This window comes from Castor canadensis, chromosome 18 (genome assembly GCF_047511655.1).
Source record: "Castor canadensis chromosome 18, mCasCan1.hap1v2, whole genome shotgun sequence".
Taxonomy (NCBI): Eukaryota; Metazoa; Chordata; class Mammalia; order Rodentia; family Castoridae; genus Castor; species Castor canadensis.
In genome coordinates this window covers 9,119,941-9,192,029 of record NC_133403.1, presented here as the reverse complement: position 1 = coordinate 9,192,029, position 72,089 = coordinate 9,119,941, and the positions used below count along the sequence as shown (strand labels likewise).

The 72,089-nt window shown below is 39.5% G+C and overlaps 2 protein-coding genes across 2 annotated transcripts; both read left to right on the top strand.

The window, feature by feature from the left end:
* The first annotated feature begins 13,025 nt into the window (after positions 1-13,025).
* On the top strand, positions 13,026-14,660 carry Znf280a (zinc finger protein 280A). Its single transcript, XM_020152543.2, has one exon. It carries the CDS (start codon positions 13,026-13,028, stop codon positions 14,658-14,660), a length of 1,635 nt encoding a protein of 544 aa, XP_020008132.2.
* Positions 14,661-21,441: 6,781 nt separating this feature from the next.
* On the top strand, positions 21,442-40,576 carry LOC109675994 (zinc finger protein 280B). Its single transcript, XM_074060673.1, is given in 5 exon segments — positions 21,442-21,507; positions 37,830-38,653; positions 38,656-38,890; positions 38,892-38,989; positions 38,992-40,576. Coding segments are annotated over 4 exon segments (1,614 nt in total). The 5' UTR covers positions 21,442-21,507; positions 37,830-38,310; the 3' UTR covers positions 39,930-40,576.
* The last annotated feature ends 31,513 nt before the right edge of the window (positions 40,577-72,089 follow it).

Here is a 72,089-nt window from a genome sequence, read left to right as displayed (position 1 = left end):
TGGTGCTGGATATCCACATATATAAGAATGCAACTAATCACTGTCTTTCACCCTGTATAAAAAATCAACTCAAGGCCCCTGGCATAGTGGTACATGCCTATAATCTCAGCTACTCAGGAGGTGATCAGAAGGATCTTGGTTCAAGGCCAAACAGGATAAAAAGTTAACAAGGCCCAATCTCAATCAACAAGCCACACATGGTGGGAAACACCTGAAATCCCAGGTAGGCATGGGTAGAAGTTTTGTGGTCTGAGGCCAGTCCTGTGCAAAAACTCATGAACATATCCAAGAAAGAACTAAAAGCAAAATGGGTTGGGAGCATGGTTCAAGACTGCCTGCCTAGCATCACAAAGCCCTGAGTTCAAACCCCAGTATCACCAAAAAAGAAAGAAAAAGAATTTTAAAATCAACTCAAAATAGATTGGAAACTTTAATGCAAGACCTGAAACTTTGAAACTACTAGAGATAAACATAGGGGAAACAGTTCAAGATATAGGCACAAGCAGTATTTTTCTGGTTAGGGCTCCAGTATTTCAGGATATAAAAGCAAGAAATTGACAAATAGGATTGCATCAAATTAAAAAGTTTCTACATAGCAAAAAAATCAACAGAAGGAAGAAACAACCTACAGAATAAGAAAATCTTTGCTGTTTATTCATCTAACAAAAGATTAAAAATCAATACATAAAAAACTCAAAGTACAAATAATACAATCAATAAATGGGCAAGGGCTGGGAATGTGGCTTAGTGGTGGAGCACTTGCCTAACATGCATAAGGTCCTGGGTTCAAAACCAAGCACTGCAAAAGGTCTGAACAGACACTTCTCAAAAGAACTACAAATGACCAATAAGTACATGGGAAAAAATGTGCAACATATTTGGCTGTCAAGAGAAAAGCAAATTAAAATGACACAGATTTCAACTAGGGCTGTGGGCTTGGCTTAAATGGTAGAGCACTTGCTAAGCACGCACAAGATCCTGCATTCAAACCCCAGTACCTTGAATGTCTCTCACCCCAGTCAGAATGGCCATTATCAAAAAAAAAAAAAAAAAAAAAAAAGCCAGGTGCCCATGGCTCACGCCTGTAATCCTAGCTACTCAGGAGGCAGAGATCAGGAGAATTGTGGTTTGAAGCCAGTCCTAGGAAATAGTTCAAGAGACCATATCCCAAAAGTAACCAACATGAAAAGGAATGTCAGAGTGGCTCAAGCAGTAAGAGTGCCTACCTAGCAAGTGTAAGGCCCTGAGTTCAAACTCCAGTAGCACAAAAAAAAAAAAAAGAAAGTAGAAGAACTATTAAGGAAGAGTACTAAACAGAACAGGAAGAGAAAAAAGAGGGCAGTATGGAGGGTGGATAGAATTAAAACACAATACATTCATGTATGGAAATGTCACCTTGAAACCATGATTTGCACAACTAACGAGTTAATTAATAATTTTTATTTTTTAAATTTTTTTACTATGATAACTTTTAAAACAACATTAAGTAGAACATGGAAAATCAAATTTCCTTTCTTTTTTTTTTTTTGCTACCACTTGAGCCAGTCCATCAACCTTTTTGCATTTGGTTATTTTTATCCCCTGACAGGCCTGGACTTTCATTCTATTTGTGCTTCCCTGCATAGCTGAGATGACAGGCATGTACCACCATGCTTAGCCATTAGTTGAGATGGGGTCTTGTGAACTTTTTTTTGCCTGGTCTATCCTCAAACTGCTATCCTCCCTATGTCAGCCTCCCAAGTAGCTAGGATTACAGGATTGAGCCATGGTGCCTGATCAAGTCTCAAGTGTTCTACAAGTAAAAATTACAGTGTTCTAGATGAATACACTGAATGGGATTAATGGAGGAGTAGACATTGTAGAGGAAAAGATTATCAAACAGGAAGTCAGCAACGGAAACCCTCCAAAATAATTTTTTCAACCACTGAAAAAGGAAAACAAGCAGAATACCAGTGAACTGTGGGAGATCTTCAAAAAACTCAACAGGACCAGTCACTGGTGGCTCACACCTGTAATCTTAGCTACTCAGGAAGCAGAGATCAGTAGGATCAGGGTTCAAAGCCAGCCCAGGCAAAAGTTGGCAAGATCCCACCTCAACTAATAAACTTGTCTCAGTGGTTCATGCCTATCATCTCAGCAACATGGGAGGCATGGATAGGAGCATAGTGATTTGGGGTGGCCCAGGCAAAATGTGAGACTCTATCTGAAAAATAATGAAAGAAAAAAGAGTTGGGAATGTGGCTCAAGTAGTATAGCACCTGGGTGACAAGTGCAAGGCTCTGTGTTCAAACTCCAGTAAAAGGGAGAGAGAGAGAGAAGAGAGAAAGAGGAGAGAAAAAGAAGAAGGAAGCAAGGAAGGAAGGAAGGAAGAAAGATCAACAATATGTATATTTAGGGTACCTGAGGAAGAGGAGAGGGATAGAGGGTGTATTAGTCTGAGCTGTTGTAATAAAATACCATAGACTAGATGGCTTATACAACAAAAATTTATTTATTTTCTCATATTTCTGGAGGCTAGAAGTCCCAAGATCAAGGTTGCAGGTGATTCAGTTTCTGGTAAAGGGTTTCTTCCCAGCTTTCAAACAACTGCCTTCTCACTGTTTTCACATGGCCTTTCCTAGGTGTCCAGAGAGTAAGTTCTCCAATATCACTTCTTATGAGGACACTAACTCCATGAGACTAGGGGCCCACCCTTATGACCACATTTAAGCTTATTTACCTTCTAAAGATTCCCTATTCAGGTACAGCCACACTAGGTGTTAGGGCTTCAACACAAAAATTTGGGAAGGACACGTTCAATCCATAAGAGAGAGGGCATCATAGTCCGTTTTCTATTGCTATAAATGAACATTACAGGTAATTTATAAAGAAGTTTATTCCTTATAGTTTGGGCTTTTTTTTGTGGAATTGGGTTTTGAACTCAGGGCTTCATACTTGCTAGGCAAGTTCTCTACCACTTGAGCCACTCTGCCAGCCCTCTTACAGTTTTGTCATAGACTGGAAAGTCCAAAAATACAGCACCAACATCTGCTCAGCATCTGGTGAAGGTCTTCCTGCTGGGTAATGAAATGCTGGGAGGGCAATGCATAGTGAAACAGAGCAAGTAAGTTAAGAGGGAGTTCACTTTTATGACAAAGCCACTCCCATGATAACCTATTAACCCATTCATCCATGACTAGATTAATCCACTCATGAGGCCAGAACCCTCCTGATTCAGTCACCTCTCAAAGTTCATCCTCTTAAAATACCATTAACGTGGACTTTGGGGGTTAAATTTTTAACACATGAAACTTTATGGACACATTCAAACCACAGCAGGGGTTAGCAAAAAATAGATAGAAGGCTTTACTTTAGTGAAACCTAAAATATAAGTAATACTGTGTCACCTCTTTGTTCAAAAAAATGTCCTGTAACCTCCCATCTTAGCATAAATCTCAGAATCTGCCATTATCAACAAGTCTTACCTCAGTGTCCTCTTCCCATTTCATCTCTCCCCTTCTCTGGTCCTTTTTCTAAATCCACACCTGCCTCTCTTCCTGTTATAGGTCTAGAAGTGCCTGTTCCTCTATGCCTTTCCTCTGACTGGATAATTTGCCCATTATTTACCCTTCTTATCTTCTTCCTTTTTTTTCCCTGAGTTCAAACTTCATGCTTGCTAGGCAGGCACTCTACACTTGAGCCACTCTGCCAGCCCCTCTTCTTCCTGTCTTCATTTGATGTAATTATCTCAAAAACAATAATTCCCCCAGGAAAGGGGATGAAGACCTTTACAGTGATACAGGATTTAGGCAGGAGTTAGGAAATCTGATGCCTTGGACTGCTGATGTTGAAGGAATGACTTGCAACATATCAGTCAGGTCTTGCCAACTGGAAGCTCCCGCAGCCTTGAAAAAGTGACAGTCCCAGTCTGACCCTTCAAATCCATGAATTCCCCTGGGAGAAGTTGATGACACATAGCCTGGCCTCTGGAAGTTAATGGCACAATAACCCAGTTTTCCAGGATTGACCACTCCTATCTCCAATGAAAGGTTGATGGAACCTCTTGCGCCAAGCTCCCTCTCCAGCCTACCCACTCTCCAGTGTGGAGAGTGCACTTTTTCTTTGCTTTGCTTTGCCTTAATAAACCCTACTCCCACTTAAGTCTCCTTTGCAGCTGTCCTAAACAATTTCTCCCATGTGATCAAGAACTCCCTGGCTCCCATACCTAATGACTCAAATTTGGTAACACCAGTACTCTGGCAGCTGAGGCAGGAGGAACTCAGGTTTGAGGCTAACCTATTCTACATAGTGAGACCCTGTCTCAAAAACAAACAAACAAAAACTCTTCCCCCATCAGCAATTCCAACTCTGATTCCAGCTGATGGGCACCTTTCCACATATCCCCCCCAAAATTTAACTTTCAGTTTTTTGGGGTTTTTTTCCCCCTAAAAACATGATAAAACAGTTCAGCATGTTCTCATTTCTGATCCAGAAACTATTTCTTATCCTGTTTCTTGAATAAATGATCCAAGTATTCCGTCATTTGAACAACTTATTTATGATGTTTTAATATAATCACTAGAATTACTTATCTGAAAGAGTCCATAGAACATTTCCAGGTGGGACTTCCTGAAGGCACACCAACCTTGGAAGAGACTGATGGAGAATCAACTGTGAGGCTGTTCTGCCACATTCTGTAGTCTTTAGTTGTATTAGAACTAACTTGTTCTGTCTGATACCCAGTGCCCAAAAAGGATACATTTTGTAAGGAGACATAAATATTTCCTTTACCAGAAAAGGTATGCCTCCTGTTGCTAATTCATGTTCTGGTCATCTGATTTTAATATTACCTAATTAGTTGGCTACAATAATAATAGAGGATGTCTATCTTTGGGGCTTTCCTCAGATGTCCATCTGAGGGAAAGAAATTAAAATGAGGGAGCAACTATCTTGACACTGTTCATCAATTTAACCATTTCCCATAAGCATGGTTTCCACTACTTTCTGTCTCAGTGGAAGGGCTGGCTTTATACCTGAGCCAGCCTTTGACTCTAGCTGACACTTCTAGAATCTTCCCACCAGGATTCTGCTTCTGAAGGAAGGAGGAGTGAGAAGAAATCCTGGAGAATGGACTAAACCTGTTTGCTGCCTGATAGAGTTTGGGCAGTTGATTCTCCTGCCATCTTTGGACAGAATGATGACAGAAGTATGAGGAAATCAGAGAGGAGGCTTCCTGGAACTCTCATACCACACATCTCAGTGAATAGCAAATAACAGAGGATCTGTTTGATTTCCTGGTTTGAATACTCTGGTCTCACTAACTTACTTAAAATCCTTTGATGAATCTTATTTTCTTGAAAAAAAAAACTTACTTGTTTAATTCTTTGTGTGGGTGTTTTTCTCTATTTTTAAATTACCATTTTTAAAAATTGACTCAAAATTTTTACATCTTTATGGGGCACTATGATATTTCAGTACATGTACACATTGTATAATGTTTAACTCAGAGTAATCATATCTATTGCCTCACACATTTATCATTTCTTTGTGGTGAAAACATTTAAAATTCTCCTAGCTTTTCTGAAACATACAGTATACTATCATCACCCACAATCTCCCTGCTGTGCAATAGAACACCAGGCTTTATTTCTCCTAACTATATGGGCACCCATTTGTTAGGAAAAATGCCACTCACAAAGAAAGCTCATGAGAAAAGTCTCACGTCCATAGAGCAAAGTTTAATGGCAGGCCCAAACGGCCAGGCTGGCCGAGGAAAAGATGGCACAGCCCAGAGTCTGGGTGAGCAGTGGCTTTTCTAGAAGGGGGAGGGTAAGGAAGTTAACACATGTGCAGTAGTCTCTGATAGGGGTGGGGTTGTCTTAGAGCTCGGGAATTTGTTTAAGGGCGGGGCTGCCGTTTTGGCTGATTCACAAAATGGCGACATTATTGTTCTATCATTCCCCCATTTTTTCTTTAATGATGATGAGGGTGGGGGCTGAGGATCAGGAATTGGGGCCAAGCATCGGTCTCTTTAGCTGCTTCCTGCTAGCAGGGGGTGTTGTATGGGGCAGGATCCTCAGGCTCCTGCATCCTGGTGGGGGCACTCGTAGCAGTCCCTGGACAGTTTTGGAGAGGTTGGTATCCCTAGAGGTACAACTGGTTAAATTTTTGATTAGCAATAGCAGACATGTAGTGTGATACAAGGGAGGAAGCTTAAGAATGGGAGAGCAAGAAACATAGGCAGTAGGATGGTCATTGGCCAGGAGAACCACTGTGAAATGTTCCCTAGATAATTTCAAGAGTCCTCCAATTCCCTTCTCCATTTTTCTGATTGTTTCTTGAGAGGTGCCACCATTGGGGGAACCCATTAAGCTTGACAGCAGTGGGTGTCATGAGAATGACCAGATGAGGGCTGGTCCGCCGAAGTAGTCCCAATGGAGAGGGTAGAAGATCTTGTTTTAGGAGAACAAGATGCCCTAGTTTAACAGAAATTGTCATAGGATGGGGTAGGATCTGGTCTGCATGCTCTCTGAGAAGTTCCCTGAGAAGACAGGTAGTCAGCCAGAGGAGCAGAGACTGTGGGAGGCAAGTTTTCTAAGAGAAATGGGTGGCCCTACATTATTTAAGACCCAAATAGGAATATTAGGAGGAGCATAAAAAGGTGTCTGCTCAGGTGTCTTATGGTATGGGGGTTGGGAAACGGAAGGTTGGGTTGATGCAATTATGACTCAGGGAGTGAGTCTGTCCCTTTAAGGCCACACCTAGGTAGGTGACCTGTGGGAGACATAATTGAACCTTCTCTTTAGAGACTTTGTATCCCCAGAGGCCAAACTTTTCACCATTGACTGCCCTTCCCCAGCCCACACTAAGTTTTTTTTTTTTACTTTACTAAATCTGTTTCTAAATCTACCCACACACATTTCATTTATTCCACAATTATTATTATAATAATTATTATTATTGGTGATATATTGGGGTTTGAACTCAGGGCCTGATGCTTGCTAGGCGGGAACTCTACCGCTTGAGCCACTCCACCAACCTGTTGCAATCTTCCTTATCTCTGCCTCGTGAGTAGCTAGGATTACAGGTGTGAATCTCTGGCACTCAGCATCAACAAAAACTCTTTTCTTATTTTTTTGGTGGTATTGGAGATTGAACTCAGGGCTTCATGCTTGCAAGGCAGGCACTCTACCACTTGAGCCGCTCTGCCAGGCCAACAAATAGTCTGGAATGGCTGCTAAGTTCCAGTGAATGAAACAGGCAAAAAATTGCTGTCTTCTTGGGACTTGGGACTTAAATTCCAGGAGGCAGGCAACAAATATAGTAATTACCTTCTCTGATAGAAAAGAAGAACTGTGGGGAAATCTATTTAAAAAAAAATAGCAGGACTAGAGAGACAATTGGCGGGGAATCAGCCACTAGTGAGGGGTGATGGAACAATAATGTCGCCATTTATAAATTTGGCAGCCATTTTATCCTCAGACCTCACTTGAGAAACTGGAATCGGCCATTTTAAATAGGATGAGCAAGGTAGCCTTCATTGAGAAGCAGCCTTATCATGAAGAGATGGAGGATTTGAGGGAGAAGCCAAGAGACTATCCCAGAAATAAGAAATTTGTGCAAAGGTCCTTGCAAAGGTGCAAGAGGAGCAGCATGGCTGAAACAGAACAGCAAGGGGCAAAGTTTGCTATGCAGGCAGATTGCAAGGACTTGCCCTGTAAACCTCTCACTTTATTTCACCCTGCTTTCCTAGAGGAAATGTGCCCTTGGTACTTGAAATGCCTTCAGGGAGGCTTTCCCCAGCAGCCAAAGTTAAAGAACCATAGTTACACACTTTACTTTTTTTTTTTTTTAACTCAGGGCCTCACGCTTGCTAGTTAAGTGGTCCACCACTTAAACCACTCTGCCAGCCGGAATTACAAACTTTAAACCACCCTGGGTTTCACCTGTTACGTTTACCCAGTGAAGTTTATTGTTTTCTTCTTCTTCTTTTTTTTTTTCCAGATGGGATCTTAATATGGTCCCTAAGCTGTCTTTAAGTTCCTGGGCTCAAGTGACCCTTCTACCTCCAGTCTCCGGAGAAGCTGGGACTGCAGACATGCAGCATCACAGCCTGGCCCACTAAAGTATTTTTAAAGTTGTATCAGGTGACAGCACCTTAGAACATTTTAATTTGCAAACTGGATTTTTGTTTTAATTTGGTGACTTGGCCACACAGGAATGGGTGGAACTACAAATGCTTCTTGCCCTTCCAGGGACTCTTTAATTCCTCCCTTCCCCCAGGGCTTGTATTGCTAGGGCTGGAAGGGCAATGAGAGGGAAAGCCTGAGATTTAATCAAGAAGATTCCAAGGGAGGGACTCGTAAAGGGATAAGTGGGGGAGGAAAGGGAGAGGTGAACTGAGTGCACCAGGATGTGACCTTCCAACCCTGTGAAAGAATTAAGAAGGGAGTTGTCACCTAGAGAAAAGTGTTGAAAATCCAAGAGAGGACTCTGAGCATCTGGAAAGCCCACTGGGGCTGGGTCATCCAGATGCAGACCACCCAGCCAATGTGCAGTGGAGCCACTCCCTAGTGCACCTTGGACCAGGGCAGGCTACAGATCTCAGCTGCTAAGGGATCTGTCAGCACTTCCCGGCTCCTGGGAAGACTTCTGCCCTCTTAGCTCCCTCACCACTGATTCTGCTCTGGGTTACTGATGTGGGATTCCTGGTCCAGCTGACTCCTCACAGATCAAGGCCCAGGTAAACTGGAGAGAAGGCAGTGAGGCTCTGAATAGCAGAGGGAGGAAGTAGAACTCACACTACTACTGGAGCCAGACTGGAAGGAAGCTCCTGGGCCTGGCTTTGAAGCCCAGTCCTCATTTTTATCTTTGAATAGCAATCTGGAGGTTAAGGTGAAGAGATCACCCTGAACAACAGAAGAAAATCCCATCAGGATAACTTGATTCAGGAACATTCTTGTAGGCAGTTCAGATGTTGTAGATTGGATTATAATGGGCTGTAAAATGGTGGGATCTCCTGACTGGCCCTCATAAAGGATGCTGAACAGCAAGTAGAAGTTGAGCCTGGCTGTTGCTCTCTGGACAATCTTTTCTGGAAGGGAGAAATGAATACTCCAGCTCCCATATCTCCTGTGGCACTGAATGGGAACAACTGAGCAGCACTGAAGCTTCTGAACATACCACTTGAAGAACTGGTGAGCTAAGAATTTTAGAATCCTTTATTTTGCTTCTCTAAAACTAGGGCTGGCAAATGGGCATTGCAGATCATGTTGTAGCCACTTGGCTCAGTCATAGTGGAGCTTTGTGGTCGCTTTGGTGTGTCACAACATATACCTTTGTTTTTTTAATTTCTCCTAATTAAAAAATGTCAAGACCAAAACCCAAACAAAGAAACTTAATGGAAGAAAGGGGGAAAGAGAAAGCTTCGAAAGGTAAGGATACTTTTTTTTTTGTGGTACTAGGGTTTGAACTCAGAGCCTACACCTTGAGTGATTCCACCAGTCCTTTACTGTGATGGGATTTTTCCAGATAGGGTCTCACGAACTATTTGCCCGGGCTGGCTTCAAACCATGATTCTCCTGATCTCTGTCTCCTGAATAGCTAGGATTGCAAGTGTGAGCCACCAGCTCCAGCTCCACCAGCTTTTTAGCTTTACTAAAAAGTAAAGTTGGCATCCCCTTCATGTGCAGTTGGAACTTTAGTGGGCTGTAATCCACATTAGGTTTTTGTTGTTCGGTTGAGTTTTTGTTTTGTTTGTTGACACGGTGTCTTGCTATGTAGCCCAGGCTGATTTGAAATGACAATCTTCTGCCAGCCTCCTGAGGGCTGGGATTTAAGGTCTGTTTTACCACAATGAGCTCGAAAATAGAGATTTTCACTGACTTTAAGATGCCATCAGTTGTCATATTCAGAACCCTTGGGGACATAGCATTCATGCCCCCAACAAGATCTCCCAGCCCTGAGGCTGCCCTAGAGACAGCAGTCTCTCCTTGGTTGGCAGCCTGGTTCTGGCTTCTCTTCTTGTCCAAGCTCTGCTGCAGCTTTGATTTGTGTCTTGAGGAAGAGGCTGGCAGGAAAGTAGAAATGACATAGCTGCATTTGGGTGCTTATTTCTGGCCCAAATTGAAAAGGTCTGACTGTTTTGCAAGTTTTTCTACCTAACTGCCCCCCCCCACACACAACAAAACAACCCTGTGGGGGTGTAGGATGAGAACCTTCTCAGGCAGAAGGTGGGCCTGTCCTGTGGACTGAACAAGCCTCCAGTCATCCCTCCAGTAGTAGAGCAACCCCCAAGCTCCAGCAGAAGATCTACAGACAACAGGAAGAGGTTTTGTTCACAGATCATTTCAATTCAAAGACTTCTCATTTCTGAAAATTCTCGATACTTAAATATTTGTCAAAGATTTTCTTCACCTAAGTTCTTCCTTTGAAAACCAGTTTCTCACCAGAGTTAAAGATCCTCATGTTGTCATAGCTGAACCCTGAATCTGAAGGGCACAAAGGCTGGCCAGGTGGATGTGCGTTATGAAGGACTAGGGGAGGCTGCAGAGAGGCCTGTGTGCTGACCTCACTGAAGATGTGGTGGGTGGGTGACAGCCCTGTAGGGGATACTCTGGAGGTAATAAAATATCCCATACTGACTGGGCATGGTGGCATACAACTGTAATCCCAGCAGGAGTTCAGAAAGGAGAATCATGGACTAGAGACCAGCCTGGGCTGCATAGTGAGGACCTGTCTGAAAACAAACAAAAATGTCCCAGACTGACTGCACCATTTTAGTTTGCTAGTGGCTACCATTAATCTTCTGGGTTTATGGGTTGAAATATTTAGAAATGCATGTCTACCACAAATATTCTAGTAATGTAAAGAAAAAGTATAATTTCTATGAAGTAGTCCTGAGCATTTTCTGTAATCAGTACAATTGGGATATTAAAGAGACAGAGGGAGAGACAGAACAGGGAGGGTTTGCTTACTGATTGGCTGAGAGTGTGAGGCAAAGAATGAACCCAAAGTCTGTGAACTGAGCAACTAGGTTTACACTGTCTATCCATGAGTTCTTAATCCTTGGATTCACCACCCACCCATCAAGATATTAGAAAAATCATCATTATAGAACATGTACAGACTTTTTTCTTCTATTTCCTAAACAATCCAGTATACTGACTACTTACATGGCATTTACACTGAATCATGTATATTAAGTACACAGGAGGATGTCATTTTACATGAGGGACTTGAGGATTTTGGTATACCAGATGGGAGATATGGTAGTGGTCCTGGAACTCGTTCTTTGAGGATATCCAGGGATGGCTGCTCTGAGAAAAGGAACAGCTCTGAGAAGAGCAACAGGTGTTTGAGAGCTAAGCTTTGTTAAAGTTAGTTACAAAGCTTAGATTTCCAAGTGGGTACTTCTGGGACTGGGGAAAAGCCAGTGAGGCCTCTCCTGACACACAATCTGAAATATTTGAACTGTACTTCCTTAAATCTCGTGCTAGTATTTCATTGACATCACAACTGCAGAAGCCTTGGGGAAGGAGGAGATAGATTTGGAATTGTCATGTGCCTTATTTTTTTATAGGTACCATTTTCATATTTTTCTTTTTTGTTATTTCTTTTATTCATGTGTGCATACAATGTTGGGTCATTTCTCCCCCTTTCCCCCATCCCCTCACTTTCCCTCCACTCCCTCCCTCTCCCCCCTCTATCTTCTTGCTACCAGGCAGAAACCATTTTGCCCTTATCTCTAATTTTGTTGAAGAGAGAGTATAAGCAATAATAGGAAGTACCAATAGGAAGTAATAATAGGAAGCTACACAGGGAGTTGACTTGCATTGCTTTCCTGTACATATGTGTTACCTTCTAAATTAGTTTTTCTCGAACTAACCTTTTCTCAAGTTCTGGTCCCCTTCTCCTATTGGCCTCTGTCATTTTAAAGTATCTGCTTTAGTTTCTCTACATTAAGGGCAACAAATGCTCTCTAGTTTTTTGGATGTCTTACCTATCCTCATACCTCCCTTGTGTGCTCTCGCTTTATTGTGTGATCAGAGTCCAATCCCCTTGTTGTGTTTGCCCTTGATCTAATGTCCACAAATGAGGGAGAACATATGATTTTTGGTCTTTTGGGCCAGGCTAACCTTACTCAGAATGATGTTCTCCAGTTCCATCCATTTACTTGCGAATGATAGGATTTCATTCTTCTTCATGGCTGCATAAAATTCCATTGTGTATAAATACCACATTTTCTTGATCCATTTGTCAGTAGTGGGGCATCTTGGCTGTTTCCATAACTTGGCTATTGTGAATAGAGCTGCAATATGGGTGTGCAGGTGCCTCTGGAGTAACCTGTGTCACATTCCTTTGGGTATATTCTCAAGAGTAGTATTGTTGGATCATATGGTAGATCTGTGTTTAGATTTTTAAGAAGCCTCCAAATATTTTTCCAGAGTGGTTGTACTAGTTTACATTCCCACCAGCAGTGTAAAAGGGTTCCTTTTTCCCCGCATCCTTGCCAACACCTGTTGTTAGTGGTGTTTCTAATGATGGCTATTCTAACAGGGATGAGGTGGAATCTTAGTGTGGTTTTAATTTGCATTTCCTTTATGGCTAGAGATGGTGAGCATTTTTTCATGTGTTTCTTGGCCATTTGAATTTCTTTTTTGAGAAAGTTCTGTTTAGTTCACTTGCCCATTTCTTTATTGGTTCATTAATTTTGGGAGAGTTTAGTTTTTTGAGTTCCTTATATTGTCATGTGCTTTAAATAGTTCAAGACTTGTGGGTGTAGCTCAGTAGTAGATTACTTGCCTAGCAAGCATGTGGCCTTGGGTTTTGATCCCTACCGTTGAAAAATAAAATCAAGATTGTTTTCTTTTGGGCAAAACAATGGTGTCAATTGTTCTCTTTTTTAAAGGAGAATTAAATAAGGTAATGAAATGTCATCTGAAATAAACAATGCTTTCACATGCTTGCATTCAAGGTGGCCATTGATAAGGACAGCTCTGGAAGTTGAAGGAATCACTTGCTTCTACCAAAAAAGTAGTTCTAAAATGGCAGATCACTTCTTGAGTACAAAAGAACAAGAACCAGAACCACCACAGAAGCATCAGAGAGAATACAGTCAGAGGGACAAAGATGATGATGCTGAGCTGATCTTCAATGGCATGAAACATGTAAATGAAGATGCTGATGTCCTCTTTGTCAGGGTGATTTCAAAAGCAAAACCAGTTACTTCAAATATTTTGAACAGAGCCACCCCAAGCTCAAAAAGAAAGAAAGGTTACCTCAGTCAAGATCCTGCTCATGAACTGCAGCCTGAAATTCATATGACCCCAATGGCCAAAGCAATGGGTTTCACTCCGATTTCTCAGTCTGAATGGAGATCAATGCATAGTCCTATTACTAATGAGCCTTCATCTAAGCCTGTCTATAATAAGAGCTCACCACAAGTACCCCTCAATTCATCAGGTTTGTTTTCTCCAAGAACTCGGTGTCTAGCAGGAGCTGCACTTTCTTTAGGAGGCAGAGATGAGAATCCTTGTGATTCAGAGCAACTTTCCACATCAGATGTAAACAGTATAAATCCCAACAGGTCTAAATTCAGGTATGAAGTCCCAAGTACACATGCTTCATCTGTGATCCCTTCCAGCATCTCTCCTGTAATGGACACAGGCACACCCACAGAAGGTGTCTGCTTCTGGTCAACACATGTTCAAAATAGAACATTTCCTTGGACTTATACTAATGAAAAGGTACCTTTTGCTCTTGGGAATCCAGAACCAGTAAATAGTTTTGAAGGGCTGGTAAAAACAGATTTTTCAAGCCTAGCAAGTCAAAACAACATGACCTCTGATCCCAAGAATGGAAATCTGATCCTGTTACTCAGTGACTTCTACTATGGACAACATCGAGGAGATGGGCAGCCAGAACAGAAGACTTACACAACCTTTAAATGCATCAGCTGCTTCAAAGTTCTAAAAAATGTTAAATTTATGAATCACATGAAGCATCATTTGGAACTTGAGAAGCAGAGGAGTGACAGCTGGGAAAACCACACCACCTGCCAGCACTGCCACCGGCAGTTTCCCACTCCCTTCCAGCTGCAGTGTCACATTGACAGTGTGCACACTACCCAGGAGCCCTCTGCTGTCTGCAAAACCTGTGAGTTGTCATTCGAAACAGATCAGCTTCTCTTACAACACATGAAGGACAACCATAAGCCAGGGGAGATGCCCTATGTGTGCCAGGTTTGCAATTACAGGTCATCAGCATTTGCTGATGTGGAAACACATTTTAGAACATTCCATGAAAACACCAACAAGTTGCTTTGTCTATTTTGTCTCAAAATTTTCAAAACTGCAAAGTCATACATGAATCATTGTTGGAGGCACTGGAGCAAGAAGAGTGTCTTTCCATGTTCCAAGTGTCGGCTACAGTTTTCGAGTTTGAAGGAGGAAACAGAACACAAAACTAAGAGTCATCAAACATTTAAAAAGCCAGAGCCCCTGGAAGGATTGCCTCCTGAAACAAAGGTTGATGTTCTAACCTCAGTTCATTCAACGAGAGGCATGGCATCCATTGTTTTGAGCAACACTGACCCTTGCCTGTCACCTGTGAAAACTAAAAAGAGGAAGAGTATGAAAACTAGATTTTCTGGACTCCCTTGCAGCAAGGGTTCTGACTAAAATATGTTCTACCCACTTACAGAAACTCTAAGGCAGAAGTGAGGCTAGGCCAGCTGTATTTCATGGCTGATGCTAACAAGCAAATATCACCAAGGGTCAGGTTGTACAATGACACTTCTAGCTCCCTACTGTCAAGAAATAGCTCAGAAATCTTCATGTCCTTTTCCACTCAAAGCCTGCAACAAAAGTAATCATTATTCTGACCTCTACCATCCTAAACTGGTTTTTTTTCCTGCTTTTGTGTTTCTGCATGTGTGTGTGTGTATTGCTGAGGATCAAATCTAGGGACTTGCCCATGCTAGGCAAATTTTTTTTTTAATTTTTATTTTTTATTTTGTGGTACTGGGATTTGAACTCAAGGCCTCCTGCTTGCTAGTCAGGAACCCTACCACTTGAGACACTCCACCAGCCCTAGGCAACTTTTTTTGAAAATCTTTTTTTTTTTAACTTTTTATTTTTGGTGGGACTGGAGTTTGAACTCAAGGCTTCATGCTTGCAAAGCAGGTACTCTACCACTTGAGCCAAACCTCCAGTCCCCTAGGCAACTATTTTTGAATTAAATAAATGGAATCATACAGTAGACTCTTGTCTTTCACTTCTTTTCAACAAATGAGATGCATTCTTGCTATATGTAGTAGTACCACATTCTTTTTCATTGCTGGGTAGAATTCTATTCAATGATGATGACACAGTATTATGTATCTGCATTACTGTTGATGAACTTTGGGGCTGATTCTAGACTATTTTGAATAAGGCTGCTATAAACTTGTGTATGCTTTCTGGTAGGTCGTTTTTTCTCTTGGCTTATATATAGTGATGAGATATGCAAGAATTCCATATATTCAGCTTCTTAGTGTAGATATTGCCAAATACATTTCCAAAATGATTGAAAAACTTACATGCCCAGTACCAATATTGAGAATGTCATTATAAGGCTGGGGGGGCATGACTCAATGCTAGGAATCCAACACTTGGTACTGTCCTTTTAATTAACGTCCTTCTCTTGAAGTTATACTGATATCACATCATGGTTTTAATTTGCATTTCTCTGATGAGTAATGACCTTGAAAATATCTTTTTCATTACATTATTTTTCACTTGTATATCATCCTCTTTAGGAAGCATCTATTCAAGTCTTACTCCCTCCAACCCTTTTAAAACAGGTCTGTTTGTCAACTTGGAAGGGGAGTGGTGAAATGTTGTGACACTGCAAATGTCCCAGCCTTGGTCTGTATGGTGGTTTCAAAGATGTACATATATATGTTAAAGGTGGTGAAATGTATGTTCCTTAAAAAATTTTTTTTTTGCCAAGGACAGATATTCCTCCTATTTTTTTTTTGTGGAAGCTTTACTTTTTAGCTTTTACGTGTTGTTTTTTGAACCTTCTCAAATGAGAAATCATGGCATCACAGTTATTTTTTCACAAACATTGAAATCAACCAACACCATTTCCTAAAGACCACTACTTCTCCACTGTAACGAATGTAACCTTTGTGGACTATACATGTTTCTAGACTTTTCCATTTGTCCAGCTCTCTGTCTTGTGTTAATGCCATACTGTCTTAATTTTTCTAGCTTTGCATTGAATCTCTGTATCTGGTAGTTAATTTCATCAGATTTGGAGTTCAAAATTGTCTTGGGTATTATAGGGGTTTCATTGAATTAATTAACATAGATCTTGTCTCATTCTCAAACTCAGGTACAGTAGTTCACCACTGATTGGGTTGTCAGCTCTGGGGTTTTTTGTAGCTACCTTCTGACTGCAGAGGGATTGAACTGAAAATCAGTAATAGAATGGTCATGTAAAAATCCCCAAAAGTTTGGAAACTAGGCAATACAGATAAACAGGGCTGTGACCAGGCCAAGGGAAGCAAGGAGCCTAAAGTGCAGAACTGTCTTCCCTGGGCTTCCAGGATCCTGGAGTGACTGAATGCCTCCTTAATGTAGTGCTCTATGTCCTTGCTTACTTCACCATGGTCCTGGTGCTCATCTGAAATAGTACAGAGCTCCTCTGTGAAATCCCAGTAGAAGAAGGAAAATGTTGAACTCAGAGATATTGAAAACAATCACAAAATTCAAAGGATGGGAATAAAGCAGTTTGTGGAAATTTGCATTTCTAAATGCAGATACCATCAGCTCTGTCTATCCCTGGATTCCATACCCATGGGTTCAAACAACCATGGATTGAAACTATCTTGAAAGCTATATCTGAATTGAACATACAGGTACTTTTTTTTGTTACTATTATTCCCTAAAAATAGAACATAACAGCTATTTACATAGCATTTACACTGTATTACATATTGTTAGAAATCTAGAAATAACATGAAGTATGCCAAAGAATGCTGCAGGTTATGCAAACATATTAGGTCATTTTATATTAGAGACCTGATCATCCACAGTTTGCCATCTACATGGGGACCCTGGAACCGGTCCTCTATGGATACTGCAGGTTGATGACTGTATTTAAAAAGAGGAAATGTTGACATGTGGTATGCAAGTGTGATACATGGAGGATCAAAGTATGAACATGGCATGGCCCTGTCTCAGAAAAAAAATGAAGACCAAGGAAGGTTGAAAAGTTAATGATCCAAGTCAGCACTGTCTACAGACAGGAGAAACAAAGCTTTACAAAATCCAATTTATTTCTGTACTTTTCCTCAATGAGACCTTATGCCACTTCCCTTAATGTGGGCAGGATTTGGGGGCTTTTTTCCAAAGAGTAGAGTATAAAGGGGGAAATAGTACTTTATTGTAGGGAAATCAATAAGTCATATTGATTGCATATATCCTTGATGAGATGTGATGAGGACACATGATGTCCCTGATATACCTCTAAAAATGCCAGTGTAACCACGAGAAAAACATCAAACCCAAATTGAGAGACGTTCTGCAAAAAACCTGACTCAAAATTGTCAAGGTCATGAAAAGTGAGGAAAGCTTAAGAAACTGTCACAGACCTAAGTAGGTTAAGGAGACATAATGATTAAGTGTAATTCAGCATCCTGAGTAGGACTGAAACAGCAAAAGGATACTGGAAAAACTAGTAAAATCTGAATAAAGTCCAGAGCTTAGAAAAATGGAACTTAATGGCACTTATTGATGGATATTTGAATTATTGTGCAGCCAAAAAGAGATCATTTCACATACATACGCCTTAGCCATTGTACCTATCTCTTTTGCATCCATAATTTCTTCATTTTGACTGGCATACTTGACTGAACAGAGACCTTCAAATGCAGGCAGCCAATAATATTTAGACTGTGTGATCTGGCTGTAATGCAATCTAATTAGAAATTGATAAAAGAATCACTTTAAAAAATCCCATAGATTTAAAAAGTAACAAATTACTATCTACAAGGAGTAATTGAGAATTAGGATATACTTGTAATTGAAGGAAAATAAACATATTACCAAGGAAAAGTTGTGGGACACAACTGGCATTCAAGGTAAATTTACAACATTAAATACAAGAAAATTAAGTTTCTAAATAAGAAAATTAAGTTTCTAAACATTGTAAAGAGGAGCAACAGAGCAAACTTACAGAGACAGGATGGAAGGAAATAATAAAGAGTGGGAGAAATAAATCGAAAAGAACAACAGATTGATAAAACCAAAAGTTTCTTTTTTAAAAAAGATTACGAAAACAGACAACTTCTAGCAGAATTGGGCAATTAAAAAAACCAAAAACTGGAGGACGCAGCTCAGTTGTACAGCATTTGCTTAGCATGCATAGCACTGCAAAAAGAAGTTCCAAAAAATCAGAGTCGAAAAATGAAAAAAATCAAAAGCGGCAAATAAACCTAGAGTGAGCAAACCTTTTCTCTAAAGATGCAGAGAGCAAATACTGCATACGGTCTCTGGCAATTAATAAATTTTGTTGTTGTCGCAGGAAAACAGAGTAAAGAACAGGCATCTTTTTTTTTTTAAGGTTTTAAATGTTTTTATTTCTTATACAACTTTTTTCTTCTGTTTTTCTCTCCCTTCCTCCCTCCCTCCTTCTCTCTTTCTTTTGAGACAGGGTTTCACTATGTAGCCTGGATTACCTCCAACTTGAAATTCTGCTTTAGCCTCTCCCAGCCTCTACCTTACCCCAGTGCTGGGATTACAGGCATGTGCCACCCCACCAAACTTTTTGGGCTTTTTGTTTGTTTGTTTAAACCTTCCTACTTCTCATTGTCATATACTCAAATAGAAACCTCCAAAGGAACAACTTAATCAGTAAAAATTGAAGGACAATCTAGAGTGTACCTATCTTGCCCTATAAATAAGTTACCAAATAAGGAAGTCTGAGTAAAAACCCCAAACTGGCTATATATATATATCCAAGCAAGGCCTGCATGTGCTCATTTTGTTTAAATCAAGCACATTTATAATAACAGGAAGGAGGAGACTGTGACCAGAGTGGAAAACAATTCACCTGATGGTGCTATGCCCTGAGGAAAATTTAATCTCTACAATACAGCACCACACATTAAATGAAGCAAACAGAACCAAGGCTCAGTAGCAAAAATACAGACTCTTCTCACTGCAAATAACGTGCTCTGAAGTACTCTGCAGACACTACTGGGCTTCTCCATTATTTACAACTGATTTAGTAAGATCTCACCAATCAGAAACATTAAAATGTTTTCCATTTTCACTTGACATTTATATCATTCATTTTTTTTTTGGCGGTATTGGGGTTTGAATTCAGGGCTTTGCTCTTGCTAGGCAGGTGCTCTATTGTTTTGAGAGAGTAGGGCTACCGCCACAGCCCTTTCTGCTCTGGTTATTTTGGAGATACGGTCTTGCTTTTTGTCCTGCCTGGACTAGACCATGATCCTTTACTTTACGCTCCCTGTTGTAGTTGGGATGACAGATGCACACCACCATGCCCAGCTTTTTCTATTGAGATGAGAGGTTTCACAAACTTTTTTCCCCTGGGGCTGGCCTGGAACCTCGATATTCTCAATCCCAGCTTCCTGCATAGTTTGGGATGACAGGTGTGCACATTGCATTCAGCTGCTGATTGAGATGGGGTCTTGCAAACTTTTTGCCCAGGCTGGCCTCAAACAGTGATCCTCCCAATCTCAGGCTTCCAAGTAGCTAAAATTACAGGTGAAAGCCACAGGCACCTGGCTGATAATCACTCATTTTTACCTTCATTTTAGTATCTAAAAGAGTATTTCAAGAAATTAGAATATTTATAAAAATAGAAATTAAGATGATAATTATGGCCAAGATTATTAGGCAGTCTTAAAACTAATGTTCAAAACCCCTACATAACTGAAATATTTGGTATTTTCTTATCCAAAATGACTTTCAAATATCCCTTTGTGGCAAATTTGTATATCTGAAAACAAATTCAGTCACTTTTATTGAAAATGTTTCTTATCTCTGGGACCTGGAAAAGTAATCTCAAGGCACTGTACTTATTTACTTTATTTCTGACTGAACAAAATGAATTTCTGACAGCCCCCCTCTCTTCCAGCACAGAAGAACAGGCATCTTGGGTTCCAAAACTTTATTTATGAATATTGAAATTTGAATTTCATATAATTTTCACATTCCATAAAATATTCTCCTCCCCCCCAAAAGAGTAAAATCTGTTCTTTGTTCCTTGCAAGCTGTACAAAAACAGGTGGCATGGATTTGTCCTCAAATGCATACGGCTCAAGGCTCAGTTGCTTGTGCACCTACCTTAATCATGGGACAGTCGGCTAGTGCTTTTATGGGAAAGAGGCCACACCCAAGGACTAGGACAGCTGGACTCCTGATGGGCCCACTATCCCCAGTGGACTGAGTCCAACCTGTCCCTAAGCATTGCCTGGCTTTGGAATTTTTTTTTCTTTTTTTTTGGAGACAGGGTCTTCTATGTAGACTAGGCTGCCCTGGAACTCACGATCCTCCTGCCTCAGCCTCCTCAGTTCAGGATTACCGGTATGGGAGATCACGCCCAGTTTTGGCTTTAGTGTCAAAGCCCCAAATTCTTTTAAGCCTGACCGCCCTGGCTCCCCGAGCGCGGCCAGGCCCCCGCCCCCGCCTGGCTCCGCAGCGGTAAAAATCCTCGGCCCAGAGCCGCGCGCGGTGGGCTCCCCTGTGATCCCCGCGCTGGCGATGCTGAGGCTGGAGGATCTCGAGTTCGAGGTCAGCCTGGGCTACAGAGAGACCCTGTCTCCAGAACAGAAAAGGGGGGTGGGAGGGAGCCAATTTCGTAACTCCAGCTCCGCCCCCATTCTGGAAGTCTCCAGGCTTGAGGCTTTTAAAGCATTTCACATTCATTTGTGGGACTTTTTATCCACATCGCAGTGCCTCATTTAATTTTTTTTATTTGATCTTACTATGGGTCTTCGTGGACTCCAATGCAGACTCTGACCTTAGTGAAGCCCCCACCTCCCCACCCCCCGCGCCAGGGTTTGATTTGGACAGTATTCAGTTGGGGTGTTCTCTTTACTGAGGTAGGGTATATTGGAGGGGCGGCTTTTGGGGAAAGGAATTGAGTTCTCCTCTCTGATTAAATGTGAGATGATTAATTAACATCCCAATGGTAGTGTTAGATGTGATGGTGCACGCCTGCAATTTCAGCTACTTGGGAGGTGGAGGCTGGAGGATCTCCAGTGCAAAGTTGTGGGGAGACCTTGTCTCACAAATAAAAACAAAAGTGCCCAGAGCATAGCTCAAGTGGTAAAGCATTTGCCTAGCATGTGCAAGGCCGTGGGTTCAATCCCTAGCACTGCTAAAATCAGAACAAAATGAAAGAAATCTTGTAATGTGGAACTAATCCTACTCTCTGGTTACCTCAAGGTTGGGACCTTGACTTGCCTAGAATATCTCAAGTTCTTAGAGATTTCCATGTATGTCTGAGGTAAGAGAAGGATCACTATAATAAGAACCAAGGTTATATGGTTTCTCCTTCAGCTTTCATCTCTTGTTCTCTCCTGTTTTAAAACATTGCAGTTTAGTTTTCCTGAGGGAATCTGAACGTATATGATAAATTCAGGCTAATGGTCGATTCAGGTGTTTTTGGAGCCCTCCACATTTCTTTTTTAAAAAAAGGAGAAAGTGGTGGTGGCAGTATTTTCTTTCACCTGAGACTCTGAAAGGAAAAAGGAAATACCATAGATGTGTGTAAAACTGACCTCTTTTATCATCTTATGGGATAAAATGAGTTGATTACAGATACCCTAAGATTTCAGTTAATGATTGAGGTAGTTCAATAGGGAAAATGTGTATCTGTTAAAATGGGCTTAGCTTCTTTATCGCTATACCTTTTTTTTGCAGTAGTGGGGTTTAAGCTCAGGACCTATATCTTGAGCCACTCCATTATCCCTTTTTTTGTGATGGGTTTTTTTGGGGTAGGGTCTCACAAACTATTTGGCTGGACTGGCTTAGAACTGCAATCCTCCTGATCTCCGCCTCCTGAGTAGCTAGGATTGCAGGCGTGAGCCACTGACAACCAGCCCTCTGTCCTTTTTCTTAAAGACTGTATTTCATGGGGTAGGTCATCTGAATTGATTCTGTGACAGTTGGCAAGATCATAGAAAAATTCTATGCCTAGAAATTTGTGACTGCAACTCAGTAAGACCCATTGTAGTAGTTATCACTTATTAAAAAATACCTTGCAACATAGTAGTAGCTTAAAATAATGCATTTCTTTTACCTCATAGTTTCTGAAAGTCTGGAATCCAGAAGTGGCTTAGCTGGCTGGTTCTGGCTCAGAATCCCTCATAAGGTTGCCTGAAGTTTTTGGCTTGATTGGCAGTCCCTGAAGGGCTGACTAGGATTGGACAATCTGTTTCTAAGCTTACTCACTTGGTTATTGGCAGGAGGCCCCAGTTCCTCACACTGTGGGCCTCTCCATGGGGCTACTGATGTCATAGCAGCTGGTTTCCCTCAGAATGAGTGATTCAAGAGAGCTTGCATGCAAGATGAAGCAGTGTTTTTTAGTACTTGCTATTTTTTGTTCCCTTTGTTGGAATACTTTTCTCCAGACACACACAACCACATCATATATACACAGCAACCTGCCTCCATTTCCCACCTTATTTTTCCTCTAGCATTTATGTAACGACCTCCTTCTGCTGTGGCTGCTAATGTTCTTTTTTATTTTCTGATTACTCCTAACTGGGGTGCCAGCTCCCTAAAGAGAAGGCTTTGTCTGTATTCCCTCCCCAGCACCTGGCCCCTAGTAAGCTCACCAAGGTATAGTGGAATGAACTATACCTTGATGCTCTTCTATCACGTTCTCTCAGACACTGCTTTGATGTTTCCCCTTTTCTCTGCAGTTGTGAGACTCAAAGCTGTGAAAACTTTTTTTTTTTTGCCTGTTCTGGAGTTTTGAATTTAGGGACCTGTACTTGCTCTGCCACTTGTCCCACGCCTCCAGTCCTTTCTGCTTTAGTTAATTTTCAGATAGGGTCTTGTGTTTTTGCCTAGTACTATTCTTGAACAACAATCCATATACCTCTGCCTCACTTATAGTTGGAATTACAGGCATGTACCACTAAGCCTAGCTTGTTCTTTGAGATAAGAGTCTCAGTTTTTGCCTGAGCTGCTCTTAAGCCATAATCTTCCTAGCCACCTCCCATGTAGTTGGTATAGATGTGTCATCTTTGTATCATTCTTGTATCATTTTTGTTTCTGAGTCTCTTCTGACAAGAATATATTTTAATTCTACTGATTAAATATGTTTTACAGCTATAATTCACCAAAAGTAGTAAATATCAAACATTATCAAAGTTTTATTTTTTTCCTGTGATGCTGGGGATCAAACCCAAAGCCTTATGTATGCTAGGCAGGTGCTCTACCACTAAGCTACCACTCCCAACCTCTTTTTTTTGTTTTGTTTTACTTTTTGCTCCCAGGAATGATAAGGCAGCAATATTAACTTAGAGTCAGTTTCATATATCAAAAAGTAATAATGAGGCCAGTCATGGTCAAAGAATAAATAGGATTGCGATCCAAGCCAGCCCGGGCAAAAAATGTGAGAACCTATCTGAAAAATACTGAAGAACCACCACTCTGGAAAGCAATATGGAGATTCCTTAAAAAACTAACAGTAGAACTACCACGTAAGTAAGAATACATATGAGTAGGAATACGACACCTGCATACCCATGTTTAATGCAGCACTGTTCACAATAGCCAAGCTATGGAAACAGCCCAGATGCCCTACAACTGATGAATGGGATTAAGAAACTGTTGTATATATACATAATGGAATATTACTGAGACATAAAGAAGAATGAAACTATGTTGTTGGCAAGTAAGTGGATAGAATTGGAGGACATCATGTTAAGTGAAGTAAGCCAGGTTCAGAAAGACAAAGGCCACATGTTTTCTCTCATGTGTAAGATAGATCCAAAAGATAAACGTATACACAAAAACAAGCATGATCATATCTGCATGTATGTATAGAACACGGTTGTAATAGTGGAACTTGGGGGGAGAGGAAAGGAAAAGAGAACAATAGAGTCAATGTTATCGAAATACATTGCATCTGTGCGGGTAGATGACATAGCAATGTACAAGAGTACATGACAATATGTGCTGAAAGCTGCTGAATAATAGGGATAAGAGGGAAAGAGTGTAAGAATATACTGACCAAAGTACAGTATATTCATAGCTGAGGTACATTAAGAAACACCTTTGAACACTGACTTTGGAATTAAGAATAAAGGACAGGACTGTAAAATAGGTCGTGTGAGGGAATGGGGGAGATGAATGGAGGGAATAAAGGAGGGTGAACATGGTTATGTACTTTATAGGCATATATGAAATAGAACAATGGAAGCTTTTGAATTGCTTTAAGTAGGGGACAGGTGTGTGAGAGAGATGATGGGGGTGAGCCTATGAACAATGTAATCATGCTCAGAAATATCACAGTGAACCCTCTTTGTACAACTAATAAAAATGCCTTGAGAAAAAAAGCAAAAAAGAAAAGAAAAATGGGCTGGGAGCATAGCTCAAGTGGTAGAGTGCCTGCCTAGGAAGTGAAAAGCCTTGAATTCAAATCCCATTACCACCAAGAAAAGAAAACAGCTGCTGGGCATGGAGGCTCATGTCTATAACCCCAGCCTTTCAGGAGACAGAGATCAGGAAGATCATGGTTCAAGGGCAGCCCAGCAAAAACATTAGCAAGACTTCATCTCAATAAACATGGCGTGCCGGCATGCCTGTGATCCTAGCTATGTGAAAGGCAGTAGATGGGAGGATCATGGTCTGAGGCTAGCCCTGGATAAAAACAAGAGACCCTACCTGAAAAATAACTAAAGCAAAAAAAAAAAGAGAGAGAGAGAGATGGGGGTACAGTTCAAGTGACAGAGGGTGTTCCTAGTAAGCAGGAAGTCCTGAGTTCAAACCCCAGTACTGTCCAAAAAAGATATAATATCTACTTCTAACTTTTGGTATCTTAAGAATTAAGTAAGTATTATACAAGCTGAAAACAAAGTATGGATATTCTGAAGAAATCTTACAAGGATTTTTCCCTTGGTTGGCTTCCCAGTAGCGGAGAGCTACAAGCTAAATTACATAAGAATTCATGACAGGGCCCAGCCTACCTGTGTGTTCTCAGGACTATCACAGCCTCCAGAACGCTTATAACTAGGTTGGCTATATAATTTGCCACCTAAACTGGGGTACTTTACAAGAGTGAAAAGTGGTGCTATTAATAAGTATAGAAAAACAGTAGGTACAACTGGGACTGCCATGATCAAACCAGGATATTTGGTAATCCTGCTTAAAACAACTTGGACTTCCAAGTCATTAATATTAGAGATGTGTTCACTCTGTAAGACCTAATTGTTCCATCCCTGGAAAGATGGGACTCCTGCTTCAAATTTATAAATCGACTAATCCATCTCGTTTAAGTCTCTTTGTTAAATAGATAGGCTTGCATTCTTACCATAATCTGAAGTACCTAACCCTCGTTATGAATGGAGTATGCATAGGGGATTTGAAAATTTAGTGTCAGTTGATGGGTGGTGTTTGTTACATGTGTGTGTGAGGGAAAAGGTTAAGGCATTTTCCCTTTGAGGCATAATTTATTGGCGTGTTCACAAAATCTTACAACCATCAACGATATCTAATTCCAGAACATTTCCTCAACCCTTCAGACTATTAGTCACTCCCTTAATTTCCTGTGCTTGCTGTAACAAATTATCACAAACTTGATGGCTTAAAACAAAAATTTATTCTCTTAGTTCTGGAGGCAAGAAATCCAAAATCAGTTTCATGAGACTGAAATCAACATGGATGTTGGTCGGGCCATGCTCTCTCCAGAGACTCTAAGGGAGAATCCACTCCTTGCCTCTTCCACTTTGTGGATGTGCCATTCTTTGCCTAAGACCATGTCATTCCAAACTTCCATCTTCATGTTACCTTGTCCTAGTGTGTGTATGAAATCTCTCTTTGCTGGTGCTGGGTTTTTTGTTTTTTTGGGTTTCTTTTGAGACAGGGTCTCCTCAGAGTCCTCCTGCCTCTGCCTCCCAAGTGCTGGATTGCAGGCACATACCACCATGCTCAGCAGTTCCACTTCTCTTACAAGGAAACTTGGGATGGCATTTAGGGCCCACCTGTGTAATCCAGATTAATCTCCCCATCTCAAGATCCTTGATCATATCTCCAAAGACCCTTTATCCAAATAAGGTTTTATTAAAGGGTTGGGGGACTAGAACTTGATATTTTGGGAGCCATTTTTTCATACTACTCATTCTTTTTTCTCAGCACAAGGTAACCGTTGGTTTATGTCTGTCTATGAATTTGCCTTTTCTGAACATTTTTATTTAAGTGGAATCATACAGTATGTAGCATTTTGTGCCTGGCTTTAGTCAACAGCCCATGTTGTACATGTATCTCTGCTTCATTTATTTTTCTGGCTAAATAATATTCATCATGTGGATATACCACTGTTACCCATTAATTAATTATGTACATTTTAATAGTAAGGTGGCTGAGTCGTATAACAGGCAAGTGCTTAACTCTCTAAGAAACTGCCAAATTGTTTTCTAAGATGGTAGTCAATTTCACAGTCCTGCCAGCAGTGTTGTTATTACTGGAGGTACTGGGGTTTGAACTCAGGGCTTCATGCTTGCTAGGCAGGTGCTCTACCGTTTGGACCACTCCACCAGCCCAATTACGTACATTTTAATTGTTTGCACTTTTTGACCATTATCAATATTTCTGTTATGAACATTCATGAACAAGTTTTCACTTACTGTGTTTCATTCTCTTGGGAATACCTGGGAGAGAAATTGGTGAATCATATTGTAGCTGTATATGTTAGAACTGCTAACCAGTTCTTTAAAGCAGATCACCAAATAAATAAATAAATGAAAAAGAAAAATAGACAATCCTTTGCCCAGTTTTTTTGATATGGAAAAAAACTATGAACTTTACCATCCTTACTGTTTTTAAGTGTTCTGTTCAGTAATTTAAGTGTAATATTTATATTGGGGTAAATCAGATCTTTGGAACTTTTTCATCTTGCAAGACTGAAGCTATAACCGTTAAACAACCAATTCCCTCTACTCCCTTCCTCAGCCCATTACCACCATCCACCTTCTTCCCCCCTCCCCTTCTTTCTGTTTATATGAATTTGACTGTTTTATTTATCTTTTTGTGGTGGCTTATTTCATTTAGCATAATACCCTCCAGATTCATCTGTGTTGTATGTAACAAGATTTCCTTCCTTTGTAAGGTGGACTAGTATTCCAGTGCTTGTGTGTACCACGTTTTGTTTATTCATTCATCTGTTGACGGGCATTGAACTCTTCCACCTCTTGGCTATTGTGTATAGTCCTGCTGTGGACATGGGTGTGTTAAATGTATCTGCAAGACCCTTCTTTCAGTTCTTTTGGATATATATCTAGAACTGAGATTGCTAGATCGTATGATAGTTATATCTTTACTTTTGCCAGAAACTTCTGAACTGTTTTCCATAACAGATGCACCATTTCACAGTCCAGGACCAGTGCCTAAGGACTCTAGTTTCTCCACTTCCTTGGGAAAAGTTATTTTCTGTTTATTTATTATTTTTTATTGTTAGTAGCCCTCCTGGTGGATATGGGATGATGTCTTGTGGTTTTAATTTGTGTTTCTCTGATTTCAGTGCTGTTCAACATATTTTCATAGACTTTTTGGCCATTTGCATTTCATCTTTGAAGAAATGCCTATTCAAGTCCTTCAACCATTTTTTACTCTTGTCTTTTTATGCCATTATTAGAGGTATTTATAGATACTAGATACAAGTTGCTTGTTGTATATATGCTTTGCAAATACATTCCCAGATTGTCTTTCTACTCTCATCATAGTGTTTTTTGAAGCACCAAAGTATTTTTTTTTATTTTTGTTTGTTTGTTTGTGTTTTGAGACAGAGTCTTGCTATGTGCCCCAAGGTGTCCTTGAATTCACAATCTTCCCTCCTCAGCTTCCCTAGTGCTGGGATTACAGGTTTGTGTCACATGGCCCCAGCCCAAAATAAATTTGATGAAGTCTTATTCTCTCTCATTTTGTAATTTTTAACTGTTCGATTTACATCTGTGATTCATTTCCAGTTTTTTGTTTGTTTTATAAATAATGTGAGGCAGGTATCCAGCTTTATTCTTTTACATGTGGTTATCCAGTTGCCCTGTGTTATTTATTGTAACGGTCACTCCCTATTTCCCCTTTGAATTATTTTGGAAATCTGACTGAAAATCAGTTGATTCCTAATATATAGGATTTTTTTCTGGTCTCTAAATTCTGTTACACTTGATCTGTTTTTCTCTCCTTAGGCTAGTACCCGTACTTTGGTGGTTTTGTTTTGCTTTGCTTTTGTAATATTGAGGATTGAGCCCAGTTCCTCAGGAATGCTAAGCAAGTACTCCATCACTGAGCCATACCCCCATCCCTAGCTGTGGGAATTTTTTTTACAAATCCCTTTGGTTGAAAAAGTTTCCTAGTTATTTGTTGTCATTGCCTTTTTTGTTTGTTTTAATCATGTAAAATTGTTAGATTTTGTCAAAAACTTGTTCTGCAAGCAGGTGTCCTTTTTTTTTTTTCCTTTTGTTAAAATGGTATATTGGTTTGCTTTTATAAAATGAACCAATCTTGCATTCTCTATGTAAATCCTATTTGGTCATGGCATATAATACTTACTATATGTTGCTGAATTTTGTTTGCTAGCTTTTTATTTAGTTTTACTTCCTCTATAAGTTATATATTTGTCTATAGTATTTGTGTGTGTGTGTGTAATTTGTCTGATTTTTTTTTTTGTGGTACTGGGGTTTGAACTCAGTACACCTTGAGCCACTCCACCAGCCCTTTTTTGTAAAGGGTTTTTCAAACTGTTTTCTGAGCTGGCTTCAATCCAGTCTTCCTGATCACTGCCTCCTAAGCAGCTAGTATTACAGGTATGAACCACTGGTGCCCAGAGTAATTTGTCTGATTTTTGTATCAATACTACTGCTTCGCAGAATAAATTGGAAAGTTTTCTCTTCTAATTTCTGGAAGTTTCAGGAGGAATGATTTTCATTCTTTTTCAAACATTTGATGGAGACTGGGGTGGTGGAGTGCTTGCTTACTTAGCATGCAGGAAGAAGTCGTGGGTTCCATCCCTAGGACTAGAAACAGTGAATAAGCAAAACAAACAGGCAAAACCCCCAGCAAAACATTGGGTATAATTCTCCAGTGCCATTTGATTTGGGGCTTTTATTTGGGAAAGTTTTTGGTGGTACTGGGATTTGAACTCAGAGCTTTGTGCTTACTAGGCAGGACTTCTACCACTTGCCACACCTCTAGACCCTGGGAAAGAGTTTTGGTTACCAATTTGATGTCTTGTTTTAGCATTTTCATATTTTCTGTTTCTTCTTGGATTCGTCCATTTCATGTAGATTTTGTAATTTGTTACCGTTGTTCATCATATTCCTTTATAATTCTATTTTTGTATAGTTGGTAGTAGTATCCCCTTTTTTATTTTATTTTAGCAGTAGTGAGGGAGGAACTCGGGGACCTAATGCTTGCTACTAGCCCTCCTTTTTATTTTTGAAAGTAATTTGGTGAAAGTCACAAAATTATATTTCTTGGCAGCACTGGAGTTTGAACTCAGGACTTCACATTTGTGAGTCAAGTGCTCTGTTACACATACCTCCAGCCCTTTTGCTCTGCTTATTTTAGAAAGAGGATCTCATTTTTGCCCTTCCACTGTGCTGGGATGACAGGCACTTGCTAGGACACCTAGCTTTTTTCAGTTGTCAGGCAGTCTCACAAACCTTATTGCCCAGGCTGACCTGGAACCACAATCCTCTCGATCTCAGACTCTCACATAGCTTGGGAAGGCAGGCATGTGCCACTGCACCCAGCTATCAGTTGAGATGCAGTTTCTCAAACTCCCTGCAGGAGCTGGCCTCCAACCAGGATCCTCCCAATCTTAGCCTCCAAAGTAGCTGGGATTACAGGTGTGAACCACCAGTGCCCAGCACAAAATAACTTTAAAATGAACAGTTAAATAGCATTTAATGCATTTACGATATTATGTATCTGCTACCTCTGTCTAGCGCCAACATGTTTTTGCCATTCCATAATAAAACCCCTTACTTACTAAGCAGTTTCTCCCCATTTTCCCTCCTGTGTCTCCTGGCAACCACCAATTTGTGATTAGTCTTTGGGTTGATCTATTGTAAATATTTCCTAGTAATGAAATCATACAACATGTGACTTTGCATCTGACATGTTTTCACATTGCATGTTTTCAGGGTTCAACCATGTTGAGGCATGAAGCAATATAGCTCATTTCTTTTCTGGCTGAATTAACTTTTGTGTATATACCATAATTCATTTTTCCTTTTTCTTCTTTTTTATTCTTTGAGATTTTATGTTTACCTTTTTTGAGAAACCACCAAACCATTTTCTAGAGGAATCCTCTGATTTTTGCAAACTGCTGCTTAGTTTCCAGAATCAGAGAAACTTGATTTTGATAATTTTGGCAATTTTGTAGGTCCTTAGTCTGACCTTACCCTGTTGCTTTAACAAATTGACTGTGTGTATGTGTGTATGTGTGTGCATTCCTCCACAAGAACCTCTGTGTAAATCATTCTTATTCACCTGATAATTCCGAATCCTTCCTAAACACTCGATGAAAGAACTTGCCTTTCAACTAACAGGTCACTTTTAGGTTGAACTGCCACCTTGCTCATAGCTCCTTTGTAGATTTCTGCTCTTGAGAGGAAGGGCAGGAAAAGGGAAAAAGGCTGGTTTTCTATATGCCTCACAAGGACTCTAAACATACCATTTTGAGGAAAGGGTTCCCTAAACTGTTGGCCTCCTCGTGGGTTCTAAGCAAGGCGTTCTTCTGAATCCAGGATTGCACTGTCCCATTTCCTGTGGCAGTGCACTTCAGTGGTGCCCATCCTTGCAGTCACTTGGCTGTTGTTGAGGTTTGAATATTTACTACCCTTTCCCTCCATTCAACTGTCTTTGATGAATTTATCTTTGGTTGCTTTTATGTGTTTGTTGGGGTACTAGGAATTGAACTCAGGGGTTATGCTTACTAAGCAAGCACTCTACCACTTGAGTCATGCACAAAGCCTTTGCTTTCATCTTGTTTTTCAGATAGGGTCACACTGTACCCAGGCCATCCTCACACTGCGACACTTCTACCTCCACCTCCCGAGTAGTTGGGATTACAGTCTTGTGTCGCCACACCTAGCCCTTTGCTTGTTTTATTGTCACGGTCTTGCCAGAGCCCAGGCCAGCTTTGAAAGCTCCATCCTTCTGCCTCAGCCTCCCGAATGCTGGCATTACAGGTGTGCATCACCATATCTGTCTTGCTGAATCTATTTCTAACTCGATTTTAGATAATCTTTGCTTTAATGATTGTTTGAGTGCTTACCATATTCCAAGCACTGCTCTAGGCACTTAAGAGAGATCAGTGAACAAAACAAAAACATGAAAAAAAGAACCCAAACCAGAAACTACTCCAACAGAAGGAACTGACAGAAAAGGAAGACAGATACTAAACAAAATAAATACTTAAATTCTCTTGTGAAATAGATGGTGATAATTATGTAGGAGAAAAATAGAGCAGGGTTACAGGATTGGAAGTGGAAGTTGGGGAAGCAGTTTGATTGTAATTTTAGATGGGGTGGTCAGGGTAAGCCTCATGGAGAAAGTAAATTTAAACATGGCCTTGAAGGAAATAAATGTCCCCATGTTAGCCATGGGACAAGAGTGTCAGGCAGAGACTGAAGGAGCAGCCAGAATGCCCCTGTGGTTGGATGGGAGAAAATGAAGTGTAGAATAGTTGAGAAGTCAGAGAGGTAGCAGAAAAGGAAATAGTACTGAAAGCCTATAAATTCTTGATTTTTCTCTTGGCCCAGTATGTACAAATGTCCATGTCTTTGGACAAGGAACAACCTTGGTTTAATAGTGTTCCCTTCATAGGCTTTCAACCTAGTACTGACCCATTTTACATTCCTCTACCACCTTGAGCTACTTATGAAAAAAGTATTTATTAGCAATACTCACTTAAATTTTTAAATTATCTTTGCACAGCTGAATAACATACGTAGGTCTTTGCAAATACTAAGCATGTGTTCTGCCAGAGGGCTACACCCCAAGCTCCCCCAAATTAATTTTTTTATATAGGGTATCACTATGTAACTCTGGTTGGCTTTGAACTCATTATCCTTGTGCCTTAGCCTCCCTTAGCTGGGATTACAGGCATGCACCACCACACCTGACAAGTTATTTGTGTTCCCCAAGAATGGAATGTAAATGCTCCCTGCAGTTCTAAGGATCCTGAAGCTCCCATTTCCTCCAAGGATCTGTGTGTAATGGCTGCTAGATTCTAAGGCAGCAAAAGTGTGGACTTATTGGTGGGGGAGTGCTGTGGATATAGAGCGAGTAAGGGAGTGGGGCATGAGGGATGAAGAAAGTGATAAGCAAGGGAAGGTGGTGTGGGTAGTGGCCTGAGATCTAATCTCAGATTTACTCAAGAAGGACTGATGCCTGCAGAAAACTGCTGTGTGACTGAAAGAAAGCCCCACTAGAAGGGTCATTGTTTGAATGCACATGAATAACCTGGGAGGTAGATCACCATCTACTGACTCTCTGCTGTGTTTGGAATGAAACACTCTCATTGACCCCTCCCTTAGCCCTTAGTGACTTCCTTGGTGGAAATGTGAATTATTTTTGAGGGCTAAATCTTTAGATCTCGTAGATCTTTGCATGACCAGCTGTTCCAGTCTTTATCTCAAGATTCTGATAAATTTAAAAATAAAAGTTATCTATTCATCCATTAATGTAAAGGAGACTGTGTGTCCCTACAGGAGAAGTGGCCTGTGGCTATTATTTTTCTGAGTGAAGTCACTCATATAACTTCCTAGCTTTAGTCCTGATTCTTGCTTCACTTTACATCTTTCTTTGTTTTTGGTGGTACTGGGGTTTGAACTCAGGGCCTCATTCTTACTAAGCAGGCACCACTTGAGCTACTCCACCAGCCCTGTTTTGTGTTGGATATTTTTGAGATAGGGTGTCACGAACTATCTAGGCAATTTGCCTAGACTGGCCTGGAACCAAGATTCTCCTGATCTCTGTCTTCTGAGTAACTAAGAGTACAGATGTGAGCCACTGGCACCTGGCCACTTTTCATTTTTCACATTGAATATGTTGTTAGATTCAGAGTATGGACACCATCCAAAAATCCAAGCTTAATCAACAGAATGAAAGTCCATCAGTGTAATTGGAATATAACTTAAGTTATATATATGCCTGAGTTCAAACCTAGTACCAGTACTAGTGACAAAACAAATTTTAAAAATCCCCAGAAGTTGTTTTGTTTTTTTTTTAGAGGTTCAGAATCTGAAATTAAGGTGTTAGCCAATTTGGTTCCCCACTGAGAGCTCTCTTTCCATCTGGTAGAGTGTGACCGATTGCTATGTCCTCATATTGTGGGAGAGGGGAAGATGAAACAGGATGGTGTCTCTTTTTTTAAAGGCACCAATTCCATTATGAGGGCCCCACCTTCATGACCTCATCTAAATCTAAAGGCCACATTTCCAAAGAGCATCATTTTGGAGTGATGGCTTCAACAAATGAATTTTGGGGAACATAATTTGGTCCACAACACAATCTAAAATATATTCTCTAGAGTTGGATCATTTAACATTTAGGAACAGGAACAATATTGGTGTTTTAAGAATCTAGTGGTAGTGTGCTGTATAATTTAAAGGATGAAGAGAGTATACAGAACAATTTGACTATAGTACAGATATACAAATATGAAGTAGATCTAAACGTAGATGGGCCTCGGGTTGGAGGTGGGAACATTAATAGGAATGGAAATGAAAAGTGGCTAGAATGAGCCATGCTCTGAGGATTATTTAGAATCATTTACAAGGTATTGTGACAAATTTGATGAGAGGAGAGGAAGGTTTGAACAGGTTTTTCAGAATAGAGAAAAAGTGAATCCACTGAGACGCTTTAGTACATTCTTAGGATCTAAGCAATAGCACCATCATCAGAAATAGGTAGCATTGAGTCAGAGTTCTTCTCAAACAAACACAGAACTAGAATTCAGGAATTTCTAGCAAGTATGGGGCCCTGAGTTCAAACCCCAGTACTGCTAAAAAGGAAAAAAAAAAAGAATTCAGGAATCGTGTATTTTAGGGCTATTTAAACCCAATATAAGAAATTTCTTCAGGTTATAAACTCATCCTCAGATAAGTCTGGTGACGTTAGTTCTCACATTATCCTCTGATCTTGTGATAATCAGACAGAATATTAATTCTGATTAGAGGGTGTATGTTTGTTTGGTTTTGCAGTACTGGAGTTTGAACTCGGGCTACACCTTGAGCCACTCCACCAGTCCTTTTTTGTGATTTTTTTTTTTCGGGATAGGGTCTCTCAAACTATTTGTCCAGGCTGGCTTCAAACCTCGATCTTCCTGATCTCTGCCTCCTGGGTACATAGATTACAGGCATGAGCCACCAGCACTTGGCTTAAAGTGTTTTTCTTTAAAGAGGATGTTAGAGCATGCAGGCAGAATTACCTGGCATGTCATTACTAGAAATGTGGAAGTGACCCTGAGAAGAAGGCTGGATTTGGGCAAGAGTTCTCCTACAGCACCTTTGGTGATGCCTGGAGCCACGTTTGGTTACCACAGCCGTGGAATCTGTAAAGGCCATGGATGCTGCTAAACATCTTCTGTGCACCTGAAGGCTCCTTATGTAAAGAACTGTCTGGTCCAAAATGTCAGAAGTGCTTAGGCTGAGAAGCACTGAGCTAAGAGGCCTCATCAGGAGTTAGGTGATTAAAGCTGTATACAGACAGACCAAACTTACTGTAGTTGACTTCAAAGAGCAGTGTTTTCAGCTCTTTCTCATATTCTTCTGACATTATACATACACTCATTGTTTACATGATCATAATTTTGAAATTGAAAGTATACAATCCATGACACACAGACTGTAAGTTTCATGCATTCCTCATGATCTATTTAGTGCTTGGCACAGTATCTCACTACTATTAGGCAACCCAAATATGTAAGTGAATTAGTGGGGAAAAGAAATTTATTATGCTTAGTGTTACATACTTTAGTTGACTTTCAATATGATATGTATGTTTACAAGAATAAATAATAACCATATGTTCCAAAATTAGATAGTAGTATTCTAACTAAGTTTAATGCAATTTACATGGTATGTATTAGATGCCCATTTAATTTTTAGATTGAAGGGTCCACTTAGGCTACATCAAATCTTGACATATTTTCACATATTACTGAGGTATTGTGTTTAGTGAGTATTTTTCAAACTGCTACTAGAGGTTCATTGGTGAGCCTTTTTTTTTTTTCTTGAAACAGGGTTTCACTATGTAGCCCAAGCTAAAACCTGTGATCCTATACCTCAGCCTCCTGATTGCTGGGATCACAGGTGTATGCCTGTGATGCCTAAAGGCAATTATTATTTATATGTGTCTGTGTAAGTCGGACTTCATATATATTTATTTATTTTTACAATGGTTTGAGTCAAAAATGTATGTAAAAAGTCAAAACAAGTTAGAAAAAAATGAATGAGAGGAAAAGTGTATGTAAAGAGGAATGAATACTTCCATTCATTCTCTGAGGTCAGCATTACCTGCTGGAAACAAAATTACCTTTGCATTCTGGCCAGAAGCATAGAACTAAGAAGTTGAATCGGAATCTCCTTCCAAATGATACCTGACTTTGTAGAACAATTAAAGTTACCTCATTTATTATAAATTGTATGTTCCCTGGAATGCTTTTACCTACCTGGAATTTCCTCATCACTACTGATGCTTTCCAGTCCCATTTCCCATAGGCTGCACATCTGGAGGAAAATTAATAGGGTGGCTTCTCTATTCCTACCTGTAACAAATGAAGCAATAATGCCTCACATAGGATCAACTTTGTCTTTCCTCTGGTTCACAGACTTTCCCTGGAGCCTCCATCCTATACTAGAAAAATTATTTTCTTTTCTTTCATTGGATCCCCCAACCCTTCTCAGCAAGACCTCAGAATGAGTATTGTCTAGACTAAGGCAAGTAAGTTATTTCTTCACCACGTGGATGAATACATATCTCTTCCAAATGTTGTGAGGAATACCTGCAATTAGAGAAAAGAAAACGCTATGAGGATCAGACCAGGCTGTACACTATACAGGTCGGTTTTTTCTTGATGTCTTAGAAAACCAGACAGGGAACCATGGTTGAATCCATGGTCACATACATACCTGACACCACTGCAGAGGACACCATTGAAAAGCCAAGAGCTTTTCCCAAAGAGTGTATCTCTCAAGTGCATGTGGGTTTTAAAGTATGCAGTCCTTAGTCCAAGGAGGAAAATGAGTGCTGAGGGAAGAGCTACCACCATACATCTTATCATGGATGTGATGACTTAGTTGTCCTAGAGTCAGCTATCAGTTGGTAGGAAATTCTCATCCACCTCTACCCCATTATGATAAGGACTAGTGGAAAACAAAACTTCTGGAGTACATATCAAACCCCCACCCTTTTTTGGAACTGGGGTTTGAATTTAGGGTTTCACATGTGCTAGGCAGAAGAGCCCTTTTTAAGATGTACTAATGAACTATAGAGTCTACCAAGGTGAAAAAAAACCTTCAAAAATAGAAGTAGAAACCCAAAGAAGTAACTACTGCACCAATGTCACTTATGAAGGTTAATTCTGTCAATTTGATTGGATTAATAAATGCCTAGGTCATTAGTAAAGTACATGTTTGGGTGTGTCTGTGATGGTGTTTCCACAGAGGATTAGACCATGAGGGCTGTGATCTAATTAATGATTGATAACGTGATGGCATTAATGAGAGGTGGTAACAGGTGGAGCTTAAATGGAGGAAGTAGGTCAGTGGGGGTGTGGCCTTGGGGGGCCATATCTTGCCTTGGCCCCTTTGCAGTCCTGTTCTCTTGCTTTCTGACCACCGTGATGTGAGCTACTCTGCTTTATGACATGCTCCTTGCTATGCTGGACTAAAACCCCTAAAATTCTGGACCAAAAAAACCTTTCATCCCTTAGGTTGTTTCTGCCAGTTATTTTGGTCTCAACTATTCGAAAGCAACAGACACACCTCTTTTCACCTGTAAGATATTTGCCAAATGTCACACTGAATTTTGTTGTTCTCAGCCTGGGGTGAGAAAAACACCTGTTCAAGGTAGAGAAATTGAAAGCTCATGAGGAGGAAGTCTGAAAGAATAGACTTAAGGTAAAGGTTGTGGGGGAAATAGAATGTATCTTCCCAAAGTATGGAGTATTATTGTACTGAAGGTGATGAGGCTGAAGTATATGTCCCCTATTTGTCCAAAGGCAGCACACAGATTTAAAAGATAAAAGGCATTACGCTCCCCCACCACCAAGATGGGAATCATGGTTAATCACTGATGACAACTTAAATTCATTTTTTTTCTCTTGTCACTCCTCTAAAACTGTATAACTCTTGGTCAGAGATGCTATATAAGCCAAGAGTTCTAAGCCACTGTTCTGAGTTACCTTTCACTGAGGATTCTCCTATGCGATGTGAACTGCACACATTAATGAACTTGTGTTTCTTCTGTTATCTCTTTTGTTATAGAGATCGGTCCCAACTGTGAAGTAATGAGGGTAGGCGAAATTGTACTTCCTCTCCATCAATGGTGAATTATGAATAACTCTCTGCCTTCCTGTCCTCTCTGCAGCTTCCCAATGTCCCCAGAACGGCAAGAATGATTTTCCATCTAAAGAAACTCACTAAAGAAGATACAGCTGGCATGTGGTAGATTGAGAATTCCAGCTCTGAAGCCCATGTTTTAAACACTGCACAATGGTGCCTTTGCAAAAATATGTGTCCTTTCCATATGATTTCCCCTGGAGATTAATTGCAGTAGGATATTTTTACAAATGGAAGAGATCATAATCAGTTTAGGACAAAGCTGTGAAAGTGATTCTGGAGTCCCAGAGCCTGTATCTTACAGGTTTTAAGCTGCCATTGAGTCTCAGTGCCATTGCCTGTACAATAAGGATGTTTATTGATACCTCAGAGTTTTGGAGGAGAATTAAATGTGCTAATGCATTTTTCTCTACTTATGATATGTAGTATGTTTGTACTTAGGTGGCAGTTTATGTAAATGAAGCACTGGAACTTGTGACCACACTTTTCTAGAATGAAAAGAGTAAAAAATGGAACAACCATGTTTGTTATCTGAGGAAGAACAAAATCCAGAACCAGAGAAGAGATTAAAAGAAACCAAAGAAATAGATGATGAAGATGCTGAACTGATTTTTGTTGGAGTGGAATGTGTAAGTGAAGATGCTGAGCTGGTCTTTGTTGGGGTAACTTCAAATTCAAAACCAGTGGTTTCAAACATTCTGAACAGAGTCACCCCAGGTTCATGTTCAAGGAGAAAAAAGTATGGCCGCCTTAGGAAAAAAAATGCTCACAGAGTGCAGCCTACAAGTCCTATGGCCTCCACATCAGAAACAGTGATTGTCTTGCCAGCATCTCCATCTGAATCAAGATCAACAGTCCTATTATTGAGCCTTTATCTATACCTGATTATAAAGATAATTCACCACAAGTCGTGCCTGCTAGATCTTCAGTGTTATCTTCTCCTGTGGTTACATTCACAAGTTCATTGCATCATCCAGTAAGAGCAGGACTTTCAGTAGGAGACGTGAATGAAAGTCCTTGTACAGCAAAGCGAGGTTCCACTTCTGAAGTAAATAGCATAAATCCCCAAAGGCCTGAACCCAGTGATGGAATCATCAACTTTGTCCCCTTCGGGCATTTTTCATACAGTGAGTCCTCAGCAAAGTACACCCTCCAGTGATGTTCCTGCCTCATTGAGCCATGTTTAGAATGAGTACTTTGTCCAACAGCTTTTCCAAAGGACAGTGCCCATCTCAAGCCCACAGATTTAAATCCTGATAGGGAAAATGGATTGACAAAAATAGACTTTTCAAGTCCAGCAAGTCCAAACAAGAACGCTGATCCCAAAAAAGAAAATCTAATTATGTTATTGAGTGACTTTTAGTATGGACATTATAAAGGAGATGGGCAGCCAAAACCAAAGACTTATGCAACCTTTAAATGCCTATGCTGCTTGAAATTTCTAAAAAATGTTAAGTTTATGAATCACGTAAAGCGTTATTTGGAACTCGAGAAGCAGAGGAGTAACAGCTGGGAAAACCCCACCACTTGCCAGCACTGCCACCACCAGTTTCCCACTCTCTTCCAGCTAGAACTTCATGTTGACAGTGTGCACATTACCCAGGAGCCCTCTTCTATCTGTAAAATCTGTGAGTTGTCATTTGAAACAGATCAGGTTCTCTTACAACACATGAAGGACAATCATAAGCCTGGGGAGATGCCCTGTGTGTGCCAGGTTTGCAATTATAGGTCATCAGTCTTTGCCAATGTGGAAGCACATTTCACAAAGTGCCATGTGAACACTAAAAATCTGCTTTGTCCATTTTGTCTCAAAATATTCAAAGCTGGAACACCATACATGTGTCATTATAGGGGACACTGGGAAAGGAGTGTTCACCAGTGTTCTAAATGTTGGCTTCAGTTCTTAACTTTCAAGGAGAAAATGGAACATAAGACCCAGTGTCATCAAATGTTTAAGAAGCCTAAGCAACTAGAAGGATTGCCTCCTGAGACAAAAGTCATTATTCAAGTGTCACTCGGACCTGGTCAGTCTGAGTCAGCAAACATAGCATCCATTACTGTGAGCACAACTGACTGTGAACTATCTTCCCCCAAGTCTAAAAGTAGAATTTCAAAAAAGCTACATTAATTCTAGTTTTGACCAACCAAAAGCAAATACTTCAATCAAAATAACTCCTGTAGAAACAAAAAATGCAAACAATACATCAGTCAGTAGCATCAAAAACAGTGAAACTAATGAATTTTTTTTTAAGTTCATGATAATGCAGTATTTTTCCCCCATTGCTGGGGAACATCGTAGGCAAGTCCTCTACCACTGAGTCACATTCCCAGCTTCTGCAGTGTTGTTTGATTGAATTTTGAGGTATTTAAGATATATTACCTAGTTTTCATGTTAACTAGCTCAACACATGAAAAGTGTTTGTGTGTATATGTTTGAATGAGAGAAAGGAAAAACATAAGTGGAAACCTATTTATTATTTTGGTATTTCATATTACTCATAAGCTTGGAAGTTCTACATAACGAATTTGTACAGCTTTTGAAGTATTTAATTTTATTTTCCACGTATTACAGATTTCATTATTAACACTAATCAGACTGGAGTGACTGTTATTTCCTGGCCAGTTTGCTCACGAACTCTCAGAAGTGCTTCTTTGCTGGCATAAAATCACCTTGTTCCGAAAGCCTAGGTATGGTATGAATGAAGATCAGGAAGGCACTGGTTAGTCAAGGGAGAGCAGTGGCTCCTTGTCCCAGTGACAGATAGGCACACGTTCACTCTAGAACACTGCTCCATAGTGCATTTACCTAAGGGAAGAACATCAAAGAAGCAAAACCATTCTTGTAAAATGCCTGAGTTTGTGAAGATTCTCTGCACTATAGCTTTAGCTTCATATGAAGAAGCAACAGTAATTAACAGAATGGGAACTGGTGTCAATGGACTTCCTCTTGAATGATCTAATGAGAAAACGGATTTACTCCCCTCCCTTTCACTAGCCATTAGTGGAGAATGAACAGGCCATCTTCCTCTTAACTGCAGCAGTGACAATGCTGTGTTACTATAGAGAAAGAAGCACTGGCATCTATAGTCTAAACTATACTGGACCCACATTTTAACTGAGAATGGCCAAACAAATGGTATCTCTAGTTCATGGCCTGAGCTAAATTCAGTTCTGCTGCTGTTAATCTGCAATGGGGGCTTGTCCAAGAACAGTGGTTAAAGTGGACAAAAATAACCCAGGGCAGCTGATTAAAATTAAACCCAGTATAAGACCTGTCCTTATGTTTTTTGGTAAACGTGTATCTAAAGGTAATTGAGCACTGTGAAGCTTGAAATTTTGTATATTGCTTTGGATGTGAGTGTATAAATTAATAGTTTTTTCTTTGTTATATGTATTATTTCCCAGTTGATCACACTATCACTGTTTGGGTCTTACTTGAAGTGCACCAGTGTGCAAGGAATGTCCTGTTGTTAACTCTAAGACTTACTAAGTACTAAGGTTTAGAGTTACCCTTCATTGGATATATTGTGCTATTTGATATATCACTATACTGTAGAGGGACCTTCTTTCCTTGCCCTTCCCAAGCATCAAATATAGTTTCTGAATATTGGTTCCTAAACATCAGCAGCTTCTACTGCTTTTGTGAGTTCCCAGGGTTGTCTTTCTGGGTCTGGTGCCATCTGTTGTTCCTCCATCCTCAAGAGAGCACCATCGCTCTGTTCCAGTCAAGGAATCTAGCACACTGGTTGTAAACATCTCTACTTTTCTCATTCCTTCCCTTAAAGGTACCTTATCTCACCAGGAATGGTGGAGTATACCTGTCATCCCAGCCCTTGGGAATCTGAGGCAGGAGAATCATGAGTTCCAGGCTACCCTGGGCTACTTCAATCTAGTTAAATTTTCTGTTTTCACAGAGAGCTGGAAAGAGATAATCATCAGACCGTGGCATCCTCATTAGAGTTGAGGAAGGAAGGATTACAGAGAAGTGGTTGTGAGTAGATTCTGTTGTATTTGTTTACTTCATGCTTGACTGATTCATTTGCACATTGAAGATTTTACTAGGCCTTTTCAGTTATTTTACTTAGGCCAAGGCACATTGCTAAAATTTGATCCCAAACCCTTTCTTCAGGTGTAGAAAGTGTATGCATTTATCCAGTGTGTTCTGGTGGAAACTTGTACTGTGTGTAACTAAATCTACAGAGTATTATTGTATACTCTGTTTCTACTGAAAAATAAGAACTATTTTAGTTCTATGTTTGAGGGATTGCTTAGTGTTAAGTGATATTTCATTAGCGCTTGCTCCTAAGGAGTACAAATTGTCATTTATTGCTAATTATAAGCTCCAGTGGTCTGGCCCCTGGCTACCTCCTGCTTTCTTTGTCTGCCTTGCTTTACTACCTTATTCTCTGCTGATGCACTGTTTTGACATACTGGCCTTGTTATTTCTGAAGTAAGTCACATCTCTTCTGATTCAAAGGCTGCACTTGCTTTTCCCTTTCTTGGAATGTTCTTTCCCCAGGTCTGCATGACTTGTACCTCACCTTTGATTCATTGAGTTTCACCAAGGTTCTTAGAGTAAGTAACTAGAAATCTCTGCTGTTTAAAGCCTTACTTATTCCTTCTCTCTAAAGGCAATTTGCTTCCTCTACAGTTCAGCTGTTTTCTATATAGTCACTAAAAAGCTGAGAAGAAATCATTGTCAAGGGCTTTGCTTCTGTCTTAGAATTGAGCTATCTTGAGTCAATTTCTGTGCCTACAACCAAAAGAAAATTAATATTGTAAGTTGAGTCTTTCAGAAGTTTTCTGTTTTTGTATTCATAGCGCTATATTTTTTAAAGCAATGTCACTTTGTTTTGTTTACAAATATATTGGATATCTGCCCAGATTACTATTTTATTACCCTTTGTGAATTTTGTCTATTTTGCTGCTTGTTCTTCCAGATGAAATTTATTTTATTAATGTTGTGAACAATGCTAAGTAAAATAACAATTATAGTAATAAAATGTTTTGTGAAAAACTTTTTTTGCTCTGTTTTCTTTCCACCAATAATATGATACATTTTTAGTTCTATTTAATTTTTATTTAGTAACTACTGCTGGTTGTATTTATTTTTAGTCTTATTTCATTGGCCAGAACGTCTACTCAATGATATATATGGTGGACTTAATAGGCCTCTTGTTCTTGGTTTAATGGAAAATGATTTACTATTAAAGATAATGAGTATATTGCTTAAGGAATTACTATTTCCATTTTTAGGATTCTTAAAGAGAATTATTTTATTTTATTGGATAGCTTACAACATATATTGAGACAATTACTTACTTTTTCTTCACTGACTCAAGGTTTTGCTTGGCTGCCTTCACAACTTTCTTATTAGTAACCAACCTTTCTTAAACCAGTCATGGTGAAGCTGTAATCCTACCACTCAGGACTGAGGCAGGAGGAATACAAGTTTGGTGCTAGTCTGAGCTATACCACAAGACTCTGTGTCACAAAATAAAAAAGGGCAGCTGGCGACATGGCTCAAGCGGTAGAGCAGTTGCCCTAACATGCACAAGATCCTGGATTCAATCCCCAGTACTGCAAGACAAAACAAACCTTCCTTCCTTTAAGCGAAAGCAGTGCACTTGGGGTAGAATATTATCTTCATTATTTAGAATCCTATTTCCTTTCATTTTATAAAAGATACTTCCCTTCCTCAGATTTGTCATCGTTTTATCAATGTTTCTGATTTACCTTTTTTTTTCTTGCAGTACTGAGGCTTGAACTCAGGGCCTATATCTTGAGTCACTCCACCAGCCCTTTTTTGTGAAGGGTTTTTTTGAGAGAGGGTCTCGCAAACTACTTGCTGGCTTCAAACTGCGATCCTCCTGAGTAGCTAGGATTACAGGTATGAGCCACTGTCAGGCACCTGGCTCTGATTTACCTTTTCTAAGAAGCAGACTTCTGATTTTCATTAAAATAGTTCATTAATTATATTCCTCATTTAGAAAATGAACTTGGTACACATAGGTTGTTTTTAAATATTGCAACATTGATTTCTTGAAGGTAATTTGATGAGTAAAGTTATTAATAATACAAAAAAGCAGAAAAGATTACAAAATAAGGCATAGTTTTTAACAGCTTCAGGAAAGTGTTGATTAATACAGTCGCTTTCAAATTTGACACATATGGCATATAGTTTTAGCTCTTCAGTGCTCTCTACCAATAAAACACAATAGTAAAGAATTTGCTTCTGCAGTCTTGGAGAACATCTCTTAGTGTTGTGTTGGTGCTTCTCGGATGAAGCACACTAATCAGGACAGTCACATATTTATGTACACCCTAAGTTCCAGATATAAACACTGCAACCGAACTGATGGAGTGGGATAAAATCATAAGTCCTCAGATTAGCCACAGCGGTTTCTCACGAATTACATGAAGTGCATAAAAATATGAAATGCAACAGAGGTGGAATGGCAGCTGACTTTCTGAAAGCTCACATACTAAAACTAAACATAGTTTCAAATTGTGGTGTGGAGCTATTCTGTTACCAGGTAGCACCCTCCCTTACCTTTTCAGTAGCACCTAGCTGCTGGTTTCTTAAAGCCAAACTAATGATGGTTTTTTTGAAGATCAAAATTGTCCATTGTCCTATCCAGGACTCCAAATGGAGGACTCTTCATGTGTCCTGATTCCTTTGCTTTGAGATAGCCCTGAAAAGGAAGAAAGATAATTGATAAGATATAATCTCCCGGAATGTCATCTCCTTACTACAAAAAACAGGAGCCTTTTACTCAACCAGATTCCAATAAAGGTTCCAAGTCAAACTTGAACTAGTATAAGGTTCACTAACATCCCACTGCCCAAAGTGAACACATGGTCAAGCACAAAGTGGGATGGGGAACATACTTCAGTAGGAGAACCTGCAGTTTCATGAATAGAGGTGGTAGTAGTGTTTGGAGTCAGTAGTAAACCAGCCATTATAGGATTCTCAGGGCAGACAGCCACATCTAAATGGGTAGATAGGCAGTTAAAATACACCAGTAGGGCTATGGATGTAGCTCAGTTGTCTAGCACTTGTCTAGAATATGCGAGGCCCAGAGTTTGACCCCCAGTGAAACACACACACACACACACACACACACACACACACACACACACACCACTGACAGGTGCAACAACAGGTTAAGTATAGCATGGTATATACATAATATTCTCCCTGGAAATCTGGATCGGAACTTGCTTAGAGCTGTGGTCTCAACATAAGGCTATATCTAGAACTTCTTTTACTTAGAAGAGCCAACATGCTCAAGAGAAAGTATGAGACTTTCCTTCTAGGTTCTGGTATACTGAGATCAATTCCTGGTGGTGATGACATAAACATTACATATGAATTTTTATATCTAATACTTTAGCCTTATAAAAGAATCCCCTCACTGGGTTCTGAATGTATACTATATATGTAGTTTCCCTATATCTATCTAGAAAGAGGTCGATACTGATAGCCTCTATTTAATTCCAACAAACCTAGATTCATTCTAACCTTTTCTTCACATTATATCTTCCTTCTTTCTTGTGAGAAAAAAATAGCCCTCATTAGTCATAATATGCCCTCTTATTTGCTAATTTCTAATAGGCTAAAGAACATCATGTAGTTTCATAATTGCTAACTCATACTACTTGAGAAAACCTAACTAGTGCAGCCTTACCTGACAGCTTTGGGCAACTTTGTCCCCAGTGATGAGCTTAAAGAAGGAGGGGGACTGCAATGTTTATTTTGTGTTCCATGAATCCATGTCCTGGGGACTCATCCAGCTTTCTACTGTAACTAGTATGGATAGTGACCATTGGTGACTTCCAGTGACTCTCCTCTCCATGGTATCATTGAGCTCCTGTGTTAGTTAGCTTTTGGTTGCTGTGACAAACTTATCTGAGACAAACAGGAAAGAAACGATTTATCTTGGCTCTGGTTTCAGAGGTTTGAGTGTATGGTCAGCTGGCTCCATTGCTTTTGGGTTTATGTGAGGCAGAACATCATGGTGGGGTGTGCATGATGAAGCAAAGCTGCTCACTTCATGGTGGCTGGGAAGCAAAGAGAGAAGGGACTGGGCCCCTTCTTCCCCAGTGACATAACTTCTTCCTACTAAGCCCCACCTCCTAATGTTTCCATTTCTTCTCAATAGTGCCCTAAGCTGGTGACCAACACGTTAATACATGAGATTTTGGAGAACACTCCCCAGATCCAAACTAAATTCAAGTCACCATAACCTGAGAATTGTATCTTGAAACCAAAAAAAGATACATTTTTGGAATGAGAGACAATGGCAGAGGGATCACTCCAAAGGTCAGTCTCTTGAAATCTTCATGAACCTGGGTGGTAAGCAAGAAGTAGGAAGAAGAGAAAAGGAGTCCAGGCCACAGACCAGTGTCCCAGCGACTCACTTGCAGCACAGGCTGATGCTGAGTGCTTTGTTGGCTCTTGTTTTTCCTCCAGGATGAAAGGTTTGTGTGTGGTACAAATCTGGCTTTCCACTTCTCTCACCTGTCCTCAGCTCAGAAAGCAATACCATTGCAAGAGGACAAGTTGGGGAGATTGTGACCTTTGAGTTTATCTGAGTTTGGCCTTTTACACAGCCCAGTGAATTCAGAACCCCTTAAATTTGAAATCTTGAGTTTCAAACTGCTCAACATCTGAGGGAATGCATAGGGCCTGTGCTGGATTTCTCAAGAGAATATGAATGGCGATGCTGAGCAGGAAGGGTGGGTAATCTTCCATTTTTTATTATTTAAGTTTATTTAAAACTGCACATTAATGTGGCACCATGTGAAGTTTCAATACATGTACACATGGCCTAATGTTTAAATCGGGTTAAACATATCTATCATCCCATTTATCATTTCTTCTGGCTTTTAAAAATATGCAATACATTATTGTCATCTGTTGTCACCCTACTGGTCAATAGTATACCTATTTAATTGTAACTTAGTACCCATTGATAAGCCTTTCCCCATTCTTCTGCATCCCTACTCTCTCCAGCCTCTGGTAACCACAATTCTGCTGTCAAATTCTGTGACATCAATGTTTTTATATTGCACATGTGAGATCATGTAGTTACTCGTCTTTCTGTGCTAACATGTTTTATTAAGCATAATGGTATGCATTTCCATCCATGTTTTGAAAGTCATACAGTTTCATTTTTTAATGTTGAATGGTACTCTATTTGTATGTGTACCACATTTTTCTTATCCATTAAGTGTTGGTGGACATTTAGGTTGTTTCTATTTCTTGGCTATTGTGAATATTGGTGCAACGAGCATGGGAATATAGATGTCTCTTCAACATATTGATTTTATTCCTTTTGTGTACTCAGAGAGATTGCTAGATTCATATGGTACTAGTTTTAATTTTTTGTTGAGGAACCTCTGTCCTGTTTTCTATAACAACTGTACAAATTTATATTCCCACCAACAGTGTACAAGGTTTTCTTTTCTCCACATCTTTCCAGCATTTGCTTTCTTTATTCTTTTTGATAATAGCCACCCTTACGGGGTGAGGGGATATCTCATTGTGGTTTTGATGTGTGTTTCCATAATGACTACTTATCATATACCTGTTGGCATTTGTTTGTCTTCTTTTGAGAAATGTCTACTCAGGTTTATTGCCCACTTGTAATTGGGTTATTTGGGTCTTTTATTTTGTTTTTGGTTTTGCTGTTGAATCTTGGGAGTTATTTATGTACTCTAGATACTAGCCCCTTGTCAGATATAAAGTTTGCAGATACTTCCTCCCCTTCTATAGGTTGTCTCTTCATTCTGTTGATTGTTTTGTTGTGTAAAAGCTTTTTAGTTTGATGTAATCCCATGTCTCTTTGCCTTTATTTCCTGTGCTTTTGGGGTCTTGTCCTAAAACTCTTGCTCATTGCAATGTTCTGAAGCATTTTCCTATGCTTTTTTCTAGTGGATTCTGTTTCAGGTCTTATATTTAAGTCTTAGTCTGTTCTGAGTTGGTATTTGTAACTGATGAGAAATAGAGGTTCAGTTTCTTTCTTCTGTTTGTGGATGTCCAATTTTCCTAGCACCATTTATTGAAAAGATTGTTCTTTCCACAGCACATGTTCTCAGCACCTTTGTCAAAAATCAGTTAACTGTAGACGCATGGGGGTACTTCCACAAAGTCTACTCTGTTCTGCTAGTCTGGATCTGTAATTATGCCACTTTCATGCATTGTGATTGCTATTGCTTTGCAGTATATTTTGAAGTCAAGTAGTATAATGCCTCTTGCTTTGTTGTTTTTGCTGAAAATGGTTTTGGTTTTTTTGTAGTTCCATGCAAATTTTAGTTTTGCTTTTTCTAATTCCTTGTCATTGATATTTTGATCAAAATTGCATTGATTTTGTAGATTATTTTGGGCATAATAGATAACTTAATAATATTCTTCCAATCCTCAAATGAGGGATGTTTTCCATTTTTTGAGTCTTCATCAGTTTCATTCATCAATGTTTTATAATTTTCATTATAGGGATCTTTCCTCTCTTTGGTTAAATTTACTGCTAGGTATTTAATTTTTATATCTATTATAAATTGGACTGCTTTCTTAATTTCTATTTCAGTTAACTTGCTATTGGCATATAGCAACATTATTGATTTTTACATACTGATTTTGTACCCTACAACTTTGCTGTATTTGCTTATTAGTTCTGATAGTGTTTTGGTGGAGCCTTTGGGGTCTTCCATATTAAGATCATGGCATCTGCAAATAGTGACAGTTTAACTTTTTCTTTTCTGAGTTGGATGCTCTTTATTTACTTCTCTTGCTTGATTGCTCTGGCTAGGACTTCCTGTACTATGTTGAATAAATGTGGTAAAAGTTAGGCACTGTTGTCGTGTTTTACATCTTCAAGAGAAAGCTTTCAGCTTTTCCCCATTCAGAATAATATTAACTGTTAACTTATTATAAATGGCCTTATTTGGTTAGGGTATATTCCTTCTATATCTACTTTGTTCAGGGTTTTTTTTTTTTATCATGAAGTGACATTGAATTTTATCAAATGGCTTTTCTTCATTTATTGAGATGATAATAATGGTTTTTATGTTTCATTCTGTTTATGTGGGATATCATGTTTATTGAACTATCTTGCATATGTTGAGCCATCTTTGCATTCCTGGTATGAATCCCATTTAATCACAGTGAATAGTCTATGGATTTGGTCTGCTAGTATTTTGTAGAGGATTTTTACATCTGTGTTTGCAGGTAATATTGCCTGTAGTTTTGTGGAGTTTTTGTTGTTGTTGTTCTGCTTACCTGGTTTTGGTATCATGGTATGCTGGCCTCATAAATTGTTTTTGGAAGACTTCCTGTTCTATTTTTCAGAATAATTAAAAGAAAGTTGGTATTAGTTCTTCTTTGATATTCCATTCTTTTATTCAACTGACAAATAGCTTTTCAACTTCCATTATTTTTTCCTACAATTTATAGCTTACTTTTCACTTTCTTACTAGAATCTTTTGTTGAGAAGAAGTTTTACTTTTTGTGAAGTCCAATCAATTTGTTCTTGGCATCTTTGTGTCTTTTCTATTCCAAGGTCATGAAGATACTTTCTTGTCTTAACTTTTTCTAGCAGTTTTACTGTTTTAGTTTTCTTATATAAGTCTTTAATCCATCTTGAGTTAATTTTGTTTATGATGTGAGATAGGAAGTCACAGTTAGCATTTTCCTCCCAAATATCCAGTTGCTCTGGTACCATTCACTAAAAAATTTTTTTTCTCTTTGAATTCCATTGTCACTTTTGTTGAAACTTAAATCATTGTACATGTGTCAGTTTATGTCTGAAGTCTTTATTATATCCCACTGATCTCATTTGTCTATCCTTACATAGATCAATATAGTCTTAATTACTGTAACTTTATAGAAAGTTTCAAGATTACTAGGGCTATTCTAGTTTTGGGCATTCCCATGTATTTAAAAAATCACTGGATTTCTCTAGCCCACATGAATTTTGGTTGAAATTGGTTTTAATCTCTATAGTAATTGGGGGATACTCCATACTGTAGAAATACCTTGGTAGTTTTACTTCCTTCAAATTTTTATATGTATTTTTTGTCTTGGAACTAAAATTAGACCTCTAATTTAATTTACCTTGATGAGAATATTAGATGAAGTTGGTCTTTATGTAAAAAAAGTTTCATTAACTTTTCTTGGCACATTTTAATGGCTTTTCAAGAAGGAAGTTTCCAGTAGTGTGCATTTCACTTTTTATATAACAATAAGTTATTAAACTATGACAGCTGAAGCTGGCACTTTCTAGAAGAGGATAGATATTTCTGTGTGAGTTATCGTTATTTTAGACAGGTAAATGGCCATTAGACTTTGTCATATACAAACTCTGAAACTGAGTAGTTTTCCATTCCTCAGCAAGTGTTCACAGATCATGAAGTTCAGGTAAATGTAAAGTGTCTCAAAGTCATGCTTGTTGTTTTCTTAATAGCTATAGGGCCCATTTCAGCAACTCTTTCCAACTTGATCACATTTCAGTGCTACCTGTGAGTGGTACTTCTCAAACTGCTTCCTTTTCACAGCTTCCAGAGTCTGAATCATGAGGGATCTGACCAGTACTTTGTTCCCTCCTTTCATCATCATGTTGGTGAACTTACCGACCACTGGGTCTGCAAACACAGAGCTTGTTTACGTCGCTGGGGCCATTTGATGACCTGAGTTTTCTTGAGCGCCTGCTCATATTTCTCCTCCTTGGTGAGAGCCTTGCAGTCATGTTCTTTGTAAATTAGGGAATCCCTGAATTCAGGACCATAGTGGCTCCATCTCACCTGGGTTATCCCAGGAAGTCGCAAGCTAGCACGGTGCACACCATCCACCAGGCCCAACCACCCTCACACGACCTTCAGTCAGGAAAAACACTTTTTAAATAAATGTTATTTTAAAATAATCATAGACTCATAGGAAGTTTTAAATAATTATAGTATAAGGTTACAGACCTTACCCAGTTTTCACAATATTTTACATGCATTTTTTCAGTGTGTATTTGAGTGCAGTTATGTGAAATTTTATCCCATGTCTAGATCAATGCAATCACCACCATCACCAAAACAGAACTGTCCTAGCACCACAAAGAGATCACTTCATGTTCACCTTTATGTACTCATGCTACATTCTTATCCCTGCCCCATGGCAATCACTGACCTAGTCTTCATTTCTGTAGTTTTGTCAAAACATTTTATCATGGAAACAAAACAAAAATAATACACGTTTACTCCCAACAGTGGCAGAAATACAAGAAGATTGGAGGAATGAGACAAATATTTGAGATTACTCACAGACACTGACCACTCACTTCTGATGAGGTCCTTTTATCTTAGACACTGTAAGATATTTTGAGTATGGTAACAAAAGAAATGTTCTTACAGAGGCTCAAGATTCACAACCTTGTCCTGGACTTTATTCACACCTGTGGGCAGAGTTGTCTACTTAAATAGAACAATTAATGAGTTTATCAGAACCTGTGATCAAATAAGCATTCCTGTCTGGGTTCACTCATTCAGTAAGAGCTAATTGGCTCCTGTGTTAGGGGCATTCTTCTAGATTCCAGGAAGAATATGCCAGAGAACAGAATGGCACAGTTCCTGTCATGACAGGGTTTGTAGTCCAACAGCACAAGTACCTCTAGCCCACTTCTGAAATGTGAGGTTATGATTGGGTTTTCCTGTGTATAGGAAATGGTGGATGATTCCAGTCATGGAGATAATGCTATAAATAGATCCTTTAGAACCAAAAGGATTTCAATATTCATTCATTCATTCACTCAACTTTTAGAAATGATTACTTACCAAACACAAGCCGAATTGGAAAATTCCTATCCTCCTGGATTTTAGAAACTGATTGAGAAAATAAACTGGAAAAATTTAGATAGCAAGTGTAAAAATACAGGTCAGAAAAAAATATGCTTTTTCTTTTGAGGCCAGGTGTCAGTGGCTCACACCTATAATCCTATCCACTCAGGAGGCAGAGTTCAGGAGAATTGCAGTTCGAAGCCAGCCCTGGCAAATAGTTTGTGAGATCCTCTCTCGAAAATACTCAACACAAAAAAGGACTGGTGGAGTGGCTCAAGGTATAGGCCTTGAGTTCAAACCCCAGTACTGCATAAAAGAAAGTACGTTTTTGTGACACCTGAGTTATGTGAGGGTAAATCTGCTTGGAGTGATCAAGGTTAAACCTGAATAAAATTTGGTATTTGAAAAAGGCCAACATATGGACGGATACGGTGGAGATGCTGAAGTGTTCAGTTAGTTCAGTGATGCATTCTGGACGAGACGTCATCCTATATAAAGGATTAGAGACAAGGAAAAAGTGTTGTCTGAATAACTAAAGGTGACTTGACTGGGCCACAGGGTGGGGCTGAGAAGGTATGCAAATGCCTCAATTAGGAATTTGGATTTGATGTTTTAGATGCTGTGTGATTTTTGGAGGGAATACAGTTAGGAGCATACTTTTGGTTTGGAAAACACTAAATACGGATTGATATGAATGTAGATTGGAGGATCCTGGATAAAAGGAAAGGAAAGGGAGAACGAGGCCAGTAGTCCACAGTGAAAGTGGAGAGCCCTCTCATGGGACTTACAGAAGACATTTTCAAGGAAAGAGAGAGATTGAGAGATTGTGATTTATTTGGCTCTTAACTCTTTTTTTCTCTACCTGGAGTTTGCTGCTTGTTCTTTCCCCACAGACACAGGACACGGGGCTTGAGCACCTCTCTCCTCCACGTGCCCCTTTAGGTCCTATGTTTATAAGAAAAAAGATAAACAAGTTGTAAATATCAAGCTCAGGAGGAGATAAAGGGAGATTCTGCTCGGGCCTATATTTACTCAAATAGGGCAAAACAACAGAAGGGGGTAGAATCTACCATAAAACCCAGGTTCTGTTCCAGGAGAGATCATTTCCCCCTACTTAAATTCACCAGCAGTAACACAGCCTAAGCCTTGGACTTTGGTGCCTCTTCCTGCACCTTTCTAGTCTGAATAGTGGATATCCCATGGATTTCTCTCAAAAGTAAACAGATGCCTATGGAAATGCACAGACTATAGAAAAAGCATCGACTGAATACTTAAATACTATGACTCAAAATTAGTGAACGTGCATGTGTGTGTGTGTGTTTGTGATGCTAGGCAAATGCTTTTGTTGAACCAAAAGACTTACAATGGTCCTTAATGTCCCACATAACTTCCACCTCCTCAAGTCTTTTCTCAAATACCATTTTAGTGTGATCTATGCTGATCAGATTGTTTTAAATTGTATTTCTACATCACTGCTTCTTCCCATTTTATGCTTTATTTTTTATCCATAGAACCATCAATTTCTAGAATACAAAGTAACTTGTTTTTGTTTATAGTATATTCTTCATGAGGCATTTCTCTGTATCCTCTAGGTGACACATCCACCTAGAGTGTCACCTAACTCATAGTAAGTCTTGAGTAAATACTTGAACGGAATCAATTAATGAGAGTGGCACAAGAGATACTGGAAATAATAAAGAGATTAATTTTACTGATTTATTATAAAGAGAAGCCAAGAACAGGAATTTTTAAAGGGCCAGGTGCCAGTGGCTCACGCCTGTAATCCTAGCTACTCAGGAGGCAGAGATCAGGAGGATCACAGTTTGAAGCCAGCCCTGGAAATGTTTTCATGAGACCTCTATCCCAAAAATACCCAATGCAGAAAAGGGCTGGAAAAGAGGCTCAAGCAGTAGAGTGAGGCCCTGAGTTCAAACCCAGTGCCACCAAAAAGAAAAGAAAGCAAAAGGGAAGGAAGGTAAAAAAGAAGGAGAGAGAAGAAGGAAGAAGGGATGGAAGGCAGAAGATAGAAAACTTGTTCTTGTCAACCTGGACCTAAAATAACGAAAGACATCTATGGTGTTGTGAGGTTGGGCATTTGGAATGGAACTGAAAATAACTGAGAGCTTCCTGTAGTGCTTGCTCTGCTTTGGGGGAAAGATGAAAATATTGATAAATTTAAATTTCAAATTAAAACTTGGGTGAGCTATCAGTACACACCACTAGAGTGGCTGCAATTTAAAAGAAAGAATCTGTCATGGATGAGGGACATCTGGAGCTCTCATCACATTGTCGATGGGAATACAAAATGAAATGACACAGCTGTCTCACTCGAAGAATTTACCTTGGGATAATAAAAATGAATGTTCACAAAGACATGTTTGTGATTTCCGACCAGGTTCATATATAGTAGCCCCAACTGGAAACAACATGTATCTTATTAACATGAATGAATAAACAAATAATGGTACATCCATTCAGTGTAAGTATATCCAGGAAAGAACATTGATCAGATTTGTGCATATCCAAATCATTATATTAAGCCATATGAAACAGGATGCATACTCTATGTTTTACATAACATTCTAGAAAATGTAAAACTATAGCAACAGAAAAAACAGATCAGTCCTCTTGCCACATTCACAATAATCACTGCTCAAGGAGCCCCAGGTTCGTAAAGCAATTCATAAATGGACAGAGAAAATAGCACACCTCAGGGGACCTTGAAATCAGAAATGGAAGGAAAAATACAGGATCTGGGAGAGATGTAACAGACTGTCAGAATTTCTAGGGAAGACAAATTGTAAGTGGATTAAAAAAAACAAAAACAAGGAGCTGGGCATAGTGGTACACATCTGTGATCCCAGCTACTCAGGAAGTGGAGCCAAGAGGCTCTTGAATTTGAAGCCACTTAGAACAAAGTTAGTGAGACCCTATTTCAAAAACAAAATACAAACAAAAGGGCTGGGGCTTGGCACCAATGGTAAGAGCACTTAAGCATGAGGCCCTGGGTTCCATCCCCACTACCACAAAAGAAAGAAACAACCCCAAAAATGGACTATAGGAAATCTACTATAGCACAGTCCTTTTATAATGAAGGAACATTATTTTTAGGACACAGGGAACATGTATTTGTTGAAACCTAAACAATCAAGTTAAAGAAAAGACATTTCAAAACACAAAATAAAATGTAAATAGAATTTTGAGAAAGGCAAAAAGAGAGTTGGAAACTATATCCAGGTGTCCTTATGTAAGAAAGGTAACATGTATTTTAGGGAAATTTTAAGATAAAACAATAAATTTAGCTGAGTTGAATCATTAAATTAAAAATGGTCTTTTACCCAAATGGGTCCATTAAAAATTCTTGCTTGGATTAGAAATCCTGAAGAGGCAAACAGAAATCCTTTCCCTCCTGTAGATCTAGGTCTGCAGCTATAATCATGTCAGCCTGTTACTATATGTAGCCATGTGTTTTAAAATATATTTTTTATTCTTAATTGACAAGTAGTAATTACACATTTTATGGGGTGCAGTGTGACATTTCAAAACCTGTAAATAATGTCTAATGATCAGGTCTGGGCAGCTGGCCTGTCTTTAGCTTTATGTGTCATTTCTTTGTGTTAGGAACATTCACAAATTCTGTCTACTAGCTATTTGAAATAGTCAACACCCTCCCCTCGGCTTTAGCCACCTACCTTTTTTTCCCACTTTGGCAGTACTCAGGTTTGAACTCAGGACCCTCTGCTTGCTAAGCAGATGTTTTACCCCTTGAGCCATGCCCACAGACTTTTTTTTTGAGTTGTTGTTTTATTATTATATTATTATTGTGCTAGGGGTACATTGTGACATTTACAAGTTCTTACAATATATCGTAGTTGAATTCACCCCCTCCATCATTCTTCTTTACCCACCCCCAGCCCATTCTTGGAATCGTTTCAACATGTCTCATTTTCCCATTTTCTTATGTGAGTACATCGTATCTCCAATATGCGGCCTCCTTCAGCCTTTCATTACATCCTTACCGCCCACTGGTGCCAACCCCGGATAGGACCTCTTTGACCTTCCTAGTCTCTTTTTCTGCTTTATTTTTCAAATAGCATCTCACTTTTAAATGAGGTGGCCTGGACAGCAATGTACACTTCCCAGGTAGCTAGGATGGCAGGAGGATGCCACCATGTCCAAATTCTTCTTGGCTGATAAGGGGTCTCATCTGAACCACAGGCCTCCCTGTCTCTGCCCTGAGTAGCTGTGATTACAGGCATGAACCTCAATGCCGAGCTTCATTTCCCAGTAGAGGGATTGCCGGATCATGTGGCAGTTATGTTTCTAGTTTTTTGAGGAACATATGTACTGCTTTTCATAATGGCTGTAATTAATTTACATTCCTCTCGACAGCATTTGTTATTTTCTGTCTTTTTGTAATAGCCATTGTAACTGGAGTGAGTAAAATCTCACTGTGGCTTTGATTTGCATTTCCCTGATGGGTAAGTGCTGTTGAGTATTTTTTCAAGTACTTTTTGGTCTTTTTTGTATTTTCTCTTGAGAGATGTCCATTCAGGTCATTTAGACATTCTGTAATCAGACTTTCCTTTTACTGTTGAGTTATTTGACTTCCTTACATATTCTGGACATTAGTCCCTTGTTGGTTGAATAGTTCACAAGTAATGTCTCCTGTTCTGTAGGTTGTTTCCTTACTCTGTTGATTGGGGTTCAGATGAGCTTGATTAAAGCTCCCAGGGAAGCAGATGCAGAGAGTAACAAAGTCAGCACAGGCTGGAAGAGGGCCCCTGAAAACACATGTTATTCTTGGTGGGAAAATAGAAAAGCCATTTCTGTTATAAGTGTGGAAAGTTGTTTCAGCTGAGCTAAGCATCAAAATGCTGAAAACCATCCTGACCTGTGCAGTGAAGGCAGAAGGGGAGGAGGAGTGAGGTCCAGGTCAGAGTGCAGATACCCAAAGCTCTGTTGAAGCAGACATACTGCTACCCTCTAATCTACCCTCGATCCCCAGAAGAGAGAGGGACCTGCATGCAAATTTGCTCTTAGCCAGCCAAACCCTTCCCTTGGTCTACGTGCATCTCAATGCCTGGGTGTCATTTCTAGAAGAGGTGGGTCTGAGCTGGGCCTTGCCTGAGGCTCCCCAGAGGTCCAGAGAGGCTTCAGGTGCTGGGCTTAGTGAACCCTGAGCAGACACCAAGAATCTAGTTTACTAGCTGAGAGCCCCCAGGCCCCTCTGCACCAGGGCCACTGTGCCCCCTGCTGCCAAGGCCCAGGTCTATCCTGTCTGTGTGTAGTTCTGACAGGGGCTCCTGCCTGCACCAGGCCTTGACCCCTACCTACCTTGGGAGGATAAATTAGTATACTGTGTGACTCACTGAACTCATTAGAAATGGGGGAAAGTTGAGAAATAGAAATAAAAGACACTAATGGAGTTGAGAAAGACAGCACTAGGCCTGGGGCTTCTTTGAAGTAAGGGATTAGATCGGTTTGAGGAAGAAGGAATGTGAGTGACAACTTTGAGGGGAAGGTCTGAAAAACTATCCATGATTCCTCAGAATTAGCTGAGGTGGTCACAGAGGAGAAAAGGAGAGAACCCAAGGATTGAGAAGGGAAGTTGTGGATCAAGACTAGAGGAGAAGCCAGCAGAGTGATGAGGCAAGAGCTAGTGGGAGACCAGGTCAAGGTGAGATTTGTTGTGGGCTTACTTTCCCCTCTGGGCTTTTTTTTTTTCAATGGAGCCTCTTCCAGAATTTCAGCAGCTGTCTCTGATAGTCTCACCACAGAGGCTGATGAGCTCCTTACTCAAAAGTCTTTAATTCTCTCTGTGAGAGATTTCTTTTTGGTTACTGTCTGCAAATGACTTCCCTTCATGTTTTACACTATTCTTATGACTTAGTGAAAAACATTTACTTTGATATTTAGGGGAGAGCACCTTTCAGAAAAGCAGAATTTCAGATCCAACACCAGACCTGCTGAGAATCCACATTTTACCAGATTCCTGGAGTCTGTGTGTGCATGTGAGCTTCTGAGAAACCCTTGTCTAACACAGGCAGAAACCTCTGCTGTGTGGTGTTGGCTATGAACTGTTCCTCATGGCTCAGTTTATTCTGCTTCCTCGCAACACATCCATCAAACTACCTCTTTTCCATTTTGTGTATTACACACCAGTCTTAATGTACTCAAAGTTCCTATTTAAAATGGCAAGCATCTCCCTCAGAGTTCACAAATCCACAAAAATTACCAAAAGTATTTTATTAATAACAATATGATTTCCACATGTTCATATTTTCACTTCTTTTTTTGTGGTGCTGGGGACATCTTTGCATCATGACACCAGTGAACAATCAAGATTATCTGATGCAATTGTTATTTTTCTTCAGAGAGCATAAAATGAATTCTTCGTTTTGTGGACCTGTTTTTTCCAGATCATTCATGGATATCCTCCTGTTTAGGACTGAAATGAGAATAAGAGTCAATTAAGACATTTTATTATACTTTTCTTTCTATGTATACTAAGTGTTCAGCCTGCCTGGAGAACTCAGATGTCTATTCATGTGATTCTGACATCACACGAGGATATTTGTACCTAGGCTTGGCCAAGAATAGGTTTCGATCTTGTTTCTTTATCCAGGTTTCACTCTACTGAGTACTGCTGTAATGTAGTATCAGTAGCACTGAGCCTTACCCTCGGGCTGGGCCCACAAGGTGATCAGTGCAGCTTTGCCTCTTGGTAGGGAACCTGAGACTGGGCAGGTCATCAAGGATATTTGTTGCTTGTATTGTCAGTAAGTGTCCTGGGGCCTGGCCAGGCTTCTGTTGAGACCTACTGACCATTGGTGATGCTCCAGTGCTAGAGTCACAAGTAAGAGTGACTGCCCCTTCTGGGGACAAAGTGAAGACCCTTGAGTAACCACAGCCTGAGAACTGGATCCTGAAATCAAAAACAGATACATGTTAGAAATAAAAAACGAAGGCAGAAGGGTCACCCAAAGACTGTTATCTTTGTGAACCTGGCCAGAGAGTGAGAAGGGAGAAAAAGAGAAAAGTCAAAGTCATAGTGTATACTTTCCAAAGATCCCCAGGGCCCACAGCTGCTGCTGGGCTCTGGAGTGGCTCTTCTATGCCCTCCTCAGATCTTTTAAGGGAGTATGATTATTTGGTGCTTTCTGCCCTTATGAGCCCTTTCCCAACACCATTAGCTCCATCAGATTTTGGGTCCTCATCCCTGGGAGTAACTCCACCATCAGGGAGCCTGGGGTGTCGTGAGCTCTGAGTTTGCCCCAAGGAAGAAAGTACTTGGTGTAACCTTTAACTCAGGCCAATAAGCATGGACTTCCCAGTCTCTGAGGAGACCCACATTCTCCAGTGCTCCCTGCTGTGCTTTGCTAACCATTGTTCTTTTTTCTCTAGTTGCATTAAATATCTTTAATAGCTGGATTTCAATTTCAGTGTTACCGTTCTTGAGTTCCTCTAGAGGGTTTTTTAATTTTCACTTATATTTTTCAGTTCTATAATTTCCATTTGGTTCTTTTTACAACTTTTATTTCTTTGCTCAGATGTTGCTTTTCCATTTGTTTCAAGAGTGTCTATAATTGCTCTCCAATGAGATTTTATTATTGCTGCTTTAAAAATCCATCACATAATTTTGGCACCCAAGCCATCTCAGTGTTGGTGTATGTGAATGATCTTTCTTTTTCCATTGAAGTTGTGACTCTCCTGTTCTTTTTTGTTTTTTAACATTTTTATTAGCATATGATAGTCATATCATTTTGACATTTCCATACATACATACATTGTTCCCTGTTTTGGTTCATTCTCTACATTTATCTTCCTTTCTCTCACTCCCCTTCTTGAAATGACTTCAACAGGCTTTGAAATTCCATACTCATTCATGTATAGAAAGTACCTCAACGATGTTCACCCTCCTTATCCTCATTTACTCCTCCCCTCCTGCTATTAACTTCCTCTTAGCATGACCTGGGATTTTTGCCTTGGTATTATATCTGTACATGCATTGTGCTTAAGTCAGTATAACCGCCCTCTATTGCAATTCCTCCCTTTTCCCCACTCTCGAGAGTATCCTGTGATTTTTTGTGTCTTAGTCCTACACAGATGTGATGTGTTTCACTATTATTTGCTATCAGGTTTTTTCTGGACCTATTGAGATGATCATGTGATTTTTGTCCTCACTTCTGTTAATGTGCTGTATTATATTTAGTGACTTGCATACATTGAACCATTCCTGCATCCCTGGAATAAAACAAACTTGATCATGGTGTATGATGTTTTTGACATGTTGTTGAATTCAGTATGCCAGTATTTTACTGAGAATTTTTGCATCTATATTCATTAAAGATATTTCCGTATAAATCTTCTTTTGTTTTGTCCTTGACCAGTTTTGGTATGAATATAGTACTGGCTTCATAGAGTGAGCATGGTAGTGTTCCTTCCCTTTCTATTTTGTGGTGTGGTTTGAGGAGTATTGGTAGTAGTTCATCTTTAAAGGTCAAGTAGAATTCAGTAGTAAATCCAATGGGCTCTGGGCATTTCTTTTTGGAGAGACACTTGCTGCTGCAATTTCATTTCTTGTTATAGATCTGTGGGTTGTTTATATTCTCTTGGATCAGTTTTAGTTGGTCATATACATCTAGAAATTTATCCATTTCTTCTAGATTTTCCAATTTATTCGAGTATAGGTTTTTAAAGTATTCCCTAATGATCATCTGGATTTCATTGGTATTTGTAGTGATATCCCATTATTCATCTCTAATTTTATTAATTGGGTTTTTTCTCTCTTCCTTTTAGTCAGATTTGCTATGGGTTTATTGATCTTATTTATCTTTTTGAAGAACCAACTTTTTGATTTGTTGATACTTTGTGTATTTTTTTTTCTCTGTTTCATTGATTTCATCCTTTTTTATTATCTCTCTCCTGTTAGTTTTGGATTTAGCTTGCTCTTGTTTTTCTAGGAGTTTGAGATGTAGCATTAGGTCATTTTTTTGAGATCTCTCTGTGCTTTTATGTAGGCACTCATAGCTATAAACTTTCCCCTTAGCCCTGCCTTCACTGTGTCCCATGGTTCTGGAAGGTTGTGTTTTCATTTTCATTTGGTTCCAGGAACTTTTTGATTCCTCCCTTATTTCTTCAATGACTTACTAGTCATGCAGCAATGTATTGTTCAGTCTCCAGGTATTTGAGTATTTTTTACTGTTTCTTTTGTTGTTGAGTTCTAGTTTTATTTCATTCTGGTCAAACAATATGCAAGGTGTTATATCAGTTTTCTAATATTTGTGCTTTGTATCCTATAACATGATCTATTTTGGAGAAAATTCCATGGGCTGCTGAGAAGAATATATACTGCTGCTGGATGAAATACTCTGTACATGTCAGTTAAGTGCATTTGATCTATGATGTCATTTAATTCTGAAGTTTCTTTGTTGACTTTTTTGTCTGGATGATTAATACATTGGTGACAGTGGAGTATTGAAGTCTGCCATTATCAATGTATTGGTGTGTATCTGTGTTTTAAGTCCAGTAGAGATTAATGACGTTTAGTGTACCAACATTGGGTGCACATAAGTTAACAATTGTCATTTCCTGTTGATGTATTGTTCCTTTTATTAGTATGAAGTGAGCTTCTTGGTCTCTTCTGACTAATTTAGGTTTGAAGTCTACTTTATTTGATATAAGTGTAGCTACTCCTGCCTGTTTTCAGGGGCCATTTATTTGTAAAATATTTTTCTGCCATTTCACCCTAAACCAATGTTTGTTTTTGTCAGTGAGATGAGTTCTTGTAAACAACAAATCATCAGGTCTTCTTTTTTTGTGGGAGGGCAGACAGGTTTCTACTCAGGGCTTTGCACTTACAAGGCAGGTACTCTACCACTTGAGCCACATCTCCAGTCTGGGTCTTCCTTTTTAATCCAGCTTGCCCATCTATGTCTTTTGATAGGGGAGTTGAGGCCATTAACATTTAGTGTTAATATTGAGAGGTATGTGGTAATTCCTGCCATTTTTTTTTGCTTTGGGGGGGTGTGTATGTATAGTTGATTCTTTGCTACTCTACAATTGCTTACCTGCTAGTATTCTAAGATTTAAGTATTCCCTTTTTTGTGGCTATGTTTATTTTCATCTTCTGTATATAAGATTCATTTGAGTATCTTCTGGGGTATTGGCTTAGTGGTCATATATTGTTTTAGTTTCTTTTTATCATGGAAGATTTTTATTTTTCCTTCAATTATGAATGATAGCTTTGTCTAGTAGAGTATTCTAGTTTTGTAATTGTTTTCATTCAATATGTGAATACCTCATTCCATGCTCTTCTTGCTTTTAAAAATTTTATTGGGAAATCTGTTATACTAGTAGGTTTATCTTTATAGATAATTTGATTTTTCTCCCTTACAGCCTTCAATATTCTTTTTTTGTTCTCTGTGCTTATTATTTTAACTCTAATATGCTATGGAGAGGTTCTAGTTTGATAATGTCTGGTGTCCTAGAGGCCTCTTATACATGGATGGGTGTCTCTTTTTCAAGATTTGGGAGATTTTTTGCTATTATTTTGTTGAATATATTTCCTGTGCCTTTGGCTTGTACGTCTTCTACTTCAATGCCCATGATTTGTAAATTTGGTCTTTTAATGGAGTTGTAGAATTCTTGCATATTCCTTTCATAATGTTTAGTCTTTTCTCTTTGTATTCATCTGGTTTTTCTATTAGATAAACTTTGTGTTCAAGTCCTAAAATTCTGTCTTCCACTTTTTGCAGACTGGTGGAGTCTATTTTTTGTTTGACTTAAGAGCTTTTTATTTCCAAGGTTTCCATCTGGTCTTTTTTGTTTTGAGACTTTTTATATCTTTATTAAATTCCCCTTCCACATCTTACATTGTCTTCCTTTTTTGTTTACCTCTTTTTTGTATCTTCTTTGATTTTTTTCATATTTTTGTTTGCATTTTATTTCAGTTAGTTTTTTCTATGCCTTCTTGGGCTATGTATCCATATTCTCTTGGATTTCATTGACTCGTTTTTGCATGTACTCTATAATCTCCTTAATCATTCTTATCATTCTTGGGGTTTTTTTTGGCCACTCCACCAGCCCCTTATCATTGTTTTGAGCTCAGAGATTGAGCTTTCATCCTCTTCACTGTTGGTCAGATCCTTTGTTGTGTGTTTGCTGACCTTTTGAGGAGTCATATTCTCCTGTCTTTTCCTAGTTCCCATAGTTCATGGGATTCAACAGATTTGCTCATCTGTTGTTGATTAGTTGTTTGGTGGTTTTAGTCACCTAGAGTCTTTCCCTTGAATTAATTTTTATGTTCTGGCAGGATTGGTTATTGGCTAGGCTGTTGTGTCATTGCTGTATACTGACTAGGGTGTATAACTTAGCAATAACAAATTCATGCACTCATGCCAATTCAGATATTTATATGAAATATAAAACCCTTGGCAGTTCTATCTATAAACAGAAGGGTGCTGGAAAAATAAAAGCTGTTTCCATAGAGATTAAAACTTAGTAAAAATAATGGAAGTGGAAGAGATTAAGAAGAAGGAGGGTGAAGGTGGGGAAGAATTGGAGTGAAGTGTGGGGCTGCATGTTAATAAGACCCTACTCTGTGTAAAAGTGTAGTTCAGTTCTTGTGGAGTAGGGTGCTATTGTCAGGGATTGCAGAAGGATAGAAATGATGTAATATAGGAAGTTGGTAGATAAACCACTTTTTAAGTGGTTTGTAAGTAGGAGATAGGGAAGGTATGGAGAGGAGGAAAGAGAGAAGAAAAGAACAGAAGGAAAAGGAAAAAGGGGAGAAGAATTGGAAAAGGAAGAAAAATTGGATAAAAGAGGGATAGACAAATTGCAACTTAAGTCCACATCTCTTCCTTGTTGTGGAGAGGAGTGGGTTTCTTCTGTGGTCGGTGAGTACAAGAGACAAAAGTTAGATCAAAAAGAATTAACCTAGAAGGTAACACCCATGCACAGGAAATCAATGTGAGTCAATGCCCTGTATAGCTATCCTTATCTCAACCAGCAAAAACCCTTGTTCCTTCCTATTATTGCTTATACTCTCTCTACAACAAAATTAGAAATAAGGGCAAAATAGTTTCTGCTGGGTATTGGCGGGGGGAGAGGGATGAGGGGAGTGGGTGGTAAGGGAGGGGGTGGGGGCAGGGGGAGAAATGAACCAAGCCTTGTATGCACATATGAATAATAAATGAAAAAAGAAAAAAATAATAAAAAAGAGACACTCCCCTCCAATTACTCAGGATTTAGTCTGCAGTTCTCATATGTTCCCTCTGGGTGGCACCCCTCCCAGGCCACTGTGTAAGTGAGTCTGTTTAGGCAGAGGCTTTCCCTTGGTTCCTGTCCCTCTCTAGGACAGACATGCTGGCTAGGTAGCAAGCACAGTACCGCTCCCCACTGGGCAGGTTTGGTTGGCTCCTCTCACATTGTTTTGCCAAAGACTTCTCTCAGTGTGTGTGGGGCAGTCAGTTTCACAAAAAAAGAGAAAAAGAACACCTGCCAATGGTGCAGCATGTTCCTGGTGGCACCCACAAGCCTGGGGCAGATCTGTACTTTAAGAGGCTTAATTAGAGTTGGCCAGTATAGAAATGATCTGTCTATATATTGGCAACCTCTTATTTAGCAAACTAACCAGACCAACTACAGTTGCTGCCACTAACCTAAGGTTATCTTTCAGGTCTGTAGGAACTTTAGGGTTTGTCGGAAGAACAGAAGAGTAAAACAGGTCCTTTCTGAGGGTGGGTGCCAGCAAGAGGCAGAAGGACATAGGAAAGGGGGAAGAGGATGAATATGATGGATGTATTTTTGTATTCATGCAGGAAAATAGAATAACGAACCCTGTTGAAATTTTTCTAAGAGGTTGGGGGTTGAGGAAGAATGATGGAATAGGTGAATCTAATTAAGATATATTCTAACAGCCAGGCGTTGGTGGTTCATACCTATAATCCTAGCTACTCAAGAGGCAGAAATCAGGAGGATCACTGTTCAAAGCCGACCCTGGGCAAATAGTTCATGAGATTCTATCTTTAAAAAAAATCACACAAAAAAAGGGGTTGACAGAGTGAGTGAAGCAGTACGAGCACCTGCCTGGCAAACATGAGGCCATGAATTCAAATCCCAGTGCTGCCACAAAAAAAAAAGATATATTCTAAGCACATATGTAAATGTCACAATGTATCCCTCTGAACAACTATTATATGCTAATAAAAAACTAAATAAATGGAAGCTTATAAGGACTCAGGAAAGACAGTGGCTGTTCAGGCCCTCCATGAGTCCATGCCTAATAGTGAATTTACATCCTTCTAAATACCAATTTTATTTCTCCAAGTGCATGTCACTGCTTATTAAATAGGTTATCAGCTATTGGATCCATCTTATGGACTTTGTGCAAACTGTGTATCTTAACAGTTTCAATATCGATTGACTTAGTATAAAAATCTGCCCAGATATTTCCCTGGCATTTACTTAATTCTTTCTGCTTGATGTTAGGTTACCAATTTTGTAGAAGTCATTTTCTTCATTAGTGCTCTGGAATCCTTACCCAGTCCAGAGTGTGATCTTAGAGCTATTGGAAGGCTGTACTTGTTAGCGTTCTTTTCATGAATTTCCTTAAGACACAGCAAAACTATAGAATGATAGTTACTTTCCAGCAGCTTTCAGCAAAGCACCAGCATAAACAATAGTGGACAGCAAGATTTAACATGACAGAAGTTAAAGATCTGATGAGATTTTAACCACAAAGATAACAGAATTGACAAGCAAATTCAGTGATTTGTGCCGCATACAACATTCTAAGGTACAAATTAGAATTATGACTGATGGTGTTGTACCAAGAATATTAGATTTCTATCAATTTCACAAAACTCCCAAACATATATTTAATAGTATCTGTGTAAATATAACCCAAACAAGGTTTAGCATCACTTGATTATTTGACAATGCTTCCCATGGTAATTTAGCTTATCAAATAAGCTGAGTTAAGTTTAATATCTCTCTTTTACAAAGTGAGAGACATATCTTTTGTGGCTTACTGGTGACTCAACTGGAAAATCTCAAAATTAATTTGATGTTTTAAATAAATGACTTGTTAGAATTTGACTTGGGGAAGTTCTTCAGAAATATCACAGGTTTAAAACACTTGGTCAAAATAGGAAATAACAGTCATTCATTTAACCATAGAAATAGGTTAAATACTTTAAAAGACAAATACAAAATTAATATAGTTGTAGTTAGCTCTTTAAAGACTGGTTTTCTAAGTAATCAGTGACCTAATAAAGACACCTGAAGTGCAGGGACTCTTCCTGATAAACAGATGCTTTGTTTCCTAGGTCAATTACTTCAAAAGTAAAGAAAAACATTTCGTTATTTCCTATTAAGAGCAGATCAATACGCTAAGAAAACTTTGTCTTAACAGAATACAAAATTATATTTTTTGCATCAGTATAATACTGTTACTAATGCTCAATTTTCAGAAACACATACTTTTCATCTAATTTTAGCCAGCTTGGCCACACATAAAACTCCTTTCATAAATGGACAGAAAATGAAAACAAGGTGCAGAAATAGAAACTGAGGTCCAGAGACAGCCCAAGTGGTTATGGATTAATATTCACCTTATCTGAATATGTGACCGTCTGTAATTGGCAGTAGCTCAGCTGCTGTGGTTGGCTTAGACTTAGATATTTGTACAAGAGTACATGCAATTCCTGGCTTATGATGGTTCAGTTTACAATTTTGTGATGGTGCAGAAGTGCACCCAGATGAGGACTCTCTTTCTCTTTCAGTGTAGCATTCAATACATTACATGAACAGGTCAATGCTTATTATCAAACAGGCTTTATGTTAGATAATTTTGCCAACTGTAAGCTAATATAAGCATTCTGAGCACATTTAAGGAAAGTTAATCTAAGCTATGGTTTGGAGAAGGTTAGGTATATTGAATGTATTTTTTACTTATGGTATTTTTAATTTATGGTGGGGTTATTGGGACATGGACGCACCATAAATTGAGGAGTTAAACTTTTAGTTGTTTTTTATACTAAGTTAGACTGTAATTCATTATGTGAGGGCCCAAATAGGAATTCCTCCTGAGGCCAAATTATTTTTGCTTGAGTGGCTACCATCAGGTAGTGCCATCTGTTTGAGTACAGGGATTGTCCTCATCTTATTCACCCTATATCCTGAGCCCCTTCACCTAGGCCTAACCATAAAACAGCTACTCAGTAAATAGTTAGACAGACCTCTGGACAGTTGACGATCCTAAGTCAGACAGAGTAGACACACTCTCTGGTTCTGTCCTGACTTATCATGGACTCAAAGGCTCACCCATAATTGCAGTGGTTTTCTCAATATTAGACAAGATGACAATGTGCTACTGTCAGTGATGTGTCCCTAGCCTCTAGACTCCTGTGCAATAAATGAGATGAATAAGAAGGAAAGGAGACTAGGCGTGGTGGAGATAACTGTATAGCTGTGTGTCCTGGGGATGCTTAATTGGGCCTGGGCTCCCCATGTCCCTCTTATCTTCTCCAGCAACACAAGGTGAGGCAGGAGCCCTTCGTGCAAATCAGCCTCCTATGGTCTGTCCAAACCCTACCCTGAGCTCCTTAATATGTTCAGTCTGGAAAATGGATCCTGGGTGGGGATGGACATGGGGGGCAGGTTCTGTGGCTCCCCAGAAGCCTGTAAGGAGAGTTGCTTGTCCACGTGAGCAAGGGGCAAAGTGATCTGAGCAAGGTGGTGGCTCTCATTTGGAATCCATAGCACAGAGCCCACAGGGACAGTCCACAGCGTTCCTTGCTAAGAATTAGACATACCCATATTTTGTCTTCACCATCCATTTTATCCTCCTCAAAAAGATGGAATCTTAATCTCATTTCTTCACCCAGCCCTTCTCCACCTGGACTCCCCTGCTCAGATCGCAGTGAAGCTTAAAGGACAATCCTTGAACTCAGCCTCCCTAATGGGAGGCGGTAGCACAGGAAGCTCAGTGGGAAGACAGGACACCAGGAGCAACTCTCTCTTCCTTATCCCTAGGGAAGAGCAAAACCTTTTCCCCACTCAGGATCTTCACTCCCCCTGACCATTCCTTCTGTTTCTCTCTCTTCCTCTCAGTCTTTCACTGACTTAAATTGCAGAAAGGGAAAAGAAAAATATAAATATTTTCCACTCCCATACATAAATTCTAGAACAATGTAGACACAGTGCAGTTTTGAAAGAGAAGAGAATGAGGCATAGGCAGATTCCTAATTCCTAATTCTTCTCCCTTCTGTATTTGGGCACTTCACCCATTTCAAGGGGTGTAGTCATCACCCTTCAAATCCCACATGGCATGTGAACATATTCTCTTACACTTTCAGAGACAGCCTTTAGAATTTGGTGATAATGCCTAGGATTGGAGGTCATGGGCTGGGTGGGAAGCCTCAAGTTGTACTGAGTTCCCTTTTCTTAGGAGCCATAGTGAGGAAAGGGAGAGGAGGAGGGACAAAGGAGGAGTCCAGGCTGTGGGCCTCTGACCTCTGTTCCCTGAGGTCCTGTAGGGGAGGTTCAGAGACTCCACATTTCTTCATCACTCTACATACTCTAGGTGGAGACTGGCCCTTCCTATAGATCTGTTCTTCTCCCCTGAGCTATGTAAGCCCATCTGAGCACAGAGTGTGAACCTGGCCCTCTGAGCTGTGCTGGTATTAAGACCACAGAGAAGTGTGACCTAGACACCCCAGAGGCTTAGAGGGATAGCAGCTTTGACAGTGAGCTCTGGATGTTTTGTGATCATTCCCAGGACCGTCAGGGACGGCCCCAGGACCCTGCTGCTCCAGGGCCGAGGTCTTGCCGCATCAACTACTTGTCCACTCTCTAGGCCCTATGCGTCCTCGCCCTAAAGTGAAGTTTCTGTGTTGTATTGCACTCTCTTTATCACATCTGGTCCAACACTCTGACTTCCACTAAAGATCACTGCTTGTCACCTTCAGTTTCTTTGTTTTTTTGTCATAATCCTGGAAACTCAGCCTCCCTAAAGATGTTTTACAGACTGAGCCTCTTGACAGGATCATTCTGCCTAGACATCCCAAGTCTAAGCTTCTTTATTCTCTTCTGTACCAGCCATGGGCCAAGATAGAACCATATTTTTCATAATACTGAGCCTAAGTTTCTTGAAGTACAAGAATTTCATTATCACAATCAGTTCCTGAGGAATAGTTGTTGAGATGGAAATTTTTTCCACAAACATTATGCTGGGTGTTTTTTTTACAATTCCTCCCTCCACCAAAAACCCTATGTACCAATAATATAATTACTCCCCCTTCCTGTTTCCCTGCTCCTAGTAATAAGTAGAGAATGGAGAGATGAGTAACCTGTATATGGCAGAAGAACCTAGGGCTCCAGGAGTCAATCACCATGCAGGAAGCAGGAGAAAACATCTTTTCTGGTGGCTCTTGGGAGACTCTGTTATGCCAAGCAAAAGCTATCTTTGGGCAACACTTTTGATTTCGTCCAAATAACTGTGATGCATTTCAACATCAATTAGAACCAAACAAACGGGGGAATTTTTAGAACCAGAGAAAATGAGCAGATGGTAGGCCCAATATTCATCTCCTTAATAAAAGGGTGGTCATCACTGCACCTGGGAATTCAGGAGCTGTCCAGGAAGTCCTCTTCCTAGCATATGACCAGCTCCTCTTGTGCCCTGTCTGGTTGCTCCGAGTAATTCAAGAGGTCGGTGGAGGGAGATGGTGTCTATAACTTTTGAAATGTTGTCAGGCCATACCAGTTTCATTGATATGTCTTGTCTTCCTAACAATACCACATGGTTTTGATTTTTTACCATTGTGTATATGCATTTAGATGAGTTTAGGCACATACCTATTATCTAAACATGCCGTTTGCCAACAATAATGTCCTTATATTCTGGTGCATCTGTGTCTTGTAGATATCACTTTTGATAATTTAGTCTCATTTCTCCTATTCATCTTTTTAAATATTGTTTTAGCTTTAAAAAAAGGCTGGGATGTAGCTCAGTAGTAAACATTTAAAGGCCTAACCTAAGCAAAGCTCTGAATTTTATCCCCAGCACTGCAAAAACAAAATTGTTTTTGTCATGGATATTCCATTGCTTTTCTGTGTACAACTTAGCATAATCTTTACAACTATAAAAATCTTGCTGTGATTTTGATAGGAATTGCAATAAATGTGTACATCAGTTTAAGGAGTCTTGACTTCTTCCTATGTTGAGTCCTGGAATTCATGAATATGTAATACAGCTCTCAATTTATTTAGATCTTTTCTTTTGCTTACTGTGTTCAGAATTGTAAAGTTCTCAGGATATAAGATTTGTACACATTTTGTGGTGTTTGTCTTATTTTTTGGTTTTGTATTTATATCTCTTTCATTTTTGTCAGATTATAGCTGGTATTGTATTTTATCTAAGTCCCCATATTTTTATAGTTAGTATTTGCTGAAATGCCAATCATTTTTTATACTAATCTTATGTCATGGAAATTTGCTGAACTCATTTCTTATATGAGTATCACTGTTATTGCTACTGCTGCTGCTGCTTTTGTTATTTTAAAATGCCAAATGGAGACAATTATGTCCTGCAAAAACATGCAACTGCATGCATGATGACAGGCACAAAGCGTTCAGTATGTTGTCATTAAATTTAGTGGGAGCTGTTGGGTTTTGTATAACTTTATTGAGGAAGTTTTCCACTATTCCTAACTTTCTGAGTGTGTAACTGAGAAAAGATTTGATTCTTCTGCAGGGAGATGAGAAGTTACAGATGTAGGATAGAAACAATGAGAGAGAGATAGGCTAATGAAGGGAGAAATATTCATGTGCTTTCTGGGAATAGGTGAAGATCTTCCAGGAACCTCTGTTCCCTCCTTATATGGTCTGGTATTTTGATCATGGCAGCAGGTAGGTGTTTAGCCTGAAGACATAGATACAATATGAAGACAGAGATTCCGAGGCTTTTCATCTTGTTCCAGCCCCATTATGGGGTATCTGCAGGCCCAAGTGAAGAGTCGATGTTTTCAGCAAATGTGGCCTTCAAGTCCCTGAAAAGTAACCTAGGAAAGTGTCATCATGATAACCCACACAGCAGAGGTGTAGCTACATCAAAGCTGGTGGGAGATTAGTAGTGTATTTCCCAGATGTGTGAATTATTAATCACCAGAATTAGTGATTTTTAAGTCATCTAAGAGCAAGTGCAGCTAGAGAGTTTATTTAGGCCTTTTCCTTTGTAACAAGATATTTGTACTTTTTTATTTTTTGGTTTGTTTGGTTGGTGTTTTTAATCATGAATGGCTGTTGAATTTGTCAAAGATTTTAGCATGGATTCATATGATCATGTTATTTCTTTTCTCTTTAACCTATTGAGATAGTAGATTATATTGGTTGATTTTCAAATATTGAAACAGGCTTGCTCTCATCCAGTAAACCACAGCTATCCATGCTATATGATTCTCCTTGCATATTGTGGAATCTAATTTGATAAGAATTTAATGAATTTTATGCCTATAACTTGAGAGACACTGGTCTTGAGGCAGGCTAAAATTAGGGAAAGTTTAGGACTCATAGAAACTTAATATTATATTTCAGATTGACCATGCTCTGGCTCAGGCCTCCCTCACCTGACCTGGGAACCACCCATGCCCCTCCCCACTCATTGATTATTGGATGGGAATCACCTGGTTCCTTCTACACTTCCCATAGGTTAGTGTAGGTTTAAAAGCACCTGGAGAAGAGAAGCATGCTCTCTCTGTCTGCAGATTCCACCTGTACCCACCATGCTCCCTTTTGTAATCTCCTTCCCTAACTTTTAATAAACTCCATTTGCACCCACATGTCCTGTGATGGATTCGTCTCCAAGGGACACAAAGAATATGGAAATCTTCTGATCACAGACTCTGCTATGCCACCAACAATCTGAATTTTTTTTTCTTTTTGTGTACTGATTTTGTCTGCTTTGAACATAATGATCATACTATCTTCATAAAATGAGTTGGGGAGCATTCCTTCAATACACAAAAGCAGAGAAATACAGACTGGTGACTGAGAACACAGAGAGTCAGTACTGACTGACAGTCATGAGGATATACCTCGATATGATCAATAAGATTTATATATACAAATACTTGTTTAGACTTGCAGATAGACCTGTAACTTTAAAAATACATACTGTTTTTATGTATCATATGGCTTATTTCTCCTGACCATTCAGAGTCTTTCACAAATCTAAGTTATGGGCTTTCTCGTGTCTTCACATTTGTCTAAATGCAGGGGCACTTGTATTTGCAAGGAATAAAAAGTGTAAGGTGACGTTTTTCCCAGATGCTATAACACTAGACTCAGGATCTCACTGCTCCACTTTGTACACTGGGCTTCGTCTCATTCAAACAGGTACCTGTTGACCATGGCCAAGCAACTGAAGCATTCTTTTGGAGTAGACACTGAGTGT

Coding starts and splice junctions, on each gene's coding strand:
- Znf280a (XM_020152543.2), top strand. CDS start 13,026: ATGGCAGATCACTTCTTGAGTACAAAAGAACAAGAACCAGAACCACCA.